Genomic DNA, 72,089 nt, shown 5'->3' with positions numbered 1-72,089 from the left:
GCAGACTGTAAAAGTCTTGCCCAGCACTAGCCCCACCTCTCAACCACCAGCCCCGCCTCCCCCCACCGGCTCTGCCACCCAATCTCGGCTAGGCTTCTGAGGATCCCTTCCTTCTGAATAGGAGGAAAATCAAAGTGAAGCATATGTGGGATGTTTCATGGCTTCCAGGATCTCTACCAGGGTCGAGGATGATGTGAGTATGCTGGCACCTCCTGAAATCTGCAAAGTGCTAGAGAGAACAAGATAAACTTGAAACAACTGCAAACCCTACAAAATGCTGCAGCACGTATGCTGTTATGCTAGAAAATGAGATCATCTTATACCTCTGCTCCATCAACATCATTGGTTACCTGTAGAATATCACATTCACTTCAAAGTTCTAATTTTGAGTTTCAGAGCAATGGGGGTATAGGATCAATTTAGAGTTAGCATTTGCAAGTTTGGGGGCGAAGGTGTTACCCTTCTTGTCCACCCTGCATTATGTCTATGGCATTTCTCCTGGCCTGGAGAGCTTACAGTGTACGGTCTAGTTTTAGTAGTGTGTGTGTAACATATGTAACATCCAATAGAACCTGTGCTAAATAAAGTGCTTAAATATTAGCAAATCTATTTGTACGTGAAGTAATGGAGAATAGAGGAAAAGAGGGTCTTGCTCACAGAGACATTGGTGGGAGAGGCAGGATTTGAATCCTGACTTTACTGGTGCTCAGCCTACTGCTCCAACCACTAGGTTGCTTTTCCATTTGTTTGTTACTTGTGGATCAAATTCAAGACTTGAGGAAGCCCCTAGGCTCAAATGCCTAGGAAGGTTACAGTAACCAGGTGGCATCTGTCCCTGTGGAGAAGGGGTGGAAACTTCTTCCCTTGTCTCTGACCCTGAGGATGGGGTGGCAGCCACTGGCTACTGGGCCACCAAGCAGGGATGGGGTGAGACCAGACCAGACTGGAAGTGAGTTACAGCTGAGTATAAAGGTGGTGAGCTGGGGTGGGGTAGGGGAGGGGGCTTAGTCTTATTTCTGTTTCTGCTCCTGCCCACCCACCCTCTGGGGAAGGTTTTAGGGAATGAGTGGGGGAAGGACTGGGCTGTTGCAGCTTGAGAGAGACAGGTCCATCTCAGGGGTGGTATAGCGAGGGGGCACAGTACCACCCTGGGATTGGAGGTCAGCATGGTCAAGGGGGATTGGTGAAGGTGTAAGATTGGGGTGACAGCTGGCTCTGGACAGTTGCACCGCATCAACTTGACTGGATCTGGACATGGCCAAGGCCAAGTATGCTACCAATGACCATGGCTTAGGACAGAACTTTTCCAATAAAGCTGTGACCTTGTATGCCAAATGGTTGGTGTGTGCTTAATCTGGGCCATGGGAGAGGAAGGAAGGAAGCATAAGTTTGCCTAAGCTATTAATGGTTTAAAAAATGTGTTGGAACCAACTTTTTTGAGTAACTATTGCAATGTTATGAACCAATGAAGTGCTGTAGGTCCCCTCAGCAAGCCCTTTTTACCATTCTGGCTCCTGCAGTGGGTAGACTGGTTTCTACATGATGGAAAGAATCTGATTCCATAGAGGTAAGGCTAGAGTTGAATTATTTTAATGATTTAAGATGTGGTTCTTCACTCAAACTTCTTAGAAACAGCTTGGTGGAATTGGCTTAGTCTGTGATTCTTAGGATACAGCTGGCTTCATGTTCTTTTTCTTCAGTGATTGTATTACAGTTGATGTGCTATTATTGTGATTATTATAGCTGCTACTGTATAGTGATTTTCTGCTATGTATCCTTCTTTTGATGTAGATAAAGCTGACCCTTTGTTTATTCTGCCTGATTATATGATAACCAGAGCAAAAGTGACAGGTTTTCCTTTGAACCTACCACATTCAGTCAACCCAGCCTTTTAAATCAGGGGTTCTCAACTCAGTCCTCGGAACCCACCTAGCCAGTCAAGTTTTCAGGTTACCTGCAATGCATATGCAAGAGATTAATTTGCATGCACTGCCTCTGTTGTATGCAAATCTATCTCATGCATATTCATTATGGATATCCTGAAAACTGATTGGCTGGGTGTATCTTGAGGACTGGGTTGAGAACCCCTACCCTAGATAACTGTAACTCATTTCTCATTGTACCTTATTAAACCCCAGTACAAATATGATCAAGATGCTGGCTTCTGCTGGGAGGCAGACCCCCCCCCCCCCCATGCCTAGCAAGCTCACCTCTTCTGCAGGAGGAAGCCTGAAAGGGTTAAGTCTGTTCTCAGCTTTAGTCATGCAAAGCCAAGAGATCTGACTCTAATTTTTTTTTCCAGCACAGTATAGAAAGAAGCTGGGAGGGGACCAAAGGCACTGTGTGCTCAACAGAGGCTGGGGCTCCTTGGAGGGCCAGGGTGCTGCTTTCTGAGGAGGAAGCTTCTGTAGGCAGGTGGAAGAGCCAGAGGAGGGAGAAGTGACTTCTTGCACTGCTTAAAAAGTGAGAATACCTTTCCTCCTCCCTCTTTTCATGCTAGAAATTACATTATAAATTGTCACCTGAACTTTGAATGATTGATTATTATGAGAGATTTCAGAAAGCACTAAAAATCTAGCTGTTCCCTGGAGATGTTGGTAGAGGCTTTGGAGGATTTGATTATGCTGTTGTGTGTGAGTGGGGGTGGGGGGGATGAGGAACTGGATAATTTTTTTTATGATTTTTAAGTTTCGGGGTATAATTGTGTATGAAGAATTTTTTATGATTTTTAATTTTGGGAGTATAATTGTATATATTAAATTGGGAATGAGAAGTAGAGAGGAATGGATTCTTTTTTGCTTTTACACTGCTTCAATTGTTTTTATTAACCGATAAGCAATATATAAAATAAGATACGATTAAAGTCATTGCTTCGTGGGGTCAGCTGGCATATTTATGGTGTATGAATTTTAGTTGGTTTGTGGATGAATTTTCTTTTCTTGCCTAGTACCCTGTTCATCCCTATCAGCAACTTTTCTTACCCACCAAGAATGAAAAGTTCCTTCGGACAGTTAGTTTTACATTAAGGATACTGTGAAAATCACTGCTTGCTTTTGCTTGTCAAATGTATATATTTATAATTAGTTAAAGAAAACCAGTGAAGATGCTGGGGAAAAACCGGATGTGAAAAAAAAGGGGAAAAGGGCATCCTATCACTCACCTTGCTTCGCATTTATTTACTTGGGTGGAAACCTGTATCCTAGAGGTACAGGCTGGTGAGTAAGTGCATTTAGTGTCTGTCTTGCTGTAATTAGTTAAAGATACACAAAGATGGGTCTCTGTTCCTGATAGCTTAGTCTGTAGGGAATGGAGAACACTAAGGTGGAGATCCATCGATATCCTTCCAAATTTTGACCACAACAGACTAAGGGGCAGGAGAAGGATTGACTGTATTGCTGGCATCAATGTATATTCCCAGCAGGAGCTGGGAGAAAACCCAGCAGGACGAGCCACAGACCATAGAGATGGGGAGATTATGAGTAAAATACTGGACTCAAGAGTGAGGCGAGGGCTAGAAGGGAAACAGAAAGTTTAATATTCCTAATGCTGCCAGGTGAAAGGATTCTTGTGGGTGCACTAGAATAATTCTGTATCCTAACACTGCATAGAGACAGCAAGTAGAGAGGGAATAAGAAATTCTTCTGGATTCGCCACAGCACCAGATCCAAAAATGAGTGACGGTGGGATTTGGTAGACTCAGTTGTTGAACAACTGTATAGTTCAAGAGCTCTCCTAAGATACATAATTTAAGTTAAATCTTCTAGAGAATGCCACAATGTGAAAAATGCAATGTTTATGACCCAAGAATGTGATAGAGCTGGTGCAATGGTTATTAAACTGCCAGAGGGGATAATTTTTAATTTTGATAATGCCAGTTTTATTTTCTGTCATAAACTATAGATTGTAACTTTTCTTTATTATTTGGATATATATATATATTTTTGTCAAACCTGGATATTGTAAACTGCTGGACCAGATTTACCAAATGGCTGTATATCAAATTTGTGATTAAACTGTAACTAAGAGGCATTATTGCATCAGGATATGCATAGTGCACTGATGTACATGGTGATTTACAGACACAGTACCTACCTCCTAGAGCTTATTAGGTAGTGAAGACAGGCAGGACACACAGTAAAAACCAATAAAGAAGATGCTGTGGTTCATTGTAGGATCTAGGTTGAAATGCGATGTCAGGGCTGTGAATATTCATGAACTATGGTTATGGATATTGGGTTCTGATTAGTCTATTGTGGTTTAGTGCAGTAAAGTAGAGAATATGTACCCAAATCTCCTTATAAAATAGGACATTTCTAATGGCTTTTCCTAGTTACCATGAATAACTGACACTTAGCCCAGATCTGGGTTTTCTTTTACTGTTTCAGCTGTAATACCCTAGGAAGGCTTCAAAACAACGGGATTCACGTGGGAAGGGAGAGGGCAGCCTTTATTCAGTTAATCTATAATGGGCTGATGCGAGTCAATACCTAATGCCGGCACTAGAGCCAATTAGCACTGGACTAATGCTGGTGTTAATCTGTTCAGAATGTTCAGAGGGCTGTAGCATGGGAAATAACGTGCGTGCCAAAGATTAGCGCAAATAATATTTAAATGTAGTCAAACGAATGTTAATGAAGTCATTTCCTATTTCCTCCCATTGCTCAGAGAACAGAGCACAAAACAAAGCAGCCCTTGCCGCTGGAAACCTAATGCCAACCCGGAGCTGGCATTGGGGCATTTGAAGAGAGGATTTCCCACAATTTTTTTGCTGTTTTTTTTAAATGTAATTTGGAAGCAGAAGCCCCTGCAAGCCCCTAAGTGCTGGTAGTGAGAGACGAATATGTGCGAATCAGTGCAAGCCCCAAAGTGAAAGCACACATTGGCGCTTGTTTTCTGCACTTAAATATAAGCTTTTCAGGCAAAACATTTTTTTTGAAAAGCTTATATTTAAAGGCAAAGAAGAGCAGCGCTAATGTGTGCTTCGCTTCTGGGTTTAACTGGTGCATGTGTACAAGAGCTCTGCTTACTGCGAAACTCTTGTGCGTATGCACCAGGTATGTTCCCCCCCTCCCCCCACTTTCAGTCAAACATCAACTTTGTACGCATTGGGGAGCTGTTTTTCTGAGCTGCTCCCCCAGTATTGGTAAGTTCTGAGCATTGACCCATAAGGATTTTTTTTTTGTAACCTAAATGGAGAATTGGACAAAAATGCAGGGATTTGAGTATGTGAATGCTCACTGAGAGAAGGGAGCATTTGGGTGTATGACTGATTTTCTGCTTTGTGATGGATAGGAATTTCCTGTGCTGTTTATAATTCTTTTTATTCTTAACATTTATTTACTTTGCACTGTGGCCTATTTGTTTTAAGATATGGCAGTGTATGAAATTCAAATAAACATATATATAAATCTCCGGGTCCAGTGAATGGGGTAATGATAAGTAGTAGTAGTAGTAGGATTCCTCGGACAGGATCCTTTTCCCTTTCTCTCTTTTTCCTTCTGACGTGGACTGAGTTCAGGTTGTGTCTGTCAAAGCCTGGCTACCCTGAGATCTAAGTATTAGCCAAAACCCCATCCATAGTAACTGTGTAGACCGAGTCTGGTAGTTTTAGGTTTAAGAAAGATCAGAGCCTTCATTCCCTCCATCTGTGCTTCAGAGGGAAAGGAGGGAACCCCAATGTCCTTGGAGCACCCCCAGAGTGACAGAACACCAGTCTCTGAAGCAGAGCTTTCAGTAAATGTCCAGCCAAATGAGAGGGCTCTCTTCCTCCCTGGATGCTTACAGAGGTAAAGGGGCTGTGGGAAAGAAAATCCATTCCAGAGCCCTTGTCCCCAAACGTCCTAAAGCAGCACCTAAAATCAGCTTCCTCGGGCCAGGGCGAAAGCTAAAAACTGAGAAAGAGAATCTTATGAATAGAAGACAAGGAGGGATCTGCCTGCATTCAGACCCTTCAAATGCAATTCTGTCACAGCGAGTAAAGCCCCCTAATCTGGCTCCAGCTGCAGAAGGATCTTTAATAAACTTCCCTGCAATTTCAGTATCTAACTGCAGAAATATAGAGTCATGAGGGCAGATAAGGGCCAAATGGCCCATCCAGTCCGCCCTTCCTCAGTAACCACTAGCTCCTCCTTTTCCTAAGGGATCCCACGTGCCTGTCCCACACTTTCTTAAATTCCAACACAGTCCTCATTTCCATGACCACTGGGAGGCCATTCCATGCATTCACCACCCTTTTCATGAAATAGTACTTTCTTAGATTCTTCCTAAGCCTATTTCCTTTTAATTTCATCCTATGCCCTCTCATTCCAGAGAATAAAGGATCTTTAATAAACCTCCCTATAATTTCAGTATTCCATTAGTCTCTGTTTTATTTTACATGTTGGTTGCAACTGAAGTTAGTGTCAGCTTTTTAAACCTAAATAAAATATTGGACAGACTCTGTCAGAGCAGATGAAGCTATTTTCTGGGGATGTGTTGGGATCTCATCACACCTTAGTACAGAGATTATTCCTGCTTGCTTCTAAACCCTGGATCCCTTAGCAATGGAGAAGTAACCAAGGGTGAGAGAGAAGAAAGGCTGTCCAGACAGAATTAAGCAAACTGACCTGAAGCACGCAAGAGAATTTTTCATACTAATGAAATGTAACATAACGTTATATACTGAAGTGAAGGTCTGCCGCTTTCTGAAGGTAGGTGAGCATCTATCAGGGACTCTCTTCTTTTAGCTGGAAGATTTAGTGCTGTCTGCATTATACCATCAGACTGTGTCTACCTGGACCTACTCTCCCTCCAGGGGTTCTATCTCATCCCCCCCCGAATGCATACTCTGGAGTATTCTTTAGAAATGAAATAAAACTTGGAAAAGAAAATAAGATGATACCTTTTTTGTTGGACATAACTTAATACATTTTTTGATTAGCTTTCGAAGGTTGCCCTCCTTCGTCAGATGGGAAATAAGCAAATGTTGGTAGATGACAGTATATATAAGTGAAACATCAAAGCATTTCAGTGACAGTCTAACAGGATGGGGGTGGATAGGTGAGAGACAGGAAGAGTCGAGTGGATGAGGGACAGGGAGATATACATGGAGATAGGAGGGTGACAAAGTATTCTTAAAAGCACTTAAGGAACCCAGTCTTCTTTCAGTGCTGGTGTCCCTTTTAATTCCAGGAGGCAGAGAATAGAGGGGTGGATGGACAGATGTACAGAAGAGATACTGAGACACCCACTAGTCCTACTGGCAGGGCCAATGCTAGACATAATGGGACCCAGGGTAGAAGCTAGGGAGGGGACCCCAAAGCTTGCTTGCGAGCTGTCTCTCTTTCAACTTCAGGCAGGTTTGGGGCCCACTTTAACATGGAGGCCCAGGGCAATTATCCTGTGTGCCCACCTCAAATGCGGGCCCTGACTACCCGATTCCCTCCCCGATCCCTTCTATTTTGTGACAGATTAGCTGTCTTTCTGTCCATCAATTCATCTCTCTGTCTTTTACCTCCGGGAAAAGGCAGGGATACCAGAGCTGATGAGAACATACAAAAGGTCAGGAGGGTATTAATTTACTGTACTGTAAAATGATCCAGAGCTATTTTCTAAGGCAATACTCTCTTTCTCAGACTTAATTTTATATTCCATAATTGAACACTTCAGCTGTCTGACTTCCCCCCAGTCTCCACTTAGAAGCCTCAAACTTCTTGCAGCAGAAGCTACTCCAATCAAAATATTAATTCTTCTCAAAGAAGCGCAATCTAAAGATTTAAAAGCTTTTATATCAGCTTGTTGAAGTTACTCTTGTTGCAGACTGAAAAGCCTGTGAGCTTCCTCCTAGCACCATTGCAGCACCTCCCACTGGGGCAGGTGGAGATTACAGGATTCATGATTCCCCCTTGTAGCCAGCCAAGGAGGTTTAATTGTCAGAAGACAGCAGGAGCGTGCTTGGTCCATTACTCAATATGTCACCTGAAGCCAGAAGGCAGAGCTTGCCGCTATATTGAATCACTCAAAACAATAGTAAATGCTTATTAGGAATAAGGACTGCCTATGTGTGGCTTGGTGTGGACTAATAGTTTGCTTTGCTTTGAGTGTATCAGGAAGGCAGCTACGACTTCAGCGTTGTCTTGTGATGCCGTCTCCTGTCAATTAAATCTCCGTGTAGCCAGCACTCCTGCACTAAGCCTTCAGCACTTTCTGCTGGAAAAGGATAAGACAGCAGGATCCATGACCTTCTTCCCCCCAACCCCATAGCCAGCTCCTATACCTTGCCTTATGGTGCCTTCTGCTGGGAGAGGTTAGAGGGAGACTGTGACTACAGGAGGAGTGAGCCTTCTACAGCTAGTGCTCCTGCACTTAGCTGTATGTAGTGGTGTGCTGGAGCCGGCTTGCACTAGCTCACAAGAGCTGTTTGTTACGTTTTTAAGAATTTTGGGAGCTGATTGTTAAAGTAGGCCCCCTGTGGCTACTTTAACAACCGGATTCCAAAATTTGGGCTTGAGCCTCCTCCTGAACTCCATTTTACTTTGCTGGTGGGGATGCCTAGCCCCGCCAGCCAAATAGACTGCCGCCACGTGCTGCTGCTTGATTCCGGCACTGAGCAGCATGCCGGAATGCGTGAAAAGTCCCAAGATGTTGCTCAGAGCCAGAAACAAGCAATGGGGAGTGGTGGCAGTCTATTTATTTAACTGGCAGGGCTTGGCATCCCTGCCAGAAAAGATATGCCTAGAGTGCCTGCAGGGGGGGGGGGGGGGAATGATGTGTGCCCCCCCCCCCCCAAAAAGTCCAACCCTGGGCACCCCCCCAAAATTGCAGGCCTGGCTACGCTGGAGAGGAAGCCCCTTGCTTTTTGCCAGCACACCACTGGCTATATGTCACCTCCTGCTGGGAGAGGCTGGGACCACAGGATTTGTGATTTCTCATACAGCCAGCAGCCCAGCACTCATGCATTATGGCACCTCCTGCTGGTGGATGACTGGGATTGCAGGAGCTACAAGTACCCCCACAAGCAGTACTCCTGTAATATTCCCTACAGCTGAGATCAAAGTGTAGTTTTGTATTTTGACCATCCCAAATCCCAGTGGCACCTGATGCCCCACATTACAAACATGGTTTGAACTTTCCACATGAGTGGAGGAGTAACCTAATGATTAGTGCTGAGACCCTGGGGAACTGGGTTCAATTCCCACTACAGTTCCTTGGGACCCTGGGCAAGACACTTAACCCTTCATTGTCCAAGGTACAAAACTTAGATTGTGAGTGCACTAGGGGCAGATAAAGTACCTGCATATAATATATGGAAACTGCTTTAGTTGTGATCACGCTTTGACCATGCGCATCCTCTTCATTATACTCTACACTGGCTTCCAATTAAAGACCGTATTACCTTCAAAATCTGTTCTTTGACTCACTATATGGGGAAGCCCCTGCCTATATGCTAGATTTGATTCATCTACCATCCAGAAATGCATCAGTGTCTGCTCGATCCTTCCTCAATTTACACTATCCAAGTTGCAAGAATGTTAAATATAAATTACTCTTTGCGTCAACCTTCTCCTACGTTAGCACGAAATCTTGGACTGTTCTACCAAGGCAGCTAAAAGAAACTGATGACCACCAGCTCTTCAAGAAATCCTTAAAGACATTTTTATTCCAGAAAGCATACCCCACTGCCAATACCAAGTCCTAACCTTCCTCACATCGACTGTACCCGCCTGACCACCGCCTGTACCTACCTCGTCTTGTACCCTTGTACTAGCCTCGTGATGCACCCTAGTCTTATCCTCATGTTCTTACCCCTCCCTTTGATTCCTTGAATCTGTACCCTCCCAGAATTGTATCCTTTTGTAATTTTGTAAGCCACATTGAGCCCGCTCTTGTGGGATAATGCAGGGTATAAATGTACCTAAATAAATAAATAAATAAACTGCTTTGGTTGTACCCACAGAAATGCAGTATACCAAATCCATGAGCCTTTACAGGTGCTGAGTTTGTGAGTGACCACAGCTCACAAGCTGAAGAATGAAGGGTGTCTTGATTACCCACAAGACATTAATGAAACAAACCGAGTGTGGTTTTACCCACAGGTCATTCAAGGAATTTCTTCAGCAGGCAGGCGGGTTAGCAGTGCTATGTGCCAGCAGAGAAACAATTCATAGCTGAAAGTGTTGGCACCAGTGATCCTGATTTTAAAAACCTGTTGCTCAGTACTTAGCAGATTCATATTTGTCATGACTGACTGGTTAACTGGTTCATGTAGGTGTGAGGCTGAGACCTCTGTGCCTGGGAATGTTCAGATGGCAAGGATTATGGGGTAATTCTACAACTGGGTTCTGTTAGAGAATACTATTGTAAACTGTATCAGCATGCCGAACATCTAGGCTCCCGTATTTATGCCATAAAAACATAAGTGTTGTCATACTTGGACAGACTGAAGGTCCATCAATCCCAGCATCCTGTTTCCAGCAGTGGCCAATCCGGGTCACAAGTACCTGGCAAAATCCCAGAACAGTAAAACAGGTTCTATGCTGCTTATCCTAGAAATAAGTTGTGGATTTTCCCAAGTCCATAATAATAATGGCTATAGACTTTTAGGAAATGATCCAAACCTTTTTAAACCCTGTTAAGCTAACTGCTTTTACCACATTCTCTGGCAACAAATTCCAGAGTTTAATTTCACATTGAGTGAAGACATATTTTCTCTGTTTTGTTTTAAATTTACTATTTAGTAGCTTCATTTTGTGCCCCCTAGTGCCATAGAACCGATGTAAGTGTGAGCATCTATGTGTGACAGGGACACACATAACTTACAGTATTCTGTAAGTTGCCTATTAAGTGAAAGCCTGTGCCCCACCCAAGCTCTGTCCCTGTGTATGCCCCTCTGTCAAGTACCCACTCTTAAGCAGGTAGTTGCAGAATAGTGCTTGCAATCATGCAAGTGTAAAACAAGGTTACTCTCCTTTAGCAAGTGTTCTCCGAGGACAGCAGACCTTGAATCCTCACACATGGTTGATGTCACCAAGTGAGCCTGGTGTGGCAACATTTCTACAAGCATTTGGGCCATCTCATTGAGCATGCATGCCTGTTCCTGCCTGCTGCTGTCAACAGGACCTCCTCATTCCATTACTAGAGGAATAAACTCCTTGGGGAGGTGGGAGGATTGTGAGAATTCAAGTCCTGCTGTGGTCAGAGAACATTTAAGTTAAGTAACATTGTTTTCTCCCGGACAAGCAGGACTGTGAATCTTCACATATGGGACTCCCTAGATATAGGCTGCCTTCAACAGGAAAGGGGAAACCAAGTGGTGCTGCAACAGACATTGATATTTTTGGTGACAACAGACTGTTATATTCTTTTATCTTTTTTTTTTTTTTTGGAAGACAGCCTGGAATTGAAAGAGAAGAGCCTAGGGAGGATACAGAGGATTCTGGAAGACTATCTGGTTAAACCTCCTGTTGTGATAGGAGCTGTGACCTAAGCAGTAGTGGGATATGACTAAATGGTCAGCTATTCCTGTCACAGCTTTGCAAATCTCCTGTATGGAGGCTGACCTTCTATGAGCTACTGATGTAGCCATAGCTATGAGTTGTGACATGACTCTCCAGAGTCAGCCTAGCCTGCTAGCCAATTGAAAAGTGTGCATTTGCCAATGGCAGCTCCCAATCTGTTTGGGTCAAAAGAAACAAAGAGCTGGGTGGACTTTCTAAGGACTTCAGTTTTCTCCAGAAAGAAGGCCAAGGCTTTATGGGCATGTGGTTTATGGAAAAAGGTCAGAAGAATTATTGATTGGTTAAAGTGGAACTCTGATACAACTTTAAGACAGAACTTTAGATGGGTGTGAAGACCAGTCACCAGGGTGTTTTGCTTATTACCCCTGTGTGTTAAAGTAACCCCCACCAAAATAAGACCTTCCTGGACAGGTACTTCAAGTGGCAGGTATCTAGTGGCTCAAAGGAGCTTTCTTCAGCTGGGTAAGAACAACGTTGAGGTCCTATGACACTGCAGGAGGCTTGATAGGAGGTGTCATAAGTAGCAAGCCCCGTGTAAAGAGAACAACTAAATGATGTGCAGAGATGGGTTTAGCCTCTACCTAATGATGATAAGCTCCAATTGCACTAAGATTAACCTGCCTTTGATAGAAGTAGAAGGAATTCAAGCAAGTTTTGTGTAGGACAATTGAAGGTATCTATGGCCTTTCCCTCACATGTCTTCCATTTAAATCCATATGCTTTCTTAGTGGAATCCTTGCTGGCAGCTAGCAAGACCTGCAAAACACTGTCTTGGGGTTTCCGGGAAGACAGTGTCAACCTCTCAACATCCAAGTTGTTATGGTTAGAGTCTGTAAGTTGGAGCAGAAAAGTGTGCTCTGCTCTTGCATGATCAGTGTTGGAAAACACTCCAGTCTCATAGGACGCCTGATGGAAAGGTTCAACAGAAGCGGGAAGCACATTTATCTTGGCCAGTAAGGGGCTATGAGAATCCTGGCTCCCCAGTCTTGCTTGAGTTTCAAAATGGTTTTCACTATGAGGGTTATTAGAGGATATGCATACATAAGACCCTCTCCCCAATGTAGGAGGAAGGCTTCCAAGGCTAGTCTGCCATGTGACCTTATCCTAGAGCAAAACTGAATTACTTTCTTGTTGTATGGAGTGGCAAGGAGATCTTATCAAGGGTGTGCCCCACTCCTTAAGGATCCTGTGCACAACTTCATTGTCCAGTGTCCACTCGTGGGCTGTAGATAAATCTGCATAGATAAGCTGTGATGACCAAAGCGCTGACTGTCTCCATCTGAATTAGACCCAGATATTCTGTGTTGGGCCATGTCTTGGGCACTGGTATTGGATATCTGGGTCTGACCGGACATGTACTGGTTGCCAGCACTTACACAGGCCCCACCTGGAGTATTGTGTTGAGTTTTGGAGGCCGTATCTTGCTAAGGATGTAAAAAGAATTGAAGCAGTGTAAAGAAAAGCTACAAAAATGGTATGGGATTTGCGTTACAAGACATATGAGGAGAGACTTGCTAACCTGAACATGTATACCGTGGAGGAAAGGAGAAACAGGGGTGATATGATACAGACGTTCAAATATTTGAAAGGTATTAATCCACAATTGAACCTTTTCCGGAGAGGGGAAGGCGGTAGAACTAGAGGACATGAAATGAGGTTAAAGGGGAGGCAGACTCAAGAAAAATGTCAGGAAGTATTTTTTCACGGAGAGAGTGGTGGATGCTTGGAATGCCCTCCCGCGGGAGGTAGTGGAGATGAAAATGGTAACGGAATTCAAAAAAGCGTGAGATAAACATAAAAGAATCCTGTTCAGAAGGAATGGATCCTCAGAAGCTTAGCAGAGATTGGGTGGCAGCACTGGTGGTTGGGAGGCAGGGCTAGTGCTGGGCAGACTTCTACAGTCTATGCCCTGAAAATGGCAGCAAATACAAATCAAGGTCAGGTATACATATAAAGTAGCACATATGAGTTTATCTTTTTGGGCAGACAGGTCTTTTTCTGCCGTCACTTACTATGTTACTCTGTACAGTCCCAGCTGAATATTAGCCAGGACCTGCATAAGGGGATCTTTTATTCCCCCCAATTCCAACCCCCCCAAACTCCCCACTAAATGAATCCCCTCTGAAAATGATGACCCAACTCCCCAAATAAGTGAAGCCCCTGCTGAAGATGACTCAAACCCCCTGCCAAGTAGGTCCCACACCCAGGGGGACCTAGTGGGTCATCCAGGTAGAAGTGAACCTCACTTGCTCCTGCCCCTAGTGGCTCCAGCTGAAAAATGTCTGACATGACCTTTAGCTAGAGGTGTGTGTATAAAGGAACGTAGAACAGCATTGTAAGGCACAGAAAGAGGCAAAACAATACAAAAGGTGCAAAAGCCAAAATATGGAGTATGCCACCCAAAGACGAGTCCCACAATGCAAGTTTATTAAAAAGACATAAAACCCATGTGCATTCTGGGAAGCAGTATAGGTAGGGCATGTATATATAGAGGAGTGGAGTGAAGCATTTCTAGAATGCACATTCTGGGAAGTAGTATGGGGAGAGTATGTGTCTATAAAGGAAAAGAGAAAGAGCTGGTCTGTGTAAAAGAGTGGAATCATTTTCAGCATTTACATTCCTGGGAGCTGTATAGGGAGGGCTTGTGTGTATGAAGGAACAGAGAGAAGCATTTTCAGTAGGTTCATTTCTGGGAGCTTTATAGGGAGGGCTTGTATGTGTAAAGGGACAGAGAGAAGCATTTTCAGAATTAACATTCCTGGGAGCTGTATAGGGAGGGCTTGTGTGTATAAAGGAACAGACAGAAGTGGGGGGTTTTTTCAGCAGGTTCATTCCTGGGAGCTGTATAAGGAGGGCTTGTGTGTGTAAAGGAACAGAGAGATGTGTTTCCAGTAGGTTCATTCCTGGGAGCTGTATAGGGAGGGCTTGTGCCTATGGATCATAGGCAGCAGAATGATGTGAGACACTGGGACCACAGCCCAACCATATTTTGCTGAACACAGCATCAAGAACTGAAGAGCTTTGGGGCAGTACTGGAGATTGATATATTTGGCCTCCCTGGCCATGAACGGGTCCTAGTGCTCCGCCACAGGTTTTAAATCCAAGCTCAGCTTTGATAACTTCATTTCACTGCGTACAAAAGCCCAAAGGAGCAGAGATGTGTAAACACCTCCCCTCTCCCAATTGACTACAAGTCCCAGCATGCACTGAGCTAAAATTTGCATTTACTCAGCCTGTCCATTATGACCCAGTGTTAACTGGTGACCCTAAGTGCATCCCTCTTTGCCATCCCTATTCCTTAAGCACCAGTCTCCCCAAAAGAACCATGTTTAAGAATCATGGGTCTCTCACATCAGCCCAGGAGACAAATACTATTTAAATCAATAAGACTAACAGATCTTTTCAGGGCTGAAATCATGAGATGCCTGCAGCCTGTATCTTTAATTTGTGCTCACTCTAGCCACAGACTCAGACACGCGCATTCACACTGCAAGAGCATCTACTGAGGGACCCCCTTCTCTCTCTGCTCCCAGAATAATGTGGGAAATACTTTCCAGGCCCCCTTCCTTCCCGAGTGATGGACTCTGATTCAAAAACGGTTCATCGATCACTTCGCGGAGGGCCACTTAATCAAAACTGACACGCGCAGCGTGTGCCCAGTGCCACAACCCCCTGGGGAGGATGTCTTGGCTCAGCCACTGATATCTGAAATGCATGGAAAGGTAAGATTCTTGTCTTTTTCTCCTGCAAAGTCGTCTGTCAGTGTAGCTGTCAGTGGATAGGCAGTAATGGACTCCCACAGCAGCGCTGCAGCCCTAGAAGCTTCAGCAGGCTTTTAAGACTATCGGAAAGTCAAGTGTATCTCTCTTTCCAGATTCTTAGCCTCCCTTTTATTTGTGTTGCATCTTTCTTTCCCTGTCTTCTCTTCCTCATCTTTGAATACTTAAAAACATTGCAAACATAATAGACATTTTGAGAATTGGCAATCAAGATTTGCTCCATGCAATTAATTGTTTTGCACATTTTCAAATAAACTTGTGGATTCAAGTCCTGGAAATATTCCTGGAATTTTCAGTAGCTCACACACTCCATTTCATTGCGAGAAGACCTTAAATTTGTTTAGTGCCTTCTTCAAGTTGTTCCTAGGTGGCTACTAATTATTTCTTTATGGCAACTGCCAAAATTGCCATTTGATGCTCTTTAATCTGGCCTAAAAGTAAATCGATTAGATCATATGATATTCTCGATTTGGCAATAATAATGGCCAAACTGAAACAGAGTGGCCACCTATGGCCATAGTGAAAGTTACCCGGGAGTCCTTACAACTCCTGTGACTGAATCTTCAGACTCTTCCCACCATGACTTATACTTTAAAGGATAACAGGTGGCAACCAAACTATGCTTCCGAGAGGAAGGTGGAGCTAGTAGAGACCAAAACCTAGTCAGAGGGAGGCAGGGATGCCTACCAAACATTTCCCTGTAGACCTTCACACCATGCCTTGTTTTCATGCCAGACATCCCTTACACGAGACTATTGCTCATTTACAGGAATAAATTACCCTTATCGTCTAATGAAATGCCAGTCAGATGCTAAGAAAGCTTTGCGTGGCAGTACTAGGCTTTCTGGAGGTTTTCTTTCTGAAATTAAGGGAGGCAGGAAAATAGGGGTAGCAGCTGAATGGTGGTGAAATTAGGCCCTGTGCTCACTGACGTGCTCTGAGGCACAGTGGATGTGTGTCTGTTTAACTGAGTGGTTGTGTATGCATGATAACATGTGTGTGCATATGAAAAACTGCTTGAGTGCTAACATGCGCTCATATTCACGGCTGTAAATTCAGGTATGCTCAGAGATGTGCTTGTATGTATATGTGCACTGAACATGGATGGTTGGTCCGAGGTTTAGTGCGTGCAGCTGTATTTACTAGATGTAATCACTGGATTTTTCTAATGGGAAACTGCACTCCACTTTAAGGGGGCTGTTTCAGAGGTGTAGCTAGGTGGGGCGCCAGGAGAGCAACCACTCCCCCAAACAGACTTCCAGTGGTGCCGGCGCCTATGTTCAGGTGGTCTGTTGCGCCTACCCAGTGCATGCACATGCATATGTAATCCGCTGTCTGCTCCCCCTGGCGTCACAACCTGGCTATGCTTCTGGGCTGTTTAAGGGAATTTTTAGCAGGTGCCTGATTCTACATCCCATGTTGGAGTCTAGAATTAATACTCCCTCCTCATCTGAAAAGTACCCCGGTACTTTTTTTATCATGAGGGACCCGGCGCTGCCTATCCTTGAATAATATTTTGGGCAGTGGTTGCAGGTGCCTTGGATGGGCTTCCTTGTGTGTACTCATGGCTGTCTCTTCTCTCCTCAGTGAGCTGCAGCAGCTTCACGGACCTTCAGCCACTCGAGCAACATGTGATACTGCCGTTTGCGTATTCTTCCAAAGAATCCATCTTGAATGAGGACAAGGGCGACACGACCAGCAGCAGCAGCAGTAGCAGAAGCGTCATGAAGAAAGCCACTGTCTTTGCAATCTTCACTGTGGTCCTAATCTACTTGGTGACGGGGGCCATCGTCTTTCAGCTGCTGGAGCAGCCTTTTGAGCTGATGCAGCAGAACACGCTTGCGGTCCGACGCAGCAACTTCCTGTCTGAACACAGTTGTGTCGACGTGCAGCAGCTGGACGAGTTCATATTGGTGAGATCAGTTTGGAGAGGAGGGCAGGCCATTGGTAAAAATGTTCAATATATAAAATAGTGTTCAATATGAAAACCTGAAATACTGAAAGAGGTTGAACTCACACAAATATGAAATTTGGGGGCAGTTGACATCAGTTGTCAAGCTCACCTTGGTCACTGTTCATTAGTATGTCTTTCATATATATTCAGAATTAAATTCCATAAAATAGACAACTTTCTCTCTAAGGTGAGGATGTATCTTACAATCTCTCATCGCCTGCTTGGATCAGACAGGGCCGAGTGTTCTGGCAGCAACAGTTAAGGCAGAGCTTCCCAAACTGTGGGTTGGGACCCCAGGTGGGTCAAGACCTAGGTGGGATCTCCATAGGTGTATCATTATTCTGCACCTCCAGGGGGGGGGGGTCACACAACTTTATTTGGCCACAATCATGAGATCAAAGCCACGAAAAGATTGTCAAAGCATTTCCTTGGGAGCCGATAAAAATACTGACTAGGGCAGTTTTGTAGGGGGATGTGATTAGCAAGGGTACGAAGGAAAAGAAATAGTTCCTTTTTCGAAGTAACTGGGACATTGCCCTTGGATTTGGCTTTTGGATTTAATTACGTGCCTTTCCAAACTCATGCCAGTGTATAATGGGTAGATGTATGCCCTAAACAGAAGACAGTCTAAGGGCCCCTTTTACTAAGCCATGTAGGTGCCTACGTTCGCCCAACATGCACCAAATTGAAGTTATCACATGACCCTTGTGGTAATTTCAATTTTGGCATGCATCTGCTACATGCGTCTGAAAAATATTTTTTCTTTTCTGGCACGCGTAACGGACACGCTGCAAGCGGCCTCTGACACGCGTAGGTCCTTACCGCTCAATTCTTTACTGCTAGGTCTATGACTGGCAGTAAGGTCTCAGACCCAAAATGGACGTGCGGCAATTTTGATTTTGCCGCACGTCCATTTTCGGGAAAAAAGGCCTTTTTTACAGGTGCGCTGAAAAATGATTCTGCGCGCGCCCAAAACCCACACTTACACTACCGCAGGCCATTTTTCAGCACGCCTCTCTAAAAGGACCCCTTAGTTCGTACCTGGGTTAAATGACTGCAACTCAAAGCATAAAAATGTAGCAAGAATCATTCATTGCCCCTAATCCTGTCACAAGCCTCATCCTCTTGCTGCATAAATGTCAAGTAGGATTAATTCATTCTAGGCTTTTAGACTGTCTACTTTTAATGAAAGTGCTGATACTCTCACAGCCAAACCATGATCTTAGCCATCAGGGGATTCACTTCCTTCATGTGTGAGAAGATTATACTGGGTCCATATGTTAAAACCTGACAACTATGGGGTCAATATTCAACCAAATGAAATTCCTGAATATTCACCAGGCTTTGGCATTGAATATCCAGTTTATGCAGCGCTGGCTAACACATGGCCAGTTAAGCCGATATTCAGAATTTAACCAGCCATGGGTTGCTGCATAAAGATAGGAGTGACTTTTATGTGGTCCTAGGGTTACCATATGTCCTCTTTTTGAGGACATTGCGGGGCATCTGGGCGGATTTAGCCAGCCTGCCCGTTTGTCCAGGTTTGCAGGCGGGCAGCCATGTGGGCAGGCTGGCTTGCGAGCGGGCCTTAGGGTGTCCTTCCCTTCCATACCATACCTTATCGTGCCTCGTGGTCTAGTGGCCTCTTCAGGGCAGGAAAGAGCCCCTTCTTTCCTGCCCGGCCGCAGACCACTTGCTGTCGGCACCACTTCAAAATGGCTGCCGAGAGTTCCAGCGGTGGCCTCGCGAGACTTCTTGTGAGGTCACCGCTGGAACTCTCGGCACTCATTTTGAAGCAGCACCGGCAGTGAGTGGTCAGCGGCAGCACCAGGCAGGAAAGAGGGGGTGCTTTCCTGCCCTGAAGAGGACACTAGACCACCAGGCACGATAGGGTATAGGACGGGAGGGGATGGGATGTGGATGGAGTTATATGGGTGCCACTAGGTGGGTAGGGGGAGAATGAACTATAAAAAAGGTGGGTGGAGGGAGGCTGGAAAAAAAAGATTGGGGAGGGGACAAACATGGGGAGGAGAGGAAAGGAAAACAGGGAAGGGGATGGAGAGAGAGGAGAGGGGGATATGCTGCTCATGGATGGGAGGGAAAAGAAAGGGGGACCTGCTTATGAAATGTACATGTCTAAGCATTTCATGAGCATGACATGTTCATTTTGTATTTTGCTTGGAAGAAAATGCATTTCTGTTATTTTACCAGTATTTTTGCTGCTTATAGAATCTAGCTTTCTTGAGGGGGGGGGGGGGGGGGTCAAGGTGACACTGCAGCTCAGGGGCATGGCAGGAGTGGGGCTGAGATGTGACAGGGGTTGTGGCAGGGGCGGGCTAAATTTTATTTTATGTCCCCTTTTTTGTTACGGGAAATATGGTAACGATATGTGGTCCTATTTATGCGCTTACCCTGGCTGCCTACCTGCTAAATATCGGTACATGACTCCGCCCCCAGAATGCAGAAAAATAGCCGGCTTTCACTTAAGTGCTGACTGCTAATTTTCAGTGAAGATAACTGGTTAAGTGCCACTGAAAATGACCAGATAGCCCCAAACAAGCGGCTTAACCAGTCAGCGTCCGTTTCTGGCCGGCTAAATTATTTTGAATATCAACCAGTCTGTTTACACAGGAAAATATGTGCGCTTCTAGAGAGCAATGGTCTAAGCTGAAACGCATTGACATGGCATGAGGTACGTGAACGGAAGTTGTACTTTCACTTTGAAGAGAGGCTTTTTTAAGGATGATTGAATTCTGAATGAATGCAAAAGGCGCAGGAGGGATCATAGCCAGGGCTGAATCCATGCCAATTAGCGCTGTGCCTCACGAAATCCGTACTTGTGCTAATTCAGACTCTTTTGTGTTGATTATCATCCACCCGATACTCAGTGCTATTTAGCCGGACAGGAACGGCTCCTGGCCAGTTAAATAACCTTAAGCTGGCTAAGCGCTAATATTCAGCACGAAATAGCTGGCTATCTTGGCTGAATATTAGCGTTTCGTGGTTAGCCTGATCATTGGCTATGTTGCGTGACATAGCTGGTTATCTCCAATATTCATCAACTGACCAGCTAAATCTAGCGGCTAGATAGACCCACATACTGTAAATAGCAGTTTTATCTTTGGCCAATGAATATCAGCTTAACCATCTATTGAATGCTGGTGGCCTGGCATTGATTTTCTGGGTTCTCCGCCGACCACGGGAGTTTGCTAGTCTGCCTTCTGCGGTCTCAGTATTGGCCCCCCATATGTCCAACATATGCACATATATGTTCCTGTGCACAAAAAAGTAAAGTAAAGGTATTGGTCTTGAGGAGAGTCATTACAAGCTGTGAATTCCACCTCATGATGTGCAAGTACTTTGCTTCTGGTAGATTCCCAACATTGAGCACACCTGCCCACAATAATACCACTTATCCTTTACAGTGCAACAGAGGTACCACTGCTGGGTGGGTCTGAGCCAAGAATGGGTAGGCCTGTACCCATCTAGGCCCACTTGTAGATATGCCACTGGCCCTGACAATTGTATGCTATAGGATTTGTTTAGATTTGCTCACACCTTTTTCAGTAGTAGCTCAAGGTGAGTTGCATTCAGGTACACTGGATATTCCTCTGTCCCAGGAGGGCTCACAATCTAAGTTAAGTGACTTGCCCAAGATCACAAGGAGCAGCAGTGGGATTTGAACCAGCCACCTCTGGCTTGCAAGACCAGTGCTCTAACCACTAAGCCACTCCTCCTCTAGGTGCACTGTTTGTAGAATGGCGTGTAAAGTGGTGTGCTGGAGCAGGCTCTCACAGGCTCTTGAGAGCCGTTTGTTAAGTTTTTAAGAATTTTGGGAGCCGGTTCTCCATGGCTACTTTAACAAATGGATCCCAAAGTGTGGGCTTGGGCCCCTCCTGAATTCTCTTTTACTTTGCTGGCGAGAGAGAGCCCCCTGTTAACAATTTACCAGCACACCCATGCGTGTAACTGTCAACTATTGGCACTAATCACATGCTTAAGCACTAGTATTCTGTAAACTAGGTGCACTATTGATGCCTCAGATTTAGACACCAGCTTAAAGGATTGCCTTTTATGTGTCTTTATAAAGTACTAGCACAAATCCTGCAGAAACAGCAGCTACACTGAAGCTGCAGACATATACGCAGTAAATCATGATTTCTATGCTCTGTCCAAACTCCTGTCCTGAACATGCTTCCTCTAAAGTCGCGGACCAGTATGTGTCTAATTGCACCATGCTTACTTTTAAGTGTGAGGTAATTACATAGAGGCTCATATATGAATGCAAAATAGTACTTTAGATGCTTAAATGATTTATAAATTATCTAGGGCAGTGTTCTTTAATGCAAAGACTGGGGGCCAATGGCAGCCCCTAGAGATTTCTGGAGTGGCCTCCACTGTTTTTCTAGGTTTTTTTTTTTCTGTTACTCTGCCTCTCTACCCAGGCTCAGAACAGAAATGGGAAAATGGATGAGAGGAAGAGCCACATGCTTGAAGGACCTGAATGCAACTCACCTTGAGCTATTACTGAAAAAGGTGTGAGGAAAAAAAAATAAAAATAAATAAATAAATAAAATGGCTTAATAGACAAACAAAGAATGCATTTGGAAATGCTCACAACCTTGAGTATTTCCTTCCCCCCCCACCCCCCCCCCCCCCCCCCAAAAATGAAGTTTGAAGGTGGACTGTGGGGACAGATGTCATTGTATGCACATACTGGTCAACAGTATTGTGGCCCTGCATGGGATATTTGGCAGTTCTCCTCCATCTCATTAGAATCCAGCTTAAGGAGGGTTGTGAGCAGGAGGCACTCCTGCCCACTTAAAACATGCTGAGTGGCCTGGTCGCTGATATTCAGTGGCACTAAACCAGGTATTGCTGTTGAATATTGGCTTTGACTACCTCAACACTGTCTGGTTTGTGCCTTGGTGACTGGGAGCAGAGGTGGGGCAAACCCAGAAGTTAAGCAAACACTGACAATACAGTACAATCTCAGTTATTCGACCTTCACTGATCTGACCATCCAGTATATCCGATAAACCCCCAGTGACATCATGTGGCTTCTCTTTCTGTTTTCCAAACCTGGGACCCTATTTTTATCACTGTTGTGAGTCAGGACACTGCTTTTACTGCCTTTGTTTCTCCATTGTTTGAGGAGTTACCATTATTTTCCATATTATCTGACTTTTCATTTTTCTGACAATGGGTCGGTCCAGTTTTGGTCGGATAATCAAGACCTTACTGTATTTTAGTGCCGATGCCTGCATACCTAACCAAGCAGATAGGACCACATAAAATGTCTGCCAGCCACCCCTGGGAGGTTGTTTCATGTATCCAGATAAATAAAAGGCCCAAAAGACGACCAGCCCACAAAAATCTCAAGGTGTCATGCAGGTGCTAAAAAAATGAGAGGTAGACATTCAAAACATTCAGGCACCGAAATTCCTTTATAGCTGGCTTGCCAAAGTTCAGTCCTCAAGGACTGTGAGCAGATCAGGTTTTCCGGATATCCCTCATGAATATGCATGAGAGAGATCGGCATACAATGGATGCCGATCATTATTTTATCATCCTCACTTTAATATTCCCTTATCTCTTGTTTGTCCTGTTTGTCTGCCCTAATTAGATTGTAAGCTCTGTCGAGCAGGGTCATGTTCAAGTGTACAGCGCTGCGTACATCTAGTAGTGCTATAGAAATGATAAGTAGTAGTATGTAGTGGGCATGCAAATCTTTCTCATGCATATTCATTAGGAATACATGAAACCATGGCTTGTTTGCAGCCCTCAAGGACTGAACTTGGACAAGCCGGCTTTTTAGAATAGGCTTCTGATGTGAGCCTTCCGGATGCCTAATTCTAGGTGCCCTGTTACAGAATTGCCCCCCAAGTGCCCTAAGAACACCTGGGGGCTCAACCTATTCTAAGAATCTGCTGCTAGATTGTCATCCTGCACATCATTCCTCCATCACACCCCATTTATGTTTCTGGCAGTCCTTGGTTCTTTAGTGACTGCTGCAATATGCGGCGCTGACCTCAAACCCAGCCAAATCTTGGCTGAAATGATTCTAAAAGCAGAAGAAGCAGCAGCCAAACTTTTGACACCACAAATATCTGTACATTGACAGTAATTGTGTGAGGAAATTGCCATTCAATACAAATTAGATATGTGAGGCACTGATTTGGAATCTTTCCTAACGCCCCATATCTTTCTATTCTGTGCACAGGTGTACATCTGTATGGGCTGGAAATGAATATGTCCCAAGCCGGCCCAAATGCACATTTTCTAGGCTCCAAAAAAGCCCTTATAAAATTATATCCACACTACAGAAGTGTTTCTGGGAGTAGGGAAGGGCAGAGAAAACTGCTGTGGACAGTGTAGCAGGGAAAGAACTCATGTCTTGAGCTTGGATCTGGTAAAGGGGAGTTATACGTTGAAAATTGAAATCCAATATTTCATTAGGCAGTAATCAGTCAAGCTATTGGTGTAATTTTGCTTTGATTCTTGGTGCAAACCTTTGCTTATTACCCCCAGGAAGGTACTTTTATACAGCATTTTCCACACATAGTAAGATAGTAACTGTCGTCATATAAAGACCTGCACGGTCCATCCAGTCTGCCCTCTGCACAGGTTCCACTTCTTTATGATTAAACTCTGATATACTTAATCTCTGTCTCTTCCTGCCAATTTTGGGCACAGACTATAGAAGTCTGCCCAGCACCGCTCCTATTTCCCAACTACTGGAACCGCCATCAAAGCCCACTTCAGCTGTTTTTGACATTTATAGGACCGAGACCATAGAAGTCTGTCCGGAATTGGTCTTACTTCCCAACCTCTGAAGCTGCTGTCAAAGCTCGCTCCAGTTGAGGTCATTGAAGTTTTGTTTTGTTTTAATTGGATTTCATCCTCTGTATTTATTCCACACGTAAATTATGCTTCACACATGGAAAATGGATCTTATAAAATAACACAGGGTGATACAGGTTATACTAGGCTGCGGATTTGGTTTGCTATTCTCTAAACTACTTACGAATTTTATAAAATATAAAAAAAATTGTACAGGAATCAGAGAGAATTAAAAGTTTATTTACTCACCCACCATCACAGCATCAGATATCAGTTGTAAAGTTATAACAAAACTTACAAACTATAACATCAGTACCTCTGGTAATTATAAATAATTAGACTAATTATATAAAGAAGAGAAAAAGAAGGAAGAAAAGTTTGTTCCTCATACAAAGGTCACAGAAAGAAAGAAAGAAAGGTACAGAGAATTAGTTTCTACAAAGGGGGAGAGTGCACCCCTTCGGGAAAAAACATAGGCCATTGGATGGATCTGAAACTCTCTCCAAGCATTCCTAGTTTTTCAGAGTTCCTGTGTCTGTAGCATAGTTTTATAGGCTGTGGTGAGCATCCACCTCTCCTCTACCCTGGACCAATCATAGGTGCTGCATATGGGCTGGAGCAGGGCTGCCGAGAGGGGGGGGCAGGGGGGACAAAATTCCCCGGGCCTCCAAGGGGGGCCCAGTGCCGCAGTCCCCAATCTCACCCGCCCTCGGCTCCGTCGACTGTCCGCCACCGGGCCGGGCCCCCCGCATTGAAATCATCACAGCGCCTCACCTGTCACCTCGCTCTGTGACTGAAAGCGCAGCCAGCAGCGGCAGATTGGATTCGCCTCCCTTCGGGCCTTCCCTCCCTGTGTCCCACCCTCGCGGAAGTTACATCAGACGAGGATGGGACACAGGGAGGGAAGGCCTGAAGGGAGGCGAATCCGATCTGCTGCTGCTGGCTGCGCTTTCAGTCACGGAGCGAGGTGACAGGTGAGGCCCTGTGATGATTTCAATGCAGGGGGCCCAGCCCGGTGGCGGACGGAGGGGGGTGGGTGTGGACTGCGGCACGACGGCCTGGGGGGGCGGGGCCCCAGGGGCGGCCTTGCCCTGGGCCCTGCCCAGTCTCTCGGTGGCCCTAGGCTGGAGACTTGTAATTGGGACTTTCATATGTGCTGGAAGCTTGCAATTGGTGTCCTTGCCATTCCTGCTTTCAGTAAATTACTTTTGTAACAAGATATACCAAGTATCTGAGTTGCCTTAGTAACATGAGGCCCCATCAGAGCATGTGACCAGACAGAAATTCCTTCATGTGGCTGATTGGAAAAGAGAGATGGGGGATGGGAAATATTGCAGTATACCTGAAGTAAAACTTTATAGCTTATAGCTAAAATTATAGACAAGGTGTACAAGGTGTGCAGATAAGAACATGCATTTGCATGTAGGTGCTCTTCAGTCAACAGCTTAGATGTTCCCGAGAGTGTGGTTTGGGTAGGGCAAAGTAGATACGTATTATTTATTGGGATTTATTAATCGCCTTTATGAAGAGATTCACCCAAGGCAGTGTACAGTTGGTAGAGTTTAACATTAAACTTACAATTTTGTTAACAGTGTAACAATAGTAAAATGTACAAGTATAAACATAAATACAACAAAAGAGGAAAACTTGAAAACAGCAAATTGAAACCTAATAAGACTACCATGAAAAAGGATCAAAAATATACACATGTAAGTGCACTGAAATTCAAATAACAGTGATATAATATGATATAAGCATAACAGTGAGATCTAATAAGCACACAATTAGAACATTCAAATAACATCACTATGATTCTAAAGCTTTTCTACGATACAGCTTACCATATAGCTGAGGGGCCAAATGCAGATATATAGATGGGGACAAGAAGGGTGGTACAGAGTCAATTGGGATAAATAAACTAAAGACAAGTTCTTTGTACAGTTAATCAAGATATAATTGTCCATCAGGCTCAAGCTCTCTATTCTGGGTTGTACTCCTGTACACAGAATAGAAAGCTTTGGAGTATTAGGAGAGATTGCAAATTAGTGCCTCACATATCTACTTTACATTGAGCAGTAATTTCCTCATACGATTTCTGTCAACGTATAACCAGTTCAGAATACAGATATCAAATCACTGGCTCCCTATTCACTATTGATCAAATACAAGATTCTCACTCTGGTTCATAACATTCTCTACACAGGTATTCCTTTCTATCTGTCCTCCTCCATCACTCTTTATGCCCCTACTAGATTCTTACAATCCGTGAACGACCCTCGCTTTCATATTCCATCCATCCATCCATCCATCTACCATGCCACATTTGGATGCCCTCCCCTCTAACCTTTGTCTTGAACTATCCTTTCAGATGTTTAAGGTGGCACTAAAACCCCACTTTTATGGAAGGCCTTTGGTGATGAAGTCAAGAGCAGTTCCCCAAGACAACCTAAACTGTTAGAATTGCTTTATTGTGAATGCTATCTGATATGGTCTCTATAGTCTCTAGTATGGTTGTTTTATTTTTATTTATTTTATTTATTTGTTACATTTGTATCCCACATTTTTCCACCTATTTGTAGGCTCAATGTGGCTTACATAGTACTGGAGAGGGTGTTTGCAGACTCCAGTGTGAACAAATACAAGTGATGTTGTGGTAAGATAAAATTCATGTGGCACAGCCACATTAGGGCATTGTTTAACGGAAGAGTTGTGGTATGTCCATTACGTACTTTAGTTTTGTTGTTTTGCAGATATCAGGCATTTATGTTGGATTGGCCAGGTATGCCTTTTTAAACAGGTTAGTTTTTAGTGTTTTCCGGAAGTTTAGGTGATCGTACATAGTTTTCAAGACTTTTGGTAATGCGTTCCACAGTTGTGTGTTAATGTAGGAAAAACTGGATGCGTAGGTTGATTTGTATTTGAGTCCTTTGCAGCTTGGGTAGTGCAGATTTAGGTACGTTCGTGTTGATTCGGATGTGTTTCTAGTTGGTAGGTCGATCAAGTCTGTCATGTATCCCGGGGCTTCAGCATAGATAATTTTGTGAACCAGAGAGCAGATTTTCATAGCAATGCGTTCTTTGATTGGGAGCCAGTGTAGTTTTTCGTGGAGGGATTTTGCGCTTTCAAATCGTGTTTTTCCGAAGATAAGCCTAGCTGCCGTGTTTTGAGCTGTCTGAAGTTTCTTTAAGATATGTTCTTTACATCCCGCATAGATCCCATTGCAATAGTCTACATGGCTTAGTACCATTGATTGTACCAGGTTGCGAAATGTTTCCCTCGGGAAGAATTGCTTCCACATTGAATGGAACATTTTCTTTGTCATGGATGTCACTTGGCTCTCTAGTGTTAAGCAGCGGTCCATAGTAACGCCAAGGATTTTCAGGCTGTCTGAGGTGGGGAGGGTGTACTTTGGGGTGTTGATGATTGTGGGGTTGTCCGCGCTGTGTTGGGATGAGAGGATGAGACAGTGTGTTTTTCTTTGTTGAGTTTCAGTGGCGTAGGAAGGGGGGGCAGGGGGCGGTCCGCCCCGGGTGCACGCCGCTGGGGGGTGTTGGCTCCGCGCTGGTGCACTGCCCTCTCTGCCCCGGAACAGGTTACTTCCTGTTCCGGGACAGAGAGAGCAGTGAACCAGCGCGGAGCCGACACACCCCAGCAACGTGCAGTCAGGGCGGATCGGCCCTCCTGCCCATCCCTCGCCGCAGGTATGCGCTCCGGGGGGGGGGTGTGCTCCAGCGGGAGGAGGGTGCGCCGTGCTGCACCCGGGGGGGGGGGGTGCGCAGTGGCGACCCGCCCTGGGTGTCAGCTCCCCTCGCTACGGCTCTGTTGAGTTTTAGTTGAAATGCATTAGCCCAAGAGACCATGATGTACGAGCTGTTCTTGATTTCGTTGGTGATTTCTGTCAGGTTAGATTTACATATATATACATAGCGCTCTCTTCTTATCTTCCTTTTTCCTAATTTAAGTGGCACTCCTTTCCCCTCTAATTTTATATCGTGCACTAGTTTGTTCTTTTTGAGAAAGGCAGTATATTAAGCATAATAAGCCATAAACCATCTCTTTAATTCACTTAGACCCCATCACACTCACTATGCTCATCTGAACAATCTTTATTGGTTGTCCTCTGTCATTTGAAGATATGTTTGGATCATACACAGTATGTCTCCTTTAGTGTTGTATCACCCAAAGGCAAAATAGGGGCTATAATAATCAAACTCCCTCAGCACATAATCAAAAAAAAAAAAAGAGGAGTGAAAGTAACACAGTAGTACTTTTTTTTTCCTTGAAACTTTTCTTGAAATGTAGTCTAGCTAACACGGCTGTCATTTCCATTACAGGAGTTTGTTTGATGTTGCTTTTATTATAAAAGTTAAAAATTAAAGCTGTAGAGGCAAATGATCGATAAGAAATAAAAAAAAGAACTCTGATTTGAAACAGCTGTGTGCTGTAAGAGATTCAATAGGTCTTGTTACATATCTTTATCTGATGCCTCTAAGCGTCACCATCACTTCTGCTACTGCGTTACTTTCATTCCTCTTTTTTTTTAGTGTTGTAGCAGCCACACTTTGGAATGCTCTTCCTTTAAGGAAACAACAGGGAAACCAATCTGCAAACTCCAGTGTGGGAACAAACCAAGCAGATCAATAAAAAACACAAAGAAATCTTTATTGATGACACTCAAACCAAGATAACGCCCGACACAGGTCGTGTTTCGCCTACATAAGGGCTGTGTCAGGGGCAAAAACCTCTTGGAAAAGCGATAGTGTTGTGGTTGTGTATGTGCTGCCATCTTCTTGAGAGCGATATGACAGACGTTTAGCCAGTGTGCTAGTTTATTTTAACGTACTACAGTGCCTTTTCCAAGAGGTTTTTTCCCCTGATGCAGCCCTTATGTGGGCGAAACACAGCCTGTGTCAGGCATTATCTTGGTTTGAGTGTCATCAATAAAGATTTCTTTGTGTTTTCTGTTGATACGCTCTTCCTGCGTACATTTGATCAGAAATCACTTCGACATTTTAAGGTGGCATTGAAGACCTATTTTTATACTATAGTGCAGTGCTTGTCAATCTTTTTGTGGCTGTGACCCTATGATCACAGCCAAATAAAATTGTGTGACATCTCGGAAGTGCAGAATAATTATGCACCTATGGGGAGTCCTACCAGGTTGTGACCTCAAATACAGATTTTGTGACCCTATATGGGGTCCTGACCCCCAGTTTTGGAAGTTCTGCTATAGTGTTTCCTCTTCATGAGCGTAATGGGCAGTCTTACATTCGTGACAATCTCTGGCAGAAACTTCATTTTTTGTTATCGCATATTGTTTTAATACTTTCTGTCAGCTTCCTTATGTGTCTTAGTTCTAAATTTGTTTTAAATGTTATGGCTTAGTGTGGTTAATTTTGTGAAAAAGGTGTATGTCTTTGTTTTTACATTTTTAATTGTAATTAAAAATGTAACTTAGATCCTTTTGTGAGATTCTTTTGTTTTCTTTTTTTGTAAATATTTTTATTGAGGAAGGGACACTGGAGAAAGTTACAAATAAGAACAAGAACAGAACAGACAGGAGTAATACATCCCAAAAGTGTAAACATGAGCAATGCGCAATTAAGCAAGAATACCAAGAATACAATTAAGCATCCTTTATGTTTTACATATCCCCTTTAAGAAAAGTCTATCTCTAAATCACTTGGATAGAAGTATATAAAATAAAGTTGACCGATGGCCTATGTGAAGTGATGAAGCAAGGGTGAGTTTTGTAAAATACATGTGTGCACACATAGAGTAGACATACATGTTTACACCTCCTTTTGAGCAGGTGTAAACTTCTGTGAGAGAATTTGTGTGCCACTGGGGTCATTGTAGGACCCTCTTTTGTAAAGGCCAAATAGGATCTTATGTGGCTTCTATAAAATAGGCTCATATTTGAGAATTTTATAGGTTCTTGGTTATAAAATTACCCGTGTGTCTTTCATTTCCTGTGGATGAGGAGTCGTGCTTGCTGGCATGTACAGTTTGCTATGCCTGTGACTTGACAAATGTAAGGATAACTGCCATTGAAATACAGAGCCTTATTGAACAAAGATGTTTTCCAGAGACATAGAGGACCTGATCTTATAACAGGGCACCTATGTGAGGAGGCAAAAAAGCTAGCTGGATGCTGGTGGAGGAGTGGCCTAGTGGTTAGAGTGGTGGAATTTGGTCCTGGGGAACTGGGTTCAATTCCCATTGCAGGCACAGGCAGCTCCTTGTGACTCTGGGCAAGTCACCTAACCCTCCATTGCCCCAGATACAAATAAGTACCTAAGCTGCAATGAGCTTGCAATGAGTGGGAAAGTGCGGGGTACAAAAAAAAAAGCCTGCAGCAGCCTGTATTAAAAAACAAAATGCTGACTGCTGCAGGCTGAATATTGGAGGGGGGGGGGGGGGGGGTGAGAGAGATACCTATAAGTGACATCCATTAACTAGCAAAGTTGCAAAAGGTTTTTTAAACTTCTGAGACAAAAATAAGAAACCTTGGATCCCTTAATCTGTTGTTTAAAGCCCGGGCCCAAATGAGCATTTTTATACAACTTATAGGGTCCTTTTACTAAGCCACAATAAAAAATGGCCGGTGGTAGTTTTAGGGGCCCTTTTATTAAGATGCTTGCCTGCTTATTTTTGAAGGAGAAGGGCGGCCATCTTCCGACACAAATCGGGAGATGGCCGGCCTTCTCCTATAGCCGGCCAAATCGGTATAATTGAAAGCCGATTTTGGCCGGCTTCAACTGCTTTCCATCGCAGGGCCGGCCAAAGTTCAAGGGGGCGTGTCAGCAGTGTACCGAAGGTGGGATGGGGGCATGGTTAAGAGATGGTCAGCCTCGGACGATAATGGAAAAAAGAAGGCTGGCCCTGACGAGCATTTGGCCAGCTTTACGTGGTCCCTTTTTATTCATGACCAAGCCTTGAAAAGGTGCCCAAACTGACCAGATGACCACCGGAGGGAATCGGGGATCACCTCCCCTTACTCCCCCAGTGGTCACCAACCCCCCCCCACCCCCCAAAAAAATTAAAACACATTTTTTTTCAGCCTCTATGCCAGCCTCAAATGTCATACCCAGCTCCATCACAGCACTATGCAGGTCCCTGGAGCAGTTTTTAGTGGGTACTGCAGTGCACTTCAGGCAGGCGACCCAGGCCCATCCCCCCCTACTTGTTACACTTGTGGTGGTAAATGGGAGCCCTCCAAAACCCACCTGAAACCCACTGTACCTACATCTAGGTGCCCCCCTTCATCCCTAAGGCCTATGGTATTGTTGCACAGTTGTGGGGAGTGGGTTTTTTTTTGGGGGGGGGGTTGGGGGCTCAGCACCCAAGGTAAGGGAGCTATGCACCTGGGAGCAATTTGTGAAGTCCACTGCAGTGCCCCCTAGGGTGCCCGGTTGGTGTCCTGTCATGTGAGGGGGACCAGTGCACTAAAATGCTGGCTTCACCCACAACCAAATGGCTTGCATTTGGCCGGGGTTGAGATGGCTGCCAATAGTTTCCATTATCAGCGAAAACCAATTGCGGCCATCTTTAATGCCGGCGATCTCTAAGGGCGGCCCAAATGTCTAGATTTGGTTGGCCCCGACCATATTATCGAAATGAAAGTTGGCTGGCCATCTTGTTTCGATAATACAGTCGGGTATGCCGCTTAACGGGGCCGTCATTAGAGATGGCCGCCCTTATAGATGGCCGGCCCCATTTGATTATGCCCCTCATAGGCGCCTATGTGCGTACAACGCACGTCAAATTAGTACTACCTCCCGGCTATCATATGCCCCAGTAATTCTAATTTTGATGTGCATCCAAAATGCGCGGCAGAACATAATTTCTACTTTCTACCGCGTGGCGATAACCGCCTGGTTAACATGTGAGACCTTATCGCTAAGTCAATGGGTGGTGGTAAAGTCTCAGGCCCAAAATGGACGTGCGCTGATTTTTATTTTGCTGCATGCCCATTTTTGGCAAAAAAGGCCTTTTCTGCAGGGGCGCTGAAAAATGGACCTGCGCCCATCCAATGCATATGCCTACACCAGCACAGACCTTTTTTTTGGTGTGTCTTAATAAAAGGGCCCCTAAGTGCTTGGGTTTCCTCCTCACTCCTGCCACTTTTTATCGTGGCTCTAAAATGGACAAAATTCTATTTCTGCCATTAATGGCCATGCACTGATTTCCAAATTAGCGTGTGGCCATTACTGCTTGTGCCCTTACTCCTCCTGTTTAGCAGGTGGTAAGGGCTCACGTGCTACTTGTGTGGTAATCGGGCAGCACACGGCAATGTACCCGTACTGCCCAATTACTGCCAGGCACACCTACTCCCTGACACCCCCCCCCCCAACGCTAGAAAATAAAAATTATTTTCTAGCACAGGAAATGGTGCGTGACAAACACAGAACTGCTATGGGGTGCCTGAGCACGCCCAGCGGTAATGCTATTTTGCCATACGCTACCCTTGCTGTAGCCCTACTGCATCTTTGTAAAAGGGTTCCTGAGTGAAAGCCAACAGGAAAAATGTATAAATCTCTGTGTCCCAGCGCTATGTATATAAGTAGTGACTTTCTGAGCTTGTCATTTACACATTTAGCCAGTCAATATGTATACATGTCGCTATTTGGACATGTGAATGATTCTAAAATGACCTTCATAGTGCTACAAAATTCATTTTCATAAAACCATTACAATGTTTAAACTACAACTGATTACTGGAACTCAAGTGGAGACATTTCTTTAGAGATGCCCTTCCTGAATTTAAAGAAATTGTTACAAAACTAGAATCCAGTGGTTCTACAAGATAAAAGAGAGAAAGCAGATGGAGAGTCTGTTCTGTGCCACTGCATGTTTTCTTGTTGGGATGAATTTTTTGCTTGCTTGAATCCACCTTTCTCTTCCAGCAACTGAAAGAGGCAATGGGGGCAGGAGTGGACCCAGTGGCAAATATCACCAATACCACCACCTTCACCCATTGGGACATTGGCAGCTCTTTCTTCTTTGCCGGAACAATCATCACAACCATTGGTAAACCATAGCATTTGGAATTTCTCTCGTAAATTGGCATGGCACTTTTCTAAATTGCCAGTGGCAAGCAACTGACTCCTGTGATGTAGCTCAAATAGAGGCTTAAGAGATGCAACATAGACAGGACAGGTAGATATGGAGGGGTTTTTTGTGTGTGTGTGGGGGGGGGGGGGTGCAACACTGGAAACTAGAAAATACAAGGAGAGAAAAGGATGAAGCACTTAGATAATTTTCAAGGGGCAGATGCTACAATAGGAAGCCTCCTGACAAGTAAAAAAAAAAAGGTTTGGACAAGTTCCTGGAGGAAAAGTCCATAAACCGTTATTAGGATAGACTTGGGGATTGGCAGCATGAAATCTAGCTACTTTCTGGGATCCTGCCAAGTACTTGTGATCTAGCTTGGCCACTATTGGAAACAGAACACTTGGGTTGATGGACCTTTGGTCTGACTCAGTATGGCAGTTCTTATGTTCTTTACTAGTTAGGAAGGGCACATAGGAGCTCAGGCTCAATGGTAACAATTCCAGCAATAAACATTCAAGCAAGAATTGAGAGAAAGGGATACCATAAGAATGTCTCATAACTCTCTGGCTGATCTTGGCTATTTTTATGATGTGTAGGTTATGGGAACGTCGCGCCCAAGACAGATGGAGGACGACTCTTCTGCATCTTCTATGCCTTAGTGGGGATTCCCCTCTTTGGCATTCTTCTGGCTGGAGTAGGGGACCACCTGGGCTCTTCCCTCCGAAAGGGCATTGGCAAAGTAGAGAGCATTTTCCTGGTAAGGTTATTTGGCTGTTGGTCATGCTCTAGGTACTGGCTTTCCACATCGGAAGCTGTAAATCTGCTAGGTAAAAGTGTGAGTAGTTTCCCTCCTGGGAATATGCAGAATGTTTTGCCTAGATTATATAAGAGGGATGACAACAAAGACACTCATTTTCAAAGCAGATGGACATCTCAAAATGGTCACAAGAAAGTCCATATGCCAAAATCACGATTTTCAAAAGGTAGAATTTGGATATTTTACACTGCAGTTCATCCAAATAGCAAGGAGGTGTGTTGGAGGCTTGTTTTGGGCGGGACTATAGCAGGTCCAAAATTAGGATGTCTTTTAGTGATGATGGAATGGGAAGACACGTCTAAGGCAAAAAAGAAGGATGTTTCTATCTAGACTTGTTTAAATCATGTTCAGCAGAGGCGTAGGTAAGTGGGTTGCCAGGGGAGCGGCTGCTCCCACAAATGGACTTCTGACAGCGCTGGTGCCTATTTTTCATGCAATCTGTTGCATTTAAAATACATGCCAGCGCTGTCAGCAGTCTTCTCTCCACTCCCCCTGCACCCTCAATCTGGTTACGATTCTAACGTCCAGGTAGAAAAATGTGCCCTGATTGAGCAGCAAGCAAGTGTAAGGAGTAGCCTAGTGGTCAGTGTGGTGGACTTTGAACAATGGAACCCAAGTGTAACTCCCACTTTAACTCTTTTATTTCTGTACAAATATGTGAGCCCTCCTGAAACTCAGAAATATCTATTGTACCTGAATTTATATGACACCTGCATGCATGATGGCTATTGTACTGGCAGACCTTTAGTTACAGTAGGTTTTTATCTGTTCCTGGAGGGCTCACAATAACATGTAATGAAATTAAGGTGGGATTTGTACCTGGGTCCCGTTGTTTAAAGTCCTACTACACTGACCACTAGGCTGGCCCTCTGCTCTGCAGGGACATCTGTGTTGCCATTTTTGTACAAATGATACCAGACGGCTGTTTTTGTGCCTGCTTTTTTGGTGTTCATATTTTGGACATTTCATTTTGAAAAATGGCTGTTCTGTTTTTATGCTTTCAGTGCAAGAACATCTTTCTCACATATTTTCGAACAGGAAATCCTTACATTTTTCCTGTTCAAAACTGGCTGTGAGATGGACGGTTTTTTGGATGTTGTGAGCAGGACATTCCAATTCTGACTTGGATATTCTTTTGAAAATGCCCCTCCACGTCTATTAATTTTAGCAGGTGAAATATGGCCCCTCTTCTGCTCTCCCTCTGCCACATTGAGGGAGTAATTCTATAAGGAGGCAATGAGAATGTGCATAAATAACCAGCATATGGGAATATGCATGTATATATGTATCTATCATACACTGCCCACAGAAGGGTGTAGGCTGATTATCTGACTCTCTTCACTGCCCACCCAAAGGTGTGAGCCTACAAATCCTTAGTAAAAATACTCACTCAGTTACTCTGTAACTAGTAGTCCCATCAACCACAGGGTCCTGACTTGACTCTCCTCTTAATGTGAGTTTACGACTCTACAATAATCTATCCCCCTGTGTGCCCTAAAATCCTAGGAAGAACATATCTTTCCCCCTTGGGGCCTAGCATGAGCCTTTCCTCCCTTCTTTGGTCCTGTTTATAAGGAATGTCCACAGCCGATCTGCCTGTGCAGATCATATGCAAATGGTTACTCAGTCACTGGGTACCTATCAATTGTTCACAGCACTCAAGGAATTATATCACTAGCTCCCAGAAGGGTTAGTTCTCCCCTCTCCCATCACCTCCCACGTAGCTTCCCTGATAGCTACTTCCTCCCACACAGGGGTCCCAGGTCTTCACCTTAACTGTAAGGATTATTATGATAGCAGCTTGAGGATAATTACTTAACTGTAAGGATGGGACACAGGACTAACCGTAGACCCAGGTAGATATCTTATATGGCACTGTTGTTGGGTTGGGGGTCCTCACTGTTCCATAACAGGATGTACACCCTGTCATAGTACCACATATATGCATAAATATCAATATTCCAACCACATGCTATTGTATAAAATGCAATGGCATGTAGTTTGAAGGTGGGCATGGGCAAAGTCCAGGCACAGTGCACAGTTATATGTATATGTGTGGGGTTATTTTTTAGCAATGTAGTGACTACTACTACTACTACTACTACTATTTAGCATTTCTATAGCGCTACAAGGCATACGCAGCACTGCACAAACATAGAAGAAAGACAGTCCCTGCTCAAAGAGCTTACAATCTAATAGACAAAAAATAAATAAAGTAAGCAAATCAAATCAATTAATGTGAACGGGAAGGAAGAGAGGAGGGTAGGTGGAGGCGAGTGGTTACAAGTGGTTACGAGTCAAAAGCAATGTTAAAGAGGTGGGCTTTCAGTCTAGATTTAAAGGTGGCCAAGGATGGGGCAAGACGTAGGGGCTCAGGAAGTTTATTCCAGGCGTAGGGTGCAGCGAGACAGAAGGCGCGAAGTCTGGAGTTGGCAGTAGTGGAGAAGGGAACAGATAAGAAGGATTTATCCATGGAGCGGAGTGCACGGGAAGGGGTGTAGGGAAGGACGAGTGTGGAGAGATACTGGGAGCAGCAGAGTGAATACATTATAGGTTAGTAGAAGAAGTTTGAACAGGATGCGAAAATGGATAGGGAGCCAGTGAAGGGTCTTGAGGAGAGGGGTAGTATGAGGTAAGCGACCCTGGTGGAAGATGAGACGGGCAGCAGAGTTTTGAACCGACTGGAGAGGGGAGAGGTGACTAAGTGGGAGGCCAGCAAGAAGCAGATTGCAGTAGTCTAAACGAGAGGTGACAAGGGTGTGGATGAGGGTTTTGGTAGAGTGCTCGGAAAGAAAGGGGCGGATTTTACGGATGTTGTAAAGAAAGAAACGAGAGGTCTTGGCGGTCTGCTGGATGTGAGCAGAGAAGGAGAGAGAAGAGTCAAAGATGACCCCAAGGTTTCGAGCTGAGGAGACAGGGAGAATGAGAGAGCCATCAACAGAAATAGAAAATGGGGGGAGTGGGGAGGTGGGTTTGGGGGGGAAAATGAGAAGCTCGGTTTTGGTCATATTTAATTTCAGGTGGCATTGAGACATCCAGGCAGCAATGTCAGACAAGCACGCTGAAACTTTGGTTTGGATGCAAGGTGAGATATCAGGGGTAGAAAGGTAGATTTGGGAGTCATCAGCATAGAGATGGTAGGAAAAGCCATGGGATGAGATTAATGAACCAAGGGAAGAAGTGTAGATAGAAAAGAGGAGGGGACCAAGAACAGAACCCTGAGGTACGCCGACAGGCAGAGGGATAGAAGTAGAAGAGGATCCACCAGACTGAATACTAAAGGTGCGGAGGGAGAGGTAGGAAGAGAACCAGGAAAGGACAGAGCCCTGGAATCCAAGTGAGGACAGGGTATCGAGAAGTATGCTGTGATCGACAGTGTCAAAAGCAGCGGAAAGATCAAGAAGAATGAGGATGGAATATTGACCTCTGGATTTAGCCAGTAATAGGTCATTGGAGACTTTAGTAAGCGCAGTTTCGGTTGAGTGGAGAGGGCGAAAACCAGATTGTAATGGGTCAAGAATAGCATGTGAGGAGAGAAAATCAAGGCAGCGGCGGTGAACAGCACGCTCAAGTAATTTGGAGAGAAAAGGAAGGAGGGAGATGGGTCGGTAATTAGAGGGACAAGTAGGGTCAAGTGAAGGCTTCTTAAGGAGAGGTGTGACCACAGCATGTTTAAAGGCAGCAGGGACAGTCGCAGTGGAAAGTGAGAGGTTGAGAATGTGACAGATAAAGGAATAAGAGTAGGAGAGATGGCATTAAGAAGGTGGGTGGGAATGGGATCAGAGGAACAGGTGGTACATTTTGAGGAAGAAAGGAGAAGTGTAGTTTCCTCAATAGTAACTTCAGGAAAGGAGGAAAGGGAATGAGGGGAAGGAGAGAGAGGGGAACGGACTAGTGGAGGGAGAGGTGGTGGGAGAGGTGAGAGCAGTTATACCAGTTACACTCTTGTTGAGAGGGTTCAAACAATTCATAATGTTGCAGTACATCTGATCTATTCTTTGAAGAAATCAGATAGAATAACACCTTTTTTGTGACCCTGCACTGACTTCCAGTGGAAGGTAGAATTTTGTTTAAGCTAGGGTGTTTGATCTTTAAGATCTTAAATGTTCTAATTCCTCAGTACAAGGTTTATCTCATATTTAGGCCACTAGCTGGTTAATTCTATGATGTTAGGAATAGAATAGAATAGTGATATTGTTTCCTAGTCCTAGAGACTTCAGCAGGCTTATTTTCATATATATAATACACCCAAGAGTATAACACACATCAGGGCTTTTTTCACCGCCTTCCAGAAGTATCATAGCCACCCCATTACATTTCTCACTCAAAATCTCCTGGCTGGTAGAGACTTTGGTAGGTTTCGTTTCTTTTCTCTTGTCTTTCAACAGGTGCAAAAACTCCTGCAAGTGAAATATGGCTGGGAAACATTGTGTCACTAAAGCTCTTGCCCCTGTAGCTGTACAGACCCTTAGTCCATGCTATTCTGATGAGTCTTTCTCTGGACACACGGTTAGTAACATAGTAAATGTCGAAAGATAAAGGACCTGCCCAACAAGGTGGTCAGAGATGTATCTGGCATTCTGCTCAGGTTTCACTTCATGATTAAACACTGGTATACTTAGAGGGGCACTTTCGAAAGGGACGTCCTTGCAAAACGGCCTGATCCGGGGGCAGGGAAACCCATATTTTTGAAACAAGATGGACGTCTATCTTTCGTTTTGAAAATACCATCAGGGATGTCCAAATCCTTAAATTTCGCCGTCCCTAGATTTGGATGTCCCTAGACATGGATGTTTCTGATTTTTGGCGATTTTTGAAACCAAAGATGTCAATGTCAAAAACCACCAAATGCAAGCCATTTGGTCGTGGGTGGAGCCAGCATTTTAGTGCACTGGTCCCCCTGACATGCCAGGACACCAACCGGGCACCCTAAGGGGCACTGCAGTGGACTTCATAAATTGCTCTCAGGAACATAGCTCCCTTACCTTGTGTGCTGAGCCCCACAAAACCCACTACCCACAACTGTACACCACTACCATAGCCCTTACAACTGAAGGGGGGCACCTAGATGTGGGTACAGTGGGTTTCTGGTGGGTTTTGGAGGGCTCACTGTTTCCTCCACAAACGTAACAGGTAGGGGGGGATGGGGCTGGGTCTGCCTGTCTGAAGTGCACTGCACCCACTAAAACTGCTCCAGGAACCTGCATACTGCTGTCATGGACCTGAGTATGACATCTGAGGCTGGCACGACATTATTTTTTAAAGATTATTTGAGGGTGGGAGGGGGTTAGTGACCACTGGGGGAGTAAGGGAAGGTCATCCCCGATTCCTTCCGGTGGTCATCTGGTCATTTCGGGCACCTTTTTGTGCCTTAGTCGTAAGAAAAACACGACCAGGTAAAAACGTCCAAGTATTCGTCAAGGACATCTTTGTTTTTTCCAATTATGAGTCAAGGACGTCCAAGTGTTAGGCACGCCCAAGTCCCGCCTTCGCTACACCTCCGACACGCCCCCTTGAACTTTGGCCGTCCTTGCAACGGAGTGCAGTTGAAGACGTCCTAAATCGAACTTCGATTATACTTATTTGGACGTCCCTGGGAGAAGGACTCTATCTTCCGATTTATGTCGAAAGATGGATGTCTTTCTCTTTCAAAAATGATCCCGATAATCTCTGTCTCTTCCTGCCAATTTTGGGGCACAGACTGTAGAAGTCTGCCCAGCACCAGTCCTACTTCCTAACTGTCTGCCATTTATAGAATTCAGACTGTAGAAGCCTGCCCAGCATTGGTCTTACTTCCCAACCTCTGAAGCTGCCCTCAATGCAAAAAGGACATTCCTTTGTTTGCAAATGGAAACTTACTGCTGGAAGTAAAGCATTCTCAAGAAGCCCCACTTCTAAGGGTGATCAACTGAGAAAAGATTACCCTCTCCCTCTCCGATATTCATCCTGCAGTGGTCAGTGGTCTTTTAATGCCTAGATGTTAAAAACCATTTAAAGATAATGCCTAGATGTTCAGCTCTGGGACGTACCTGGATACCAACACAGAATATCTTACTAGTGATATTCAGACCGGTACCCGGATAACTAGCTAGATAGCCTGTCTGCTGTCTTAACTTTATTTAGGTAGTTTATTTATTTTTTATTTATTGGGATATTAACCACCTTTATGAAGAGATTCACCCAAGGTGGTGTACAACAGGTACAGTTTAACATAAAATGTACAATTTTGTTAACAGCATAACAATAGCAAAATAACCAGGAATAAACATAAATACAATAAATGAGGTAAACTTGAAAAAAGTAGACTGAAACCTAATAATAGAACTACCGTGAAACAGTATAAAAAATATACACATTTAACAGCACTGGAATTCAAATACCAGAGCATAATACTAATGATAGGCCTAATAAGCATGCATTAGAACATTCAACTAACATAGATATGATGCCAATGATTTTCTACAACACGGCTTACCATATAGCTGAGGGACCAAGAGCAGGTATTTGATGGGAACAAAATACATTGTGCAGAGATAGTTGGGATAATTAGATGGTTAGTTAAACTCAAGGCAAGTTCTTTGTATAGAGGAGTAGCTTAGTGGTTAGTGCAGTGGACTTTGATCCTGGGGAACTGGGTTTGATTCCCACTGCAGCACCTTGTGACTATGGGCAAATCCCTTAACACTCTATTGCCCCAGGTACAAAATAAGTTCCTGTATATAGTATGTAAACTGCTTTGATTGCAACCATAGAAAGGTAGTATATCAAGTCCCATCACCTTTCCCTTTATAGTTAAGTAAGAGATAAGGAACTGATCTAAGTTACAGTGTGTGTAGCAAGCTAGTCCAGGTACAGCATGAGTTTATAGTCAGTCACCCTATGTATTAAAGGCTTGGGAGAAGAGCCAGGCTTTCACCTGCTTCCTGAAGTAGAGGTAGTCTCGAATGACATGTAGCCCCTCTGGGAGTAAATTTCAGCGCAGGGGGCTACTCCTGAAAAGGCTCCTCTTTTGCTGAGGATATAGATAGTGATGATCCTTGAGAGGAGCTCAGAGGTCTTAAAGGTGTGCAAACTGATAACTTATTGTTTAAGTACACTGGCCCATTTTGTCTCAGGACCTTAAAAATCAAATACTGAGTTTTATTTATTTAAATCATTTATTTATAATTTTTCATTTTACAAGGGTCACTTGCAAACAGTAATACAGAGATGATTGCACATTAATACAATATAAGAAGAAAACAATCCCAACTAGATATATGGATTATATACAATCTTTCTTTTTCTTAGACCACAAAGTGAAGAAAAATAGGGAGAGTGAAATAAGACAAGGAGATCAATTAAACAGTAAACAGAAAAAAAGAAAACATGGTATTAACCTGATTATCCCCAGATATTACTCATCTAATACATTATTCCACATTGATCATCTGGTTGGCTTCCTCAAGACCAAATACGGCGTATAGTCAATTCATTTCATTGAGAACATACTTATTGTCCAGGTTTTAGTTAGAAATAATACATCTGATTACATTCTCTCTCTTTTAAAAACCAGAAATTATTTAACGATACATATATTCAAGTCTCTAATTCAAATCCCACTGATTAAAGCAATCCCAGTTTTCACAGGCTTCACTCCTTTCAAAGTAATAATTAAGGAAATATTTCTGAGGAAAACTTTACGAGTCATACCTGGAACTCTGGGAAAAACAATAATCTCGACATTAATCATCCACAAAAACATCCACCTTATTATTCAAAGTTTCTGGTCCATTATCATTTTCAAGATCATAACCACTTCTTGCTTGTACAGAACTTCACCTGTCATATCAAATTTTTTCACTCTCAGAGGGTTCAGTCAAATTGTCCATGCAACTCTCCAATAAGATCATATCTGAAACAAAGTTATTTACTACCGCCGTTAGGTCCCAAAGCACCTTCCAGATGGTATTCAATGTAACCTCCACAGAAGCCAAAAACTCCAAGATGATTTCTCTTGAGGTGTTTAGGAGTGGTTCCGCTGATTCAGGTTCTGCTGTAAACGTCCTCTGTTTCAGCATATGTCTCTAACTCACTCCTCCACTCCTTTGGACATGGTGGTTGAATAATTCGGGAGCGATGGGGTTGTTTTTCCAGGTCCAAGAGCGTCGACGCTCCTTCGCCGGCGCTAATCAAAGGACTCGCCAACCCTTTCATCTGTGGCCAGTTCGATGCGCAGCGGTCCCACACTTGCTACTCAGGGGACAAAACGCTGGCCATCAGCGGCTGACTGCTGGTTGTTCCCTTCCTCTCAGTTAAGGAAAATGCAATTGCAGAGAGGAAATTTACACAAAGAAGACAGAACCTCAGAGGGCAGCTGGGCCGTTGGGCATACGAACTCCAGGTCACCATCTCACCACTCTCCCAGTTTGGGACACTCTTTGTCTGGTTTCTCCTCAGAGGCCTGTATGATATGGGTAGCCCTTCAGCATAGCAGTCTGAGTCATTGAATCACAGAAGCCCCTCCACCACTACAAGGTGGTGTCCCTTCGGAGGGGCAAATATTGAGTTTTAAATTTAGCCCTGTAAGCTACTGGTAGTCAGTGTAGCTTTTGCAGGAAGGGTGTGATGTGGTTATGCCACTTGCAGCTTTCTATAAATTGTGCTGCAGCATTCTGAATTAGTTGGAGCTGATACTAACTTTTTTTGGTTTGGCCAATGTACAGGGCATTACAGTAGTCTAGTCATGATGTTATCATGGCATGGACCACTGTGGTCAGAGTTGTCTTTTCAATATATGGAGAGAGATTTTGTAGCTGCCGTAGATGATAGAGACAATTTTTAAGGTTGCTTGAATTTGCGGAATCAGAGTGAGCGATGAGTCTAGCAGTATCACAAGATTCCTGACCTGTGATTTTAGGGGGAGTTCATACTTCCCAAAAGGTATTTTGAAGTTGGGTATTTGTCCACTTGTGTTTGGTACCCAAAGAATCTCTGTTTTACTTGGGTTCAGGCAGAGTTTGTTGTTGTTTGCCCATTCTTGAGTTACGGTTAGGCAGGCAGTCAGTTTATTCAGAGCTGTGGGTAGATCTGGTTCAATGGGCATGAGTAGTTTCAGCACAGATGCAGAATTTTGTGTCCATTGACCGAAGCAGCTCATCTAGAGGCTTGAGGTAGATATTAAATAAAGTGGGAAATAGTATGGATCTCTGTGGCACCCCACAGTTCAGTGCCTAACGTAATGATGTGCTGTTGCTGAACATAACTGATTGTTGTCTATCTGAGAAATAGGATTTGAACCAAGTAAATACCGTGCCACTGATACCTGTTTCTGCCAGTCTTGTAAGCATGATATTATTATCCACAGTGTCGAAGGCTGCCGAGAAATCCAGCAACACTAGTATCAAGGCAGATCCCCTGTCACGGTTTCTGTGCAGATCATCAAGAACTGCCTCTGTTCTGTACCCAGGTCTGAAGCCAGATTGATGTAGGTCTAGCCAATTACTTTCAATTAGCCAGTCGTTGAGTAGAGTGCAGACTGTCTATTCTATAAGTTTTGCCAGGAAAGGAATGTTAGAGATTGGTCGGTAGTTTTTGATCTTGTCCTGGCCAGTGAGCTCTTTTTAGTATTGTTGGCAGCTGCCCTTCCATAAGAGAAGAGTTAACAATTTTAGTGGCCCCTTCAATGAGGCCTGCGCTCGTTTGCTGTACAACCTTTGCTGGGCAGGGATCAAGAGGGCAGGTTGTAGGCTGTCAACCTTTCAGGATATTTTCAAGAGCTTCCTCTGTGACCTGGTTGAATGAGTCCCAGATGGCTGTGCATGGTGGGGTAGAGCGAGTGTTCTCTTCATTAGCTGGTGGAGCTTTGATGGAACTGTCTGTAACTCCTGATGGAGACCTTTAATTTTGTTGGCAAAATAAGTGGCAAAATCATTGCTGGTTAGGTGTGACTGGGAAGGTTGGTTCTGTTGTGGGGTCTGCAGTAGGCTGTTTACTATTTTAAATAGCTGCTTGATTTAATTTGCAGCTTGTTCTATGTGTTGAGAGAAATATTTTTTTTTTGGCTGTTGTTATAGCTTGGTGGTACATTGCCATTGCTTTTTACAGTTGAGCCTGTCTTCATCTAGGTGAGATTTTATATATATGGTGGACTTTATATTACCACTAACCGGGTAGCTCCAGGCTCCGCCCTTGGATTTCCACAGCATTATCCAGATAGCGCAGTGGAGGGTAACTTTTATACACAGAGGGCCGCATGAATGTCAGTAGTATCCCTAGTGGGCCATATCATTACATAATGTTGGAACTGGAAATGCTCAGAGTTCCATAGACAACCTGTAATAAATAAATAAATATGTAACTAAAAACAACGAAACAAATTTCTAGAGTGGTTATTCTTAAAATAGTTATGAAATATAGTATTTCAATTCACCAAAACTCTGGCTAATAATGTTTTCTTTGTATACTTATGGTCTCACAGGCTGCATAAAATTCAATGGCGGGCCACAGGTTGTCCACCTCTGGGATAGTGGTCAGTAGTAAAGATAATTTTCAGTAGCTTTATCCAGATAATGGACATGGAAACAAGACACATTCAGTGAGAGGAGGGGGAGTTTCCTGCCTTATCTAGGTCAACTAATTGCAGAGCATAAGGTGGTAGAATAACACAAATGTACAGGCTATGAGCTGTGTCCGGTTTCTTCAAATACTGCTGCCATTTCTTCATGCCATGGTTACAAAGAGTCTGTCCACCAGTCTTTTTCTAGCCTTTTGGAAACAGGCTGTTGTACTACCCGTTATCAAGGATTCTATGGGAAATTTTAGGCCAATTTCAAATTTACCTTTTGTTTCAAAAATTGTGGAAAAAATTGTTACAGTTCAGTTGTCTGATTATCTGGATCAGACCAATGTATTACATCTCTGTCAAATAGGATTTCCTTCTCACTATTCCACAGAACACACATTTCTTGGTTTGGTGAACTCAGTAAAATTGATCCTCGATGAGGTAGGAATGTTATTCTGTTTTCTCTTGATATGACTACTGCTTTTGACATAGTCGGCCACGTTATTCTGCTTCAGTGACTCATGGATCTTCAAATCAAGGTATTGCCCTTCACTGGTTTCATTTTTATCTCACTGGTTGCTCTTTCGTGGTTCATCATTCAGGTTCTATGTCTTGCATACTCCTGTCTTTGCCTCAGAGACAGGAGTAGCCTTTTGGAGGTCTTCTGGAGGGTGGACCCTTGCGAAATCTTCCCCCCAGGCAGGACCCCAGGCAAGAAAAACTCTGGCTACTAAATAAGTATTAAGCATAATAAATGTTTATTCAAATAGTCAAAGAAGCCAATCAGTAATTATTGAAATATCAACAAATAAAATCCCAATAGAGTATAATATGTAGCAAATAAAAACAGAGTTTCCCTGGGAGCTGTCAATAAGTCCACCTGCTAATGGACACACTGAGGCTCGCCATCCTCAGTTCTGTTTCCTCTTAAACACTTTTTTCTTCCTTTCTTCATTATCTTAATTATAATTACCCTTGAATATGCATCTTTGCAGAATATTCTATTTCCTTTTATGGTGAATCCTGTTCCAGCACATTCTACCAACTTCCAACTTCTATCATTTATTCCCTAATTGCATGGACAGTTTAAAGCCTGTCATATAAAACATAAGTCTTCATTAGATAATGATTTGACCTATGTCCTTGTTATGCTAGTCACTATGCTAGCCCCCCCCCCACACACACCCTTTTACTGAAGTTACAATGTCACCCACTCCCACTTACTTCTCCTTTTGATTGTTTATCTGGATATTGCAGGTGTCCTATGACTAAGGTCATAGGAGTCTCTGGCTCTTAGTTGCTGACCAGCAACTTATCACAAGTTAGCATAGGCCAAATGTCAAACCACAAATTTCTACAGCCTTAGAAAGGTAGTTACCAGAAAAAAAAATAAATTTCTGTCTTGGAAGTCCAAATCTGCTCCCAGCTTAAGAAATGCAAAACAACTATATTAAAATAAAAACTAGAAATATAGTGGGTTGGCACCTTGCCATGGCCTCTATGATATACACTCTTCATCCTGACTCTTATATTCAGGTGTCCCACAAGGCTCTATTCTTGGGCCAATACTATTTAACATTTTTCTGGCCCCTCTGACTCTTCTTCTCCAATCACCTGGGTTCACATTTTTTATTTATGCAGACGATATTCAGCTTCTTTTGCCTCTTGATTCACCTTCTTCTAGTATCAGTTCTGTTTCTAAGAAACTTGACTTGGTTGCTGATTAACTTTCTGAAATCAAATTACATCTGAACCCAAGTCTGTTGTAATGTTGTTCTATTCAAATTCCTCCCCTATCTCTCTTCCTACTTTTACTATTAAAGATACACCTCTGCCGTACCATTCATCCACTAAGATTTTTGGTGTCACTATAGACAATAATCTGGCTTTTCATCTCTAAGGTGGAAGAGTGGCCTAGTGGTTAGGGTGGTGGACTTTGGTCCTAAGGAACTGAGTGCAATTCCCACTTCAGGAACAGGCAACGCCTTGTGACTCTGGGCAAGTCATTTAACCCTCCATTGCCCCATGTAAGCCGCATTGAGCCTGCCATGAGTGGGAAAGCACGGGGTACAAATGTAACAAAAATAAATAAGGTGGTTTCCTTTTGCTTTTTTACCCTTAGGCAGGTAAGTTCTACCCATTCCTGTTTGGAACCCTCTTCTTTACTTATTCTCTTGCATGCCTTGGTTTCGTCTAATTTAGATTACTGTAATTCCTTCCCGAATGGTGTCCCATAATCACAATTACATAGACTTCAACTGGTACAGGATACCGCTGTTAAGCTTCTCTATAATAAGAAGAAGTTTGATCGTGTTCCTCCACTTCTCATTTCTGAACACTGGCTTCCAATCCCCTACCAGATCACATAGTAACATAGTAACATATGTTACTATGTTACTATGTTATCCTAACTCATCAGATAAAATCCCTAAGCTGTTCTTTTTTGACAGCCCATCTCATTCCTTACTCAACTAATAGGGCTATCTGATCATCACAGCAACATCTTCTATCTAGTCCTTCCTTCCGACAGGTGTATCTAGACACTACTTCGTGCATCAGCGTAGTGGCACCAATCCTCTGGAATAATTTTCTCCTCTACCTTAGGATTGAGACCTCTCTCCACAAGTTGAAATCACAATTAAAGTCATATTATTTTTCTTTTGCTTTTCCTACCTTAATCTAAGATTATTATTATCATCTGCCTTTTATCTTGTCCACTGCTCCCCCTTTCGTGCCGCTGATTCTAGAGATAATATACGTTGTCTCCTCCCCTTATCTTTCTCCCTGCCCTGGCTCCTCTCTTTGGCCCAGATGATTAATTTCCTGTGCTGTTTCGAAACTTCACCCTAACAATATCGCCAGAACAGCATGGGGAATAAACTCCCCAATGATCAATGCTAATAACTTGCTAATTTAGGTGCGTTATTAATGTTGATCATTGGGGGAAAGTGCGGGAGGATTGTGCCTGGGCATGAGCTCAGGCACAATCCTCCAACACTTGCTTGACAGGTTGGGAGGTCCGTGGGACCCCCCCCAAAAGCAAGGCCCTGGTGGCCTGGTGCCCCCAGTGGAACTCCAGCCCCTCTAATCCCCCCCACCAAAATAAAAATCCCTGGTGGCCCAGTGGGCTACACACCCCACCCCCACCCGCCCTGGTGGTCTAGCAGCCCTCCTGCATATCTTCTTGTGTGATGGAGGAGTGGGTAGCACTGGGATGCGCTGGGCAGGGCTTCCCTACCATATAATGGCGACACCTTGCCCTTCCAGTGCATCCTGGGATACACTGGATGGGACTTTCCTACCATATAAGGGAGAAACCCTCCAGGATGCATTGGGCAGGGCACCGCCATTTTGGAGGTGGTGCTGGAAGAGGAGGGAGTGGTACTCCCTCCTCCATCACTCAAGAATGTATGGGGGAGGGGGCCGCTAGACCACCAGGGATTTTTATTTTGTATCAGGGGCTGCCCCCTTGCCCCTGTGTCGGGGGGGGGGGGCAATCGGGAGGCTTGAGGTCCACCTTGTCACTATCTGGAGGTAGGGGGGCACTAGGCCACCAGGGCCTCAGCCACTGGGGAGTCTGGGGGTCCACTGGACACCCAGGACTGACGGTGGCTGCCTGGCTTACAGTGACAGCTTGGGCTGACTTTCATGGGAAGAGATGGGGGGGGGGGGGGGAGGAAGAGCTTTAAACTTAACACCAGCTATGAGCTGGCATAAGGTTAAGGTGCTCTTCGACCTGTACGATCAGAGTGCAGTGTTCTGATAATATGGGTGGAATACCGGAGAGCTCATTCCTTGCATGCTCAGACACCCTCTGATCATCAGTGCTGTGTAAATGCGGGTGCTAGTCCAGCACTAGTGGCCTCTATCGCCCGCATTTCCTTTTGATCATCTGCCTGTGAGTGAATTGTATCTTCTCTACCCCTCTCTTTTTTGTGGATTGTTTGTCTATTGTCTGTTTTATTGTTTGGTTAGCCCCTATAATTTTAGACTTTTAATATATTTGTGATATATCACATAAATTGAACTTGAACATAATAGTGTATGTGTGTAGTCTTATCTTTTAAATTTCATTTTTTTAATATGTCTCTTCTCCTGTCGTTGTACACTTTCCCTCTTTTCAGGTCTCCTCCCTACATTTTTCTCTCCTGACTGAATGAGCTCTGTTTGTTTCTCTCTGATTTTCTGTGCTTTTCTTTCTAGCTTTGCCTCCTCTGCTTGTTTTTCTATTTTGTCTTTTTGTCTTTCAGTGGCATAGCTGGAAGGCAATTTTGGGGTAGGTCAACAGATTGAGCAGGCTGACACATTTCCTCTCCACCCCTGCTCCCCCACCCCTCATCTCCACTAAATTTGAAAATTGAATACCTTTGCTGATGGGGATCCTCAGGCCCTACCAGCTAAAGACATTCTTAGTTTGCTGAACCTCCAAGCTGTCAGAACATTGTGGCTGTCATCTGCAGCGCTCCCAGCCGCCAATGCCGTCTCTCTGCACATGGTCAGTTCTTGTCCATGAACAGAGCATGTTTGAGAACTGAGTATGCGCAGGGTAGTGGTGTAGCTGTGGGGGGCCTTGGGGGCTGGGCCCCCTACTTTGGACTCAGGCCCCCTCCACAACTGCAGCAGTCGTTGAATGGCTAGCAGGGATACCTAAACCCTGCCAGCAGAAAAGATCTGCTGCCTGAACTGCCCCCATGCTGTCTCTGCAGTGAAGAAGCCGTCAGCATGCTTTCCAGTCACTGACACTGGCACTTCTGACCAAGCCTGTGTGGAAAGTTCTGGCATCAATGGCTAGAAAAGCATGCCACTGATTTCCTCACTGTACAGGCAGCATGGTGGGGGGGGGGGGGGGGGCAGAGTTTGGGCAGTGGATCTCTTTGAGTAGCAGGACTTGGGCATACCCTCAAGCACAGGTATGATTTTTAATATGTGTGGGGGGGGGGGGGGTGGAGGGAGCAGAAAGGAAATGTGTGGCCCTCTCAGTTCACCCCTGGGCCCACAAAAGTGGACTGCTGGCTATGTCCTTGGCATGGGGTGCCACTATTGGCCTGGGGATTCAGCAAATTGAGAGCTGCCAAGGCTTGGGGAACCCGCCAGCTATACCAATAGTGAGCTCCACTGCTGGGTGGACTTGAGCCAAGAGTGAATAGGCTCATTTGTAGCTGCGCCCCTGGTGTGTTTGATTTTCTATTTGCTATGTTTCGCCTTCTTTCTGTCTTATACCTTCTGCAGTGGGTCTGTCTTCACTGCCCATCATATTTCCTTTTCTGTACCTGTCTTCCTCTCTTTTTCACTACAATCTCTCATTTTTTTTCTCTATCTTCTGACTCTTGTTTCTCTTTTCCTCTCCCTGCCAGTTTCTTTCTTGTCTGTCCTCTTCTCTTCTCTTTAATGTACCCTCACATCTCTTCTTCCTCTGCCTCTGTCCCCTTTCTTCTTTCTCATGTCACCCACTGCTTTTTGACTCAGTTTTTCTTGAAAATTCTTCTTTTCCCTCTTTTCCATATCTCAGCCTCTTCATTGCTTGACTGTCTTGTGTCTTTCAGAAATGGCGGGTTAGCCGCACCATTGTGCGCGTGATCTCCGCCGTACTCTTCATCCTGATTGGCTGCCTTTTGTTTGTGATGATCCCCACCATAGTGTTCCAGTGGGTGGAGAACTGGACCCTGCTGGAAGCCACCTACTTTGTTGTCATCACTTTGACCACTTGTGGATTCGGGGATTATGTGGCTGGTGAGCTTTGGCTTTTTTTTTCAGTCAGTAAAGACGGTTTATTTACAGCACAGCTACTCCTATGGCATGTGCCAAAGTGAACATATGCCTGAATTTAAAGCTAAACAAGTCACTGTATTTAAATGTGGCATCAAACACACTGTGAAGTATATGTGGTGTGTTGAAATGAACGTAGGCGTGTGTTGATAAAATCCATCCCCTGATATTTAGAGTTATTTAACTGTCCAGACATGGCTGCTGACTGGTTAAATAGCATATTGGCGCCTAACTGCAATTATTCAGATGGAGATAACCGGATATCTCCCGCTAAATAGTTAGCAGCTACCCGCTAACCGGCTATATCACACAACATAGCCTGTTAGACACAAATATTCAGTGCTTAAGTGGCTATGTTCAGCTGTTAAAATAGGCCGCATATAGAAGGCCTGTCTTTAACCGCTAAAAAGTTAACTGAATATCAGCTTAACTGGTTAACTTTTTGGCAGTTAAAAAACCCAGGATAGTCAATGCTTGTCACCAAAAACGGCCCGGCATTGAATATCCTAGGTTAATGCTGGCAGCGAACAGTAAAAGCACTGTTTGGCGCTGGCTGAATATCGGGCCCCCTGTTTATAACTGTGTGTATTCTGCACGCAGATGCCAAGCATCTCTGTGAGACATGCTCACCAACCGATTTTCTGATAGATCTGGAAGAACGTGTACATAAATTTTAAACCTGGTCCAAAATAAGGCATTGTGGGGTCCTTTTACTAAGCCGCATAGGCGCCTACATGCATCCAACGTGCGTCAATTTGGAACTACCGCCCGGCTACCGCGTGCCCTGGGCAGTAAAAAATTCCATTTTTTACGCGCGTTGGAGAATATTTTTATTTTCCGGCGAGCGGCACTAACTGGTTAGTGCTGCTGAAAATAATCGGTTTGCGCTGAACTGAAAACCGGCTATTTTGGAGGCATTCCAGGGGCGGAGTCAGCACTTGGCTGGTTAAGTGCCAATATAAAGCACTTAACCGGCCAGGATAACTGCATAAATAGGACCACATAAAAGTCAGTCCTATCTGTATGTGGTAACCCATAGCTGGTTGAGTGTGACTATCGCACTTATCTGGCTATGTGTTAGCTTGATCCAGAAACCTGGAAATTCAATGCCGGAGCCTGGACATAGCCAGGCACTGAATTTCCGGCTTTAACACTGGTGGCGGTCAGCAAAAGGCTGCTCGTTGAATATCAGGCCCTTACTCCTCGATATTTAAAACCTTTTAACCGGCCAGGAATGGCTCTTGGCCGGTTAAATAGCACTTAACTGGCTATCCAGCGATATTCAGCGGGGGAACTGATGGTTATCTCCCGCTGATTATTACTGGTTAGCGCTTAGCAAATAACCAGTTTTATCACGCGATATAACCAGCTGTCCGCTATTGTTCAGCACATCGCCGGCTAAGTTTGACGGCCAAATTAGGAATATCTTTGGCTGATTTAAACTTAACCAGCCAGTGCTGAATATCAGCTTGGCCTGTTAAATGTAAACCAGCCAAAAAACACCCAGATATTCAATGCCAGTCACCGGAAATGGACCGACATTGAATATCTGGGCTGACCGCGGTCTTAATATCGAGCCCTTAATGTGCAACTTGCATGGTACGAAAATGGAAGAGGGTGTTCACATGGATGTGACATGAGTGTCTCCTACAATTGCATGCACATGTTATAGAATAGTGTCACATACATGCCGTAGTGCAGCATTTACGCCTACCATAGACATGGTGAAAGTGGTTGTACGTAAATGTTCGGGTGTAAAACGCCAACTTACGTTAGTATTCTATAGCAGAATCTAGGTGCCCAGATCCAATTATAGAGTTTGCACCTAACAGCCAGTATTTTGTTGCCCATTATAAAATTGACCCCAATTGCCCTCATTCTATATATTGTGCCAAACGTTAGGCACCAATTTGGTGCATAACCTCTGCACTACAGCAGAAGTTATGCACCACAACAGGGGTGAAACAGCGGGTATGCACATAAGTGCACATAAGCCTTATTCTAGGGGTGGGCAAACTCAGTCCTCGAGGGCCGCATGGGATTTACATGTATTGCCTCCACTGTATGCATATTCATTGAGAAAATCCTGAAAACCTGGCTGGGTTGCAGACCTCAAGGCCTGAGGTTGTCCACATCTGCCCTATTCTATACCTTAGCACCATACTAGCACCTGCGTTTGCAACCACCCCATGCAGAGCCCCCGAGCACGTGAAACAATGCGCTTATGGGCTCTGAATGCAACTAGCATGCAAATGCATGCAAAACAGGGCTCTTACCACAGGTAGCATGCGAATACATGCTAAATGTATTCTTCCCCATTGATCAGCGAGCAGAGCACCAAAGTCCACGGCAAACCCTATGCCAGCTTGGAGCTGGCGTTAGAGTTTGCAGACAATTGGGGAGGAATGGTGAGCCCTGTCCGGCATGCATTTGCATGCTAGTAGGCCCCCATCCCCCCAATGCAGCAGCCCCCCCCCCCCCACAGGAGCAGGAACCTCGAGCCAGCGACACTCCAGTCCCCCCGATCCCCCTGACACAAGTTCAGGGGGGTTGGAGATCTGGTGGGTCTCCAGCCCCCTAACCCCCCCTAGCATCCCCACCAAAAAAGCCCTGTTGGCATAGTAGCCCGCCCATTCCACACCTGTGCTCAAGCCCGCTTTTCTACGATATGCCTTAGAAGTTACATGCATTACCTTAGACAGTTGTGTGTATAAATTCTAATAATGCCAATTAGTGTCAATTGTTTGTTCTTTGGCAATTATCAGCACTGATTGACTTGTAAGGCTAATTAAGTTGTGCATGCAATACAGAATACAATCAGAATTGCGCTCACAATTCTAGTCGCCATATACAGAATCTGGGGGATGGCGCCTAAGTTTTGGCACTCTGTTATAGGATTAGGGGGTATATGATTATAGGATTAGGGGGTATATGATTATAAAAAAAACAGAAAAGCGGAATAAGGTCAAAAAGGTTTATTGGAACAATACCCGACGTGGCCACGTTTCGCCCTCAGGCTGCGTCAGGGGTAAAACTAAAAACAAAACAAAATTCAATAAGACCATACATACAAATAATATAACATTCTGCTTCCAAAACCAATGTGAAATATACTATGTTAGAAACATATATAGATCATTACCATACATTTAAATGCATATCATGAAAACATGTACAAATCACATATACAATTCTAAAATCACATATATAGTTCCAAAATCTTATATATATTGTAACAACCTTTAATAATTAAGATAAATGAGATTAAGAAGTATATTTATAAAAACCAATAAAATGTCCATCGATATGACATATCAATGAAGAGGGGGAGATAGAAAATTCATCATACATACCTATCAAAGGTGTATATAAATATATTATACACACTTATGGTAAAACTAAAAATTGCTCAAAAACCAAGTTCTAAAATGAGAAAAGCATGAATTAAAAAACTATACATATACATATTAAATATCGCATTTTTAAAATACTAATAGGTCTAAAAGCAACTCTACAATAAATTTAAAAATCCAAAAATTCATATAGACCAATCACATATAAATGGTAACCTCAATATAGCCTATATGCCTCAATGTTACTCTTAGCTCTAATAGTATATTTAATACACAATTGATGTGCTTCCATCTTTAAAAATTATAATAATCAACCCTCATCATATATTGATTGGATATGCGCTAAATAGGTATTTGAAACCCAAACAGACTTTAAGTTCTAGAACATTCTCCAAACACAGACAAACAATCATGTAAAAAAGGATTAAATATCCCAACAAGACCTATATATTTCGCAATATTAATGTTTATAATATATAAATAACTTAAAAAGACGTCTAGAGTCGGAGTGCTACCCAGAATAGGATTCATAAATCTAAAAAAGGTTTAAAAGACACAAATACTACATCATCTACCGCTACGACATGTACACTGAGCAAATATAAACTTTATATTTGCTCAGTGTACATGTCGTAGCGGTAGATGACGTTGGAGTAGGAGGAAGGTAATGATTGGGTAGTATTTGTGTCTTTTAAAGTATTTTTAGAGCACTGTTTGGAACAGTGCGGGGCTTTCGATCATCTGGGCACAAGTGTGTTCCAAGCCTCATTCTGGAGCCACTAGAGATATCAAACTACAGTCCCACGGGAATCCCGCTGCAATTTCTTCCATCCTCGTGGAACTCCCACGGGTTCTGCGGGATTCCTGTAAACCCCATTCCCATGCAGCTCTCTAGTCGATAGTGGACGTAAATGAATGCGCCTAAATGTGGCATCCATGTGCGTAGAACTGATGTCACTTGGTGGCATGCCCGTTGCCTTCCCAGGTGAACGCCCCCTTGCAGTTATGCAGTAGCAGAATGAGGTTTGGAATGTTTTTTTTCTCATTTCTTTGGTGTTTTTAAATTTTTATCTTGCCTTTATCAAATAATATTATAGTGGTTTTTTTTAAAGTTAAGTGTGTGTGGGGGGGGGAGCAGCTTGAGGGGGCAAGGCAGGGCAAGAAGGGGGTGGAGAGGACATATATCCTTAAAAAACTCATGGTGTGCCTTGACAATTTTAGCACCTTATCAGCAGTAGCGTAGCTACAGGGGGAAGACGGGGGCAAGCCTAGCTACAGGGGGGCGACGGGGGCCTGCCCCCCCCCTAAATTGGCTCTGGGGTTCCCGGTTTGGCTAGCGGGGGTCCCCAACCCCCGCCAGCTAAAGCATTTGTCCCACGCTCAGTTTCACTAAAACAAGTGTGCACAGTGACTGAAAATAGGACAGGGTGCCAGGCGATGTGAGACCAGCGTGAGACAAACGCTTTAGTTGGGGGGGGGGGGGTTGGGGACCCCCGTCAGCCAAGGTACGTTCGCAGTGGTGGTGGTGATGGTGGGGAACAGTGGCGGGAGGTGAAAGCGGCAGCAGGAGTATGGTGGCAGGGAGGCAGTAGCGGCCGCAGGAGGGGGGAGTGGTGGCGGGAGGGCAGCGACGGAGGCGGGCCAAAATGTGCTCCCCCACCTTGGGCTCTGGCCCCACCTCCCGTCGAGGTCTGGCTATGCCTTTCTGTCAGTGTGTATTAAGATGAAAAAGGTTGAAAATCTCTGAATTAGGGGTACATGCATGTCAGTGCTAATATTCTATAATGTACATGCACTTGGTGCAAATCCTGACGCCTAAATGTGTCACGGATCGGGTGTATTCTACAACAACATGCATGACCCACCCATTCCACACCCATTCCATGACCCGCTGGAGGGGGGCAGGGGAGAGAGGGCAATCGCTGGGTATGGGTGGCTGGAGGGGGGGCAGGGGAGAGAGGACAATCGCTGGGTATGGGTGGTTGAAGGGGGGGCAGGAGAGAGAGGACAGTCGCTGGGTATGGGTGGCTGGAGGGGGGCGGTGGAGAGAGGACAATCGCTGGCATGGGTGGCTGGCGGGGGGGCAGGGGAGAGGGCAATCTCTGGGTATGGGTGGCTGGAGGGGGGGCAGGGGAGAGAGGGCAATTGCTGGGTATGAGTGGCTGGAGGGGGGGCAGGGGAGAGAGGACAATCGCTGGGTATGGGTGGCTGGAGGGGGGGCAGGGGAGAGAGGACAATCACTGGGTATGGGTGGCTGGAGGGGGGCAGGAGAAGAGAAGAGAATCGCTGGGGAGGGGAGGGGAGGTTTGCTGGACATGGGTGGATGGAGGAGAGAGAAGGGAGAGAAGAAATGCTGGACATGGATGGAGGGGAGGGAAGAGTGAGGAAGGAGATGAGATGAGGGAAAAGGAAGAGAGGAGAAAAACTGCACATAGATGAAGAAAATAGGCAGAAGCTGGATCCACTGGACAGTCAAGTCTGCGGAGGACCCAGCTTTTACTTACGGATGTAGGGCAAGAAATGAAGAAGAAAGGCGGAAAGTAAAGAAATAAATGGAAAGGAAGCCCTGGAAACGGAGTTAAGAGGACAGATAGCAGCAGAATCGGATACTGGGCCAGAATGATCAGAAAAACAAAGTCACCAGACAACAAAGGTAGAGAAATCATTTTATTTTCATTATAGTGTTTGGAATATGTCCACTTTGAGAATCAGGTGCTCAACATTAAAAGTTTATATTTATTTACTTATTTATGGCATTTTATCCCACATTAAACATGAATTAGATTGGAACCTGGGGTCATTTAATTTTTTTTCCTGGAGTAATGCATTGCCCCCCCCCCCCCCAGGCTCTCTCCCCGGCTATAGCCAGCTCTGCAATTTGGGGGGGGGGGCCAGACCTCAGGTTTAAGTTTTCAAATCAAAAGTTGCCTTACCTCAGCCAGGTCACAGTAGCTAGACATATGTCATAAAGGCGTATGCTGGTGCTTCAGTTCCTCCCTGGGTCTCCTTAACTCTGGCCCTGCCTTTTATACTTCCTGGTCCCTGTACTTTTGGCTCTACCCCTCCCATCTCACTTCCTCCTTGGGTGGGACTAGTGGTTTTAAGGTGGCTCAGACTACCTGAGGGACTATTCTTAAGGAAGAGGGGCAGTATTCTATAACCTCCTCACATACCCACCCCCTCAGCTCAACCCTGCCATATCAGGGTCCACCTCCTGAGAAAAAAAAGTCAGTATTAGCACATTTTCAACCTGCTTGTTTCACCCTATAGCTAATGGGCTGGAGGCTAAGGATCCAGTGCATGATATGTGCATTTGAGTCTTTATGTTGAGCCATCCACTGAAGGGGTTGATGGTCAGTGACCAGCAGAAAGTGTCGTCCCAACAAATATTGGAACATTTCAAGGTCCCACTTGACAGCTACAGCTTCCTTCTCAATCACCACATAATTTTTCTCTCTCGGGAATAGCTTCTAGCTAATGTATGCCCCTCTCTGCCCCCCTCTGCAGTTCCACCATCTCTACCTCCTCCTTCCCTTCCCCTGGTCCAACATTTCTCATCCCTCCCGAGGTCAACATCTCCCCCTTTCTCCTCTCTGTCCCTGGATCTGGCTTTCTCCCCTTGCATTTACCTAAAAGTCCCTTTTTGCCACTGACTGGAACCTTTTCTCTGCTTCGGCCTGCCCCTTTCTGATATAACTTCCTGCTTCCACAAAGGTGGGCCATGGAAGGGAGGATCCAGTCAGTGGCAGACAGCCAGGGCCCTGTACGAAGAAGGAACCTTTGAGGTAAATGCAAGGGGAGAGAGCCAGATCCAGAGACAGAGAGAAAAAGGGGGAGACGTTCACCTCAGGAGGGAGGAAAGATGTTGGACCTGGGAAAAGGAGGGATGGAGCAGAGATGGTGGAACTGTGGATGGGTGCAGAGATGGTGCATAGAGGGGAGGGAGAAAGAATGAGAGGGAGAGATGTTGAATCAAGGGGGGAAGGAAAGAAAGATGTTGGATCTGGGGAGGAATGTGGGACCCAGGGGTGGAGGGCCTAGGACCCTCTTATTGCCCGGGGGCCCAGATCTATGTCAGTCTGCCCCTGCCTTGAAAGATAATTCTACATGTAGCCGCCTGGTTTAAGGCAGCAAGAGAGCATGTAAATGGTGGCATTCTAGTCATTTACCCTTGTAAGTGGGTACTTAGACGTATAAATGAGCTCTTACAGATTGCCAATTAGCGGAAGGGTGCCTACTTTGCCAGTGAGTGTACTCTTTGTACTGCTATGGATTTACAGCCTGCTTCACTGACACAGACTACTCAATAATTACCGTGGATTCTTTTTGATTCAGTAAATGAGACCTTTATTAGAGGTGCTAAAATCTACAATGATTAAGATATATATACACAATGATTAGCTATATAACTAAAAAGAAACAATACCTATATCTATAAACAATCATTACATCACTGGTCTCTACATCTAAGCAATGCTAAGAGTTCTTAGACCAGGAAAAGAAGCAATACATATACTTTACATACAACATCACTGGTCAGGAATTTCAGGCTCTTATCTCATCAGCCGGGGGGCCCGTTGCAGCAAAAGCTTGAAGCCTCCTTATGACCAGGAACAAGTCTTTTCTGCACGATGTGTCCACCCACAGATGAGCTTCAAATCTCTGCTGCAATAAGTCCCCCTTTTTATTAAGCTAAAGCTTATTTTCAGAGACAAGGAAAATTACAAAATGCTTGAGAATAGGTAAACAAGCCATACTGTGGGAATGTGGTCACATGTTTCCAAGTCCAGGTGGCCAGTCTGAACCTCGAAAACAAGCACCATCCTCCTCTTCTCATACCAAATTAATTAGAGCTGTGTCTTATCTTCTGCATTTCAACTTATTTTCACACAATCGAAGTTAAACAATCATTTTTAAACAGAATTACTCCTAATCAACAATACAGACCCCAATGCACTTGTTAGTCAAGGCTAGGGTTGCCATATGTCCGGATTTACCCGGACATATCCTCTTTTTGAGGACATGTTCGTGCGTCCGGACAGGTTTTGCCAGTCCGCCCGTTTGTCCAGATTTCTGGACAAACGGGCAGACGGGCGGGTGGCGGGCCTATCGTAGACTCCCATCTACTGCCCTGGTGGTCTAGTGACCTCTTCGGGGCAGGAAAGAGCCCCCTCTTTCCTGCTCGGAGCGCTGCCTTGCCCTGCATTCTGTTGCTGTGACGGTCTCGGGATTCAAAATGGCCACTGAGAGTTGAAGCGGCCTCGCGAGACTTCAACTCTCGGTGGCCATTTTGAATCCCGAGACCGTCACAGCAACAGGATGCAGGGCAAGGACAGAGCTTCGGGCAGGAAAGAGAGGGCTCTTTCCTGCCCTGAATAGGTCACTAGACCATCAGGGCAGTAGATAGTAAGTAAGGGGAGTGGAGGTGACGGGGGGGGAGGGGAGGTGACGAGGGGGCAGGGGAGGGGAATATGTGATAGGGGTGGGGCATGGGTGGAGCGAGAGGCGGGGCGTGGGTGGGGCAGGGGGCAGGACATGTGTCCTCTTTTTCAGAGGACAAAATATGGTAACCCTAGTCAAGGCAGATAGAGTTGAAAAGCAATCTCTAAAATCTTTTTTATTACACTCATGGATGGAGTTTGGGAGGAGTATAGATGAAGTGCTCGTGTATGCATGTAAATTAATTAATACTATAATTGACATGAGTTCAGGCACACATGTAGGCACAGCCATTGAAGCCAGCTATAAGGCCCAGATGTACGCATGCTCTCTGCCACTTGCATTAGTAGGTGCCTACATTTCTTTGTAGAACAGTTTTAAATGAGGTACCATAATCAGCACCTGTAGTAAGTGCCCTCTCATGGAGTTAACCCCAAAATAGGAAAAGCCCTTTCATCCATCTGGCCCTATCTGTGCTTTTTAAAGTGTGTTCTGTGTTAGAGACAAGTGTGTGTTCAGATAGAAAGTACAAAGAAGGTTTGTCAGCCAGGATATACCACTTGATAAAATAAAACCAACATGGCTAGCTAGAACAATATTTCTGTAAGATGAAGGGGTATTCTATGATGTTACTGAGAATCCCTCCTCCACTAGGTGAAGGTACAATTCCCGTATAGATAATATAGATTCCTTGTATTTTATTTACATATTTGTCAATAGGTTTATAAAGCTATTTTGAAAATACCGATAGTTGATCAGTTGTCTCTACCCAAATACGTTGTTGTTGACTCATGAGTCAAGATGGATGTGCCCCTGAGTGATCCATTCATTCTCTCTGGTTGTGTGGGATGTATTAGTTTGAATGAAAACTGTTGACATTGTACATGGGTGGATGATGCTTTGTACTCAAATGTGTCCATACTTTCAGTTTTCTGAATGTGTTTTCATATGTACCAGTGATTGTGATTTTACAGAGCTGGCAAGTTATCCAGTTCCAAGGGGGAGACTTTTTTTCCAGTGTGAGATTCATAGTCTCTGATTCTATCCATTGAAATCAGGTCTACAGGATCCAGAATACATCAGGGTAGGGTTGTCAGAAATCCACTACTGGCTTAAAAATCCCTTCTAGAACTGGGTAACTTGGAAGCACTAGATGTTGTGTGCTTGCACATCCTCATTGTGTGAGTATGATTGATTTTTCCTGTGGGTTGTTTGTTGTGTGTACACAGTGCCTCACTCTGTCTTTCCTCCATTTCTTCACAGCCCAGCTGGCCTGAAGATTAACTGCTTGCTTTTGTACACTAATTTCAGTTCCTGCATCTCTACTTTTTTACCAGGTGATAATGCTGGACACGAGCACGTATGGTATAAACCCCTGGTCTGGTTCTGGATCCTGCTTGGACTGGCCTACTTTGCTTCCATTCTTACTATGATTGGCAATTGGTTACGTGTTCTCTCGCGGAAGACGAGAGCTGAGGTAGGGTTGACTTCCTTGGAATATAGTATGATCCTTAGTTCACCCTACACTACTACCAAGGCACAGAACAGCCACATTGTGTAGGTTAGGTCTTCCATTTCTCTGTTACTGGGCTTCTCTTAACTGGATTCTGGTATCCCAGAATGAGGGGGTCAATTATATATCAAGATCCCCCCAAAAACAGGAGGAATGGCAGAACATGCTCTCTCAATGTATCTGCCATGACATGGGTACAGATAAGAGTAAATAGAACATGACCAGCAGAGTCAATGACCTTGTTTCTTCCATTACTCAAGTATGCTAAGTCCAGTAGGTATGTTAGATTACAGAGCAGGATGAAGTCTTAGCTTCATAGCTTACATCTGCTTTGTTTCCTTCTGTACAGATGGGTGGTCTGACTGCACAAGCAGCCAACTGGACAGCCAGCATGACAGCTGAAATGAGATTACCCACTCGGGGGCTAGGGATAAATTTCCCTGATAAGCTGCAAAAGATTGGAACCTTAAAGGGAAAGTCCTCACAGATCAACCAGGATCAGGAAGCAAAATCACAGGAAGAGGACTATGATGAGGCAGAACAAGACAAAGACCTGGACATGCTCAGCTACCTTGAGGAAAAGCTGCAGTCCCCAGTTGAGCCAAAATGTCCTTCTCCAGACACCCTGAAAAGCAGGCGGGTGGAAGAGATAAATCGCCTTAACAGCACCATTGGACAGCAGCCCATTGACTACTTTGGTGAGAACTTGGCTTTCATTGATGAGTCCTCAGACACCCAGAGTGAGAGCAACCTGAAGTTCCGAAATAAGAGGAAGAGAAGGCAGCGCACCCGCAAGGTCCCACAGGAAGCCAACGGGCAGGTTGGGGTTCGGGTGGACCTCTTGAGCAGAACCAGAGATAAGGGCGAGAATGTATAGGCCCTGTGTTGGGTGGTTTTCTTCTCTTTTTGCCAGGAAAGGAGCAGATATCCAGTGGGAGTCATTCTGCACTGGATTCTTCTGCAGTTCATGTCAAAGAGTTAGCCTTGATCCCAGAATCCCTTGCACTGATCCTGAAAAGTCTGGCCCGTTCTTTTGTTTTGACATATTGAGTTCTGGCTGACTGATGTATGACCTGATAAACTCTGCCTTCTGCTTTTGCTCATAGGTCCCTTCCCTGCAGTCTGGGTTTTGCCTGAGATTTTCCCACACAGGAAATAAAATGTCAAAAGGAGTGAAACAAACAGTTATGCAATGTGCAAACAAAGCTAGACAAGGCCTTTGGAGCTTTGTAGAACTAGGACAAAAAGGCATAATGCCAGAAGAACTTTCTAATGTACTGTCTCACTGGGGATTGGGTGTCCAGAGCAGTTGTGCCTCATATTTACAGAACAACGGAGGTTGTTCTAATTTGATGAGGCACTTGTGTTATGCCTCTTCTGAAACAATACCAAAATCACTGCTGTGTTTACAGGCCTGGTGTGAGGTCACCAGTTAACTTGGAGCCAGAGCTGTTTGATGGGGAAGGAGATAGTGGTGCTTCATTAGTCTAAAGAAGTCCCAATGCTAGAATCCATTCACTCATTCAGAACATTTCAGAACCCCTTAGTAACCACCTGTAGAGTCCAATCATCTCTTGCTGGCCCGTTAGCCCGGATTTGGTCAGGCAAGAAGTTTTAGACACATTCCAACACACAGAACTCATTTTTGCAAGAATGCCAAACTTCCAGTTTTAATTTTCATGATTGACCTCCATCAGTACATGCTAATTTGCTTTTTCTCTGTTTGATAGGTTTTTACTAATAGCTGTCACTCACCCAGTCCAATAAGATGCCCAACTACAGCACTGATGGTTATTATTAATTTTCCCATGTGCTAAAGGGAGTGGAATTGCACACTTATAGCACAAAGAATGCCATCTTCGAGTTAGCTGTCCCCAATATGCTGTCGCCATTAAATATTTTTGCATTCTCAGCATTCATAGCTATCTGTCAGTCACATTCTCTGCAGATGAGCTGTTCCACCATGTCATAGCAGTGGGCCACCTGACCGAGAATGGCACGAAGCAGAGCAAAATTCCAGAGCTTTCTGGAAAAATCTAGAAGTCTACTATGTGCATGGATAGGGCTTTTCTTGCTTCAGTGCCCTTATGGCTTCTCTGTTTCCTTTTTGACATATTGTAGCAAGTCTGTGACTGTCATTTAAGTGTTGGCGTTTCTCCTAACTTCAGTCAGAAAATGGTACGATTTTATCTTCTAGGGAATCATTTTTTTAACTGCACGCATGTGTACAAAGCAGGATTATAGTACAGTTTTCTCTGTGTGGACTTGGCTGGATTTTTTAAGTGAAAGTAGGTGTGCACTTCTGTTTTAAAAATTACCCCAGAGAAACAACGTGTTTACATTTATCCCTATGCTTGGCGTGCACACATTTTCATGGTTAGTTTATGCTCATGCACTAAAATTTTTCAGTACTGCATGTAACTGAAAACCCCATTTCATTCCCTGAAATGCCACTGCTTAGTTTGGGTAAACTTATGGGCATAGGAGCTGTATGTGCATAAGATTAACTGCACATCAGATAGGCAATTTAATAACTACTATCACTGAAAGGAAAGCAAGACTTTAGCCATGGAAATGCTTTTGAAAAATCCCTTCTTAGTTACCTAGGGGCAGATGCTCAAAACTCCAGCGCTGTTCAGTACAGCACAGGAAAAATACCTCCACAACAGCGCTGCAACACAACTCCCTAATAGTCAGTGCTAATGACATGCAAATTTAGGCACCATGTCAGAGCTGAGCATTAGGGAGCTGTTTCAAGTTCTGTAGGAGAATTGTGCCTGGGCATGCACTCAAGAGCTGTGGATGTGGTTACTGAGGATGGATAGGCCATATGGCCCTTATCTGCCATCATTTTATAGTAACATAGTAAATGGCGGCAGATAAAGACCTGTACGGTCCATCCAGTCTGCCCAACAAGATAAACTCATTTTACATGGCATGTGATACTTTATACCCGAGTTTAATTTGTCCTTGCCATTCTCAGGGTACAGACCGTAGAAGTCTGCCCAGCACTGTTCTTGTACTAAGTTCTGAAGCTAACTTCGAAACCCCTTAAAATTTACACTCCAGCTCATCCATATCTATTCAGTCACGATTAGGGCACAGACCATAGAAGTCTGCCCAATACTGGTTTTGCTTCCCAACTACCGGTGTTGCCACCCAATCTCCGCTAAGATTCTGTGGATCCATTCCTTCTAAACAGGATTCCTTTGTGTTTATCCCACGCATGTTTGAATTCCATTACCGTTTTCATTTCTACCACCTCCCGCGGGAGGGCCTTCCACATATCCACCACCCTCTCTGTGAAAAAATACTTCCTGACATTACTCTTGAGTCTGCTCCCCTTCAACCTCAATTCATGTCTTCTAGTTCTACCGCCTTCCCGTCTCCGAAAAAGGTTTGATTGCAGATTAACACCTTTCAAATATTTGAACGTCTGTATCATGTCACCCCTGTTTCTTCTTTCCTCCAAGGTATACATGTTCAAGTCGGCAAGTCTCTCCTCGTACAGTTTGCAACGCAAATCCCATACCATTTTTGTAGCTTTTCTTTGAACCGCTTCCAGTCTTTTTACATCTTTAGCAAGATACAGCCTCCAAAACTGAACACAATACTCCAAGTGGGGCCTCACTAACGACTTGTAGAGGTGCATCAACACCTCCTTTCTTCTGTTGGTTATGCCCCTCTCTATGCAGCCTAGCATCCTTCTGGTCACGGCCGTTGCCTTGTCGCATTGTTTCTTCACCTTTAGATCCTCAGACACCAACACCCCAAGGTCTCTCTCCTGAGTCGAGCTTACTAATCTCTCCCCTTCTATCCAGTATCTCTCTTTTGGGTTTCTGCACCCCAAGTGAATCATTCTACACTTCTTGGAATTAAATTTTAACTGCCAGACCCTCAACCATTCTTCTAACGTTCGGAGATCCCTTCTCATCGTTTCTGCTCCCTCCAGGGTATCCACTCTATTGGCTATTTTCATGTCTTCCGCAAAAAGGCAAATCTTTCCTTCCAACCCTTCAGCAATATCTCCCACAAATATATTAAACAGAATAGGCCCCAGCACTGACCCCTGAGGAACTCCACTGCTCACCTTCCTTTCCTCCGAGCAGATTCCATTTACCACCACTCTCTGTCACCTGTCGGTCAACCAATTTCCTATCCAGTTCACCACTTTTGGTCCTAAGTTCAACCTTTCAGCTTATTCATGAGTCTTCTGTGAAGGACCATATCAAAGGCTTTGCTGAAATCCAAGTAGATTACATCTAGCGCACATCCTTCATCCAGTTCTTTGGTCACCCAGTCAAAGAAGTCAATAAGATTCATTTGGCAGGATTTTCCTTTGGTAAAGCCATGTTGCCTCAGGTCCTGTAACCCACTGGCTTCTAGAAAGTTAACTATCCTTTCTTTCAACAGTGACTCCATTATTTTTCCTACCACCGACGTGAGACGTACCGGTCTGTAGTTTCCCACTACTTCCCTGTCTCCACTTTAGTGAAGGGGGACCACATCCGCTCGTCTCCAATCTCGCGGTACCTCTCCCATCTCTAAAGATCTATTAAATAAATCTTTAAGTCCCGCCAGGACCTCCCTGAGCTCCCTCAGTATACTGGGATGTATCCCATCCGGCCCCATAGCTTTGTCCACCTTCAGATTCTCAAGCTGTTTATAAAATCTTCCATAAAGGGCGCAGTATCCACCCATTCCCAGATGTTCCCTCAGCAACCAACTGCAGTCCTTCTCTAGGATTTTCCTCCGTGAACACCGAAGAGAAATAATTGTTTAGCACGTTCACTTTATCAATCACTCTCCACATAGCCATTCTCATTATCTTTCAGTCTCGCAATTCCATTCCTATCTTTTCTCCTTTCTGAAAAAGGTCCTGTCACCTCTCTTTACATCCTTAGCCATTTTTTCTTCCACTCGTGCTTTCACTAGCCATATTTCCCTCTTCGCTTCTTTGAGTTTAATCCAATAATCTTTTCTGCGATCCTCTCATTGTGTTCTTTTGTATTTCTTGAACAAAGCCTCTTTTGCTCTTATTTTTTCAGCTACTTGTTTGGAGAACCATATAGGCTTCCTGATTCTCTTGTTTTTGTTTACTTTCCTGCACAAGTACATAAGTACATAAGTACATAAGTAGTGCCATACTGGGAAAGACCAAAGGTCCATCTAGCCCAGCATCCTGTCACCGACAGTGGCCAATCCAGGTCAAGGGCACCTGGCACGCTCCCCAAACGTAAAAACATTCCAGACAAGTTATACCTAAAAATGCGGAATTTTTCCAAGTCCATTTAATAGCGGTCTATGGACTTGTCCTTTAGGAATCTATCTAACCCCTTTTTAAACTCCGTCAAGCTAACCGCCCGTACCACGTTCTCCGGCAACGAATTCCAGAGTCTAATTACACGTTGGGTGAAGAAAAATTTTCTCCGATTCGTTTTAAATTTACCACACTGTAGCTTCAACTCATGCCCTCTAGTCCTAGTATTTTTGGATAGCGTGAACAGTCGCTTCACATCCACCCGATCCATTCCACTCATTATTTTATACACTTCTATCATATCTCCCCTCAGCCGTCTCTTCTCCAAGCTAAAAAGCCCTAGCCTTCTCAGCCTCTCTTCATAGGAAAGTCGTCCCATCCCCACTATCATTTTCGTCGCCCTTCGCTGTACCTTTTCCAATTCTACTATATCTTTTTTGAGATACGGAGACCAGTACTGAACACAATACTCCAGGTGCGGTCGCACCATGGAGCGATACAACGGCATTATAACATCCGCACACCTGGACTCCATACCCTTCTTAATAACACCCAACATTCTATTCGCTTTCCTAGCCGCAGCAGCACACTGAGCAGAAGGTTTCAGCGTATCATCGACGACGACACCCAGATCCCTTTCTTGATCCGTAACTCCTAACGCGGAACCTTGCAAGACGTAGCTATAATTCGGGTTCCTCTTACCCACATGCATCACTTTGCACTTGTCAACATTGAACTTCATCTGCCACTTGCACGCCCAATCTCCCAGTCTCGCAAGGTCCTCCTGTAATCGTTCACATTCCTCCTGCGACTTGACGACCCTGAATAATTTTGTGTCATCGGCGAATTTAATTACCTCACTAGTTATTCCCATCTCTAGGTCATTTATAAATACATTAAAAAGCAACGGACCCAGCACAGACCCCTGCGGGACCCCACTAACTACCCTCCTCCACTGAGAATACTGGCCACGCAATCCTACTCTCTGCTTCCTATCTTTCAACCAGTTCTTAATCCATAATAATACCCTACCTCCGATTCCATGACTCTGCAATTTCTTCAGGAGTCTTTCGTGCGGCACTTTGTCAAACGCCTTCTGAAAATCCAGATATACAATATCAACCGGCTCCCCATTGTCCACATGTTTGCTTACCCCCTCAAAAAAATGCATTAGATTGGTGAGGCAAGACTTCCCTTCACTAAATCCGTGCTGACTTTGTCTCATCAGTCCATGTTTTTGTATATGCTCTGCAATTTTATTCTTAATAATAGCCTCCACCATCTTGCCCGGCACTGACGTCAGACTCACCGGTCTATAATTTCCCGGATCTCCTCTGGAACCCTTCTTAAAAATCGGAGTAACATTGGCTACCCTCCAGTCTTCCGGTACTACACTCGATTTTAGGGACAGATTGCATATTTCTAACAGTAGCTCTGCAAGTTCATTTTTTAGTTCTATTAATACTCTGGGATGAATACCATCAGGTCCCGGTGATTTACTACTCTTCAGCTTGCTGAACTGACCCATTACATCCTCCAAGGTTACAGAGAATTCGTTTAGTTTCTCCGACTCCCCCGCTTCAAATATTCTTTCCGGCACCGGTGTCCCCCCCAAATCCTCCTCGGTGAAGACCGAAGCAAAGAATTCATTTAATTTCTCCGCTACGGCTTTGTCCTCCCTGATCGCCCCTTTAACACCATTTTCGTCCAGCGGCCCAACCGACTCTTTGGCCGGGTTCCTGCTTTTAATGTATCTAAAAAAATTTTTACTATGTATTTTTGCTTCCAACGCTAATTTCTTCTCAAAGTCCTTTTTTGCCCTCCTTATCTCCGCTTTGCATTTGGCTTGGCATTCCTTATGATCTATCCTGTTACTTTCAGTTGGTTCTCTTCTCCACTTTCTGAAGGATTGTTTTTTGGCTCTAATGACTTCCTTTATCTTACTGTTTAGCCACGCCGGCTGACGTTTAGTCTTTTCTCCCTTTTTTCTAATACGTGGAATATATTTGTCCTGAACCTCCAGGATGGTGTTTTTAAACAGCATCCATGCCTGACGCAAGTTTTTTACTCTGCGAGCTGCTCCTTTCAGTCTTTTTTTCACCATTTTTCTCATTTTGTCGTAATCACCTTTTCTATAGTTAAACGCTAGCGTACTTGATTTCCTAGTTTCACTTCCTTCAATGCCAATATCAAAACCGATCATATTATGATCACTGTTATCAAGCGGCCCTCGTACCGTTACCCCCTGCACTAGATCATGAGCACCACTAAGGACTAAGTCTAGTATTTTTCCTTCTCTTGTCGGCTCCTGAACTAGCTGTTCCATGAAGCTGTCCTTGATTTCATCAAGAAATCTTATGTCCCTTGCGTGTACAGATGTTACATTAACCCAGTCTATATGCGGGTAATTGAAATCCCCCATTATTATTGTGTTGCCCAGTTTGTTTGCGTCCCTGATTTCCTTTAACATTTCCGCATCCGTCTGTTCGTCCTGGCCAGGCGGACGGTAGTACACTCCTATCACTATCCTTTTCCCCTTTGCACATGGAATTTCAATCCACAGTGATTCCAAGGAGTGTTTTGTTTCCTGCAGAATTTTCAATCTATTTGATTCAAGGCTCTCGTTAATATACAATGCTACCCCTCCACTAATCCGATTCACCCTATCACTACGATATAATTTGTACCCCGGTATGACAGTGTCCCACTGGTTATCCTCCTTCCACCAGGTCTCAGAGATGCCTATTATATCTAATTTTTCATTTAGTGCAATATATTCTAACTCCCCCATCTTATTTCTTAGGCTCCTGGCATTCGCATATAGACATTTCAAACTATGTTTGTTGTTCCTAAGTACATCATGCTTAGTACTTGACAGTATTAACTGGCAATCTTTTGTCTGATTTTTATTGTTATTTAAGGATACCCGATCTACTACAATCTCTTTTGCAACCTCACTATCAGGATACTCTATCTTCCCTGTTATGGTGATATCTTTGAAAGATACCTTATCCCGAACCATGCTCTTTTGAGCGACTGTCGGCCTTCCCCCCATTTCTAGTTTAAAAGCTGCTCTAGCTCCTTCTTAAACGCCGATGCCAGCAGCCTGGTCCCACTCTGGTTAAGATGGAGCCCATCCTTTCGGAATAGGCTCCCCCTTCCCCAGAATGTTGCCCAGTTCCTAACAAATCTAAAGCCCTCCTCCCTGCACCATCGTCTCATCCACGCATTGAGACTCTGGAGCTCTGCCTGTCTCTTGGGCCCTGCGCGTGGCAAAGGTAGCATTTCAGAAAATGCTACCCTGGAGGATCTGGATTTCAGCTTTCTACCTAAGAGCCTAAATTTTGCTTCCAGAACCTCTCTCCCACATTTTCCTATGTCATTAGTACCCATATGTACCAAGACAGCCGTCTCCTCCCCAGCACTATATAAAATCCTATCTAGGTGACGCGTGAGGTCCGCCACCTTCGCACCAGGCAGGCAAGTCACCAGGCGATCCTCACGTCCACCAGCCACCCAGCTATCTATATGCCTAATGATCGAATCACCAAGTACAACAGCTGTCCTAACCTTTCCCTCCCGGGCAATATTTGGAGATATATCCTCGGTGCGAAAGGATAGTACATCCCCTGGTGGGCAGGTCCTGGCTACAGGAGTACTTCCTACTTCACCAGGGTGATGCTCTCCTTCTAGGAGACCTCCCTCCTCCAAGGTAGCACAGGGGCTACCTGACTGGAGGTGGGACTTCTCTACAACATCCCTGTAGGTCTCCTCTATGTACCTCTCTGTCTCCCTCAGCTCCATCAAGACTGCTACTCTAGCCTCAAGAGAACGGACACGTTCTCTGAGAGCTAGGAGCTCTTTGCATCGGGCACACACATATGACACCTCACCAATTGGGAGATAATCATACATGTGACACTCAATGCAAAAGACTGGATAGCACCCCTCTCGCTGCTGGACTGCTGACTCCATCTTAGTGTTTTTTGAGTTTTTCCGTAATTTAAAACTTGCTAAAGTATTAAGGATATCAGCCTATCACTAACTTACAGTTCCTCCTTTAAACCCCAATCTTCAAGTTCCGAAAGCACAAGCAAAATTTGTTCACTTACCAGAGAAATATCCTCTTCTCCCAGAACTTATTAGAAGGAAAGCTGGGCACCTCTCAACCAAGAAAAGGCTTACCAGGGGTTAGGCCGAAGCCAGCATTCCTCCCCCTGAGGGTCACCTGATCTTGGCTAAGAAGTACCTGGTAGTCATCATATTTATAGCAGCCTTTAGCTTGGACCACTATTTTTCCACATCTCCTACGCCTTCCCACACCAACAGCTCCTTCTTCTGCACTCTGCCTTCACCCTTATATCAAACCATACGGTGTGATGATCACTATTACATAGGTGGGCACCCACCCGGATATTGGAAACACTTCGTCCATTTGTGAGCACTAGATCCAGCATCAACCCTTCCCTCGTGGGTTCTGTCACCATTTGTCTGAGCAAGGCACTTTGACAGGCATCCACAATCTCCCTACTTCTTTCCGATTCCGCAGACAGGACGTTCCAATCCACGTCAGACAAATTGAAATCTCCCAACAGTAGCACCTCCCCTTTCATACCAATCTTTTGAATATCTTCTTTCAGATCCTTGTCTAACTTCTCTTTTTGTGCAGGAGGTCTGTAGATAACTCCCCTGTGGATACAGGTTCTGTCTTCTCTTTCCAGGACGATCCATAAAGCTTCTTCCTTTCCCCAGGTTCCCCACATTTCAGTCGCTCTGATATTGTCTCTCACATACAGCACTACTCCTCCACCTCTTCGGCCCTCTCTATCCTTCCTAAAAAGGTTATAGCCCAGTACGGTCACATCCCATTCAAGGGAATCATTGAACCATGTCTCTGTAATAGCAACAATATCCAAGTTTTCTTCAAACATCAGGGCTTGCAAGTCTTGAACCATTTTACTTAGACTACAAGCATTTGTGCTCATTGCTTTCCTTGTGCTTAGTGAGTTTAGACCTTTCCCTCTGCCATCATGTTTATTTTGGGGGTGACTTTCTGAAATCCCTTGTTTCCTTTTGTCACCCCCACCCTCTAGTTTAAATGTCTAGAAACATACTGTCTGTATTTCTCTCCAAGGATCCTTTTTCCCATCACCAAAAGATGTAGCCCATCATTACAATACAGCCTGTTATTTTTCCAAGCATTACCCCATGCTCCTATGTATCTAAAACCTTCTTCTTTACACCAAGACTCAAGCCACTTATTGAACTCCACTGTTTTGCATAGTTTTCCTCTCTTTTCCCCCACGTAGGAATTACTTCAGAAAAGCCACAATCCGAGCTAAAGATTTCAGTCCCTCCGCAAGCTTTTGGAACGCTCTCTGTGCTGTAAACTTGCTATTGTTGGCCAGGTCATTTGTCCCCAGGTGAATTACAACATCAGTGTTTGAAGCTCGCTCTCTTCTCGGATCACTTTCAGTATTTGGTCTGTACATCTTGTAGCTGAAGATCCTGGAAGACATTTCACTAGGTTGGAATCCCTGAACTGTGTTCCTAAGTTAATGCCTCTGATAATGGAGTCTCCGATCAGTAAGAATTTTCTGCCTTTCACCAATCTGTCATTATTTGGGGGATGTTTCCTGGGTTGTGCTACTTTCATTGCTTCTGGTTCCACCACAGTACTTCTTTTTTCAGCATCATAATGATGCAACGCTGGAAAAGAATTTGACAAGGGCAAAGCTTGGGAGTATTAGTGTTTCTGTGTCATGGATCTTAGTCTACCAGAGCCTACTATGACCCATTTATTCCTCTGTTGTTTCATTCTCTGAGGCAGTGGTGGTGGTAAATTGGCTGGGAAACGAGTAATCCTGGGTGCTTCTTTAATTGTAGCCAACTCCTTCTTGAGTTTGTTGATCTCATCTTTCAAAACTGATATTTGGAGACAGCTAGGACAAGCCCTAGGGTTCCAGATAGTTTGCCTTAGGATTAAAGCATAACATGTATTGCACTGAATGAAGGTCATATTGATGTGATTCACAAATGTGAAAAGGTGAACTATGATAGGGAATAACAAGAAGTAGAATTGACCAATTAAGTGTAATGAAGATACTTGTCCCTTGATTGCCCTATATAAAGGGGTGGCTGGGTGGGAAAAGGACCCAGGTAGCCTCAGTTAACAATCAGACCAAGTCTGAAAATGCCCAACTTAGCTCAGACACTTCTCAAGGTAAACCCAAGCTCTGTGTTTGTCTTTTTACCACACAGTAGTATACA

The 72,089-nt window shown here is 44.4% G+C and overlaps 1 protein-coding gene across 1 annotated transcript; it reads left to right on the top strand.

The window, feature by feature from the left end:
- Nucleotides 1-16,980: 16,980 nt before the first annotated feature.
- KCNK4 (potassium two pore domain channel subfamily K member 4) lies at nucleotides 16,981-61,436 on the top strand. The gene is made up of 6 exons (XM_030219955.1): nucleotides 16,981-17,187; nucleotides 32,981-33,104; nucleotides 33,725-33,885; nucleotides 50,032-50,218; nucleotides 60,384-60,523; nucleotides 60,909-61,436. Exons 1-6 carry the CDS (start codon nucleotides 16,999-17,001, stop codon nucleotides 61,434-61,436), a joined length of 1,329 nt encoding a protein of 442 aa, XP_030075815.1. The 5' UTR covers nucleotides 16,981-16,998.
- Nucleotides 61,437-72,089: the final 10,653 nt, after the last annotated feature.

This window comes from Microcaecilia unicolor, chromosome 11 (assembly GCF_901765095.1).
Source record: "Microcaecilia unicolor chromosome 11, aMicUni1.1, whole genome shotgun sequence".
NCBI lineage: Eukaryota > Metazoa > Chordata > Amphibia > Gymnophiona > Siphonopidae > Microcaecilia > Microcaecilia unicolor.
Note: the sequence above shows the minus strand (reverse complement) of the source record. Positions and strands in the feature narration are given on the sequence as shown.

Coding starts and splice junctions, on each gene's coding strand:
- KCNK4 (XM_030219955.1), top strand. CDS start 16,999: ATGAAGAAAGCCACTGTCTTTGCAATCTTCACTGTGGTCCTAATCTAC. Junction 50,219..60,383: donor ATTCGGGGATTATGTGGCTG/GTGAGCTTTGGC, acceptor CTTTTTTACCAG/GTGATAATGCTGGACACGAG. Junction 60,524..60,908: donor CGCGGAAGACGAGAGCTGAG/GTAGGGTTGACT, acceptor CCTTCTGTACAG/ATGGGTGGTCTGACTGCACA.